This window comes from Stenella coeruleoalba, assembly GCF_951394435.1.
Source record: "Stenella coeruleoalba genome assembly, chromosome: 4".
Classification (NCBI taxonomy): Eukaryota; Metazoa; Chordata; class Mammalia; order Artiodactyla; family Delphinidae; genus Stenella; species Stenella coeruleoalba.
Genome location: NC_137149.1, coordinates 68,324,641 through 68,396,729, shown reverse-complemented (window position 1 = coordinate 68,396,729; position 72,089 = coordinate 68,324,641). Strand labels below are relative to the sequence as shown.

Here is a 72,089-nt window from a genome sequence, read left to right as displayed (position 1 = left end):
GAAAGTCTGACACTGAGTGACAGAAATATTGGAACGTGGTCAGTGCCTGTGGATCAGTACAATGATTATTGGGGAACCAAAAGGGAAGACTGGAACATATGTGTGGTCAGAGATAAAAAAAGTAGAAAAGCATCACTTTGGTGGATGATAGAGGCTACATGAAGAGGAGGGATTATTGGAAGCTTGGTAGTAAAGAGATAAAGGGGTACAGGAAAAGCAGTGAAAAATATGGAATCTTCAGAAACAAAAGAATATCACAGAATCAGAAGACATTCTACATTTCCCCTACCCCCAACACACATACAGGAAAAAGACAGCAATTAGTAAAGAAGCTTCACTGTGCTATCCAAATATGGTAAGCTTGAACTAAGAATCTTAGCAAACCAAACCATTCAGCCTCATCTATAATTAACTATAATTAATGTTTAAGAACAATAAAAGGTACTTTAAAAGTATACAGAAAAAATCACATAGCATCCACTTCAGATCTACTATAAGGAGAAGGAAGGTGACTGTCAAAAACCTTTGAGCAGATGAAAACACACACCATAAACAGTTATGGAGCAGAAGAAAATTATAATACAACTCTAATATAAATTAAATAACATTAAATAAGCAATGACAAAAATGAAAGAACACTATGAATCAAAGTCAACAATTCAGAGTATAAATGGTTCATAAATAAGGTAAAAAACAGGAAACTTATTAACCTTGAAAACAATGCACTAAGCGAAAGAAGCCAATCGCAAAAGACAACATATCTTTTGCTTCCATTTATATGAAATGTCCAGAATAGGCAAATTTTTAGAAACAGGAAGTAGACTAATGGTTATCTAGGGCTGGAGAGATGGTTGGGAAGTAACTGCTAATGGGCATTTTTTTGGGGGGTGAAATGGTACAAATGGTCTGAATTTATATTATGGTGATGGTTGCAGAATTCTGTGAATATCCTAAAAACCACTGAATTACACACTTTACATTTGTGAATTTTGTGGTATGTGGATTATTTCTTAATAAAGCTATAAAATACACACACACACACAAAACTTGAAATTAGATTTACTGAACTGAGGAAAGAAATCAAAGGAAAAGACAGAAACAAAGACTGAATTTAAAAATTCTCAAGGGAGAATAATTTGAAAGTATAGTAAGGGAACTTGAAGAAAGGAGTAAAAACAAAGACGAGAACTATAATGAAATAAAATAAGAGAGAAAAACATGAGAGATAGCCATCGTTTTGGAATATAGGGAACAAAGACACATCATAAGTATCATGGGAATGTCTGAAGAAAAAATCACAAGAATAAAACTAAACTAATGTTCAGCATTATAATCAAAGAAAAGTCTCTGGAATTCAAAGATGGCCTGAATCAGCATTTTGAAAGGGTTCACTTAAATCTTGTTAAATTGACTCAGAGTGATGAATCTTGAGATAAAGGTATGTAACAAATAGATTAAAAATAAACATAACAGAAATCTCTAATCTTCCAGATAAAATGACTAATCACTTACAAAGGAAAGAAAAGAAGGATGATGTATGTAGCAACATGCAAACCAAATGATAATGAAGCAGTATTGTCTATTTATGTCAGTGGGGTGTTAAAGTCTTGTACTATTATTGTATTATTATCAATTTCTCCATCTATGTCTGCTACTATTTGTTTTATATACTTATGTGCTCCAATACTGGGCGTATATTATATTACCGAGTGTAATATCCTTTTCTTGTATTGATTCCTTTATCATTATATAACACCATTATTTTTTTTTAACAACTTTTTTGGAGTATAATTGTTTTACAATGGTATGTTAGTTTCTGCTCTATAACAAAGTGAATCGGTTATACATATACATATGTTCCCATATCTCTTTACTCTTGCATCTCCCTCCCTTCCAGCCTCCCTATCCCACCCCTCTAGGTGGTCACAAAGCACCGAGCTGATCTCCCTGTACTATGCTGCTGCTTCCCACTAACTATCTATATTACTTTTGGTAGTGTATATATGTCCATGCCACTCTCTAACTTTGTCACAGCTTACCCTTCCCCCTCTGCATGTCCTCAACTCCATTCTCTAGTAGGTCTGTGTCTTTATTCCCGTCTTACCCCTAGGTTCTTCATGACATTTTTTTCCCCTTAGATTCCATATATATGTGTTAGTATATGGTCTTTGTCTTTCTGACTTACTTCAGTCTGTATGACAGTCTCTACGTCCATCCAACTCACTACAAATAACTCAATTTCGTTTCTCTTTATGGCTGAATAATATTCCATTGTATATATGTGCCACATCTTCTTTATCCATTCATCTGATGATGGACACTTAGGTTGTTTCCATCTCCTGACTATTGTAAATAGAGCTGCAATGAACATTTTGGTACATGACTCTTTTTGAATTATGGTTTTCTCAGGGTATATGCCCAGTAGTGGGATTGCTGCGTCACATGGTAGTTCTATTTGTAGTTTTTCAAGGAACCTCTATACTGTTCTCCATAGTGGCTGTACCAATTCACATTCCCACCAACAGTACAAGAGTGTGTTCCCTTTTCTCCACACCCTCTGCAGCATTTATTGTTTCTAGATTTTTTGATGATGGCCATTCTGGCCAGTGTGAGATGATATCTTATTGTAGTTTTGACTTGCATTTCTCTAACGATTAATGATGTTGAGCATTCTTTCATGTGTTTGTTGGCAATCTGTATATCTTCTTTGGAGAATGTCTATTTAGGTCTTCTGCCCATTTTTGGATTGGGTTGTTTGATTTTTTGTTGTTGAGCTGCATGAGCTGCTTACAACTTTTGGAGATTAATCCTTTGTCACTTGCTTCATTTGCAAATATTTTCTCCCATTCTGAGGGTTGTCTTTTGGTCTTGTTTATGGTTTCCTTTGCTGTGCAAAAGCTTTTAAGTTTCGTTAGGAACCATTTGTTTTTGTTTTTATTTCCATTTCTCTAGGAGGTGTGTCAAAAAGGATCTTGCTGTGATTTATGTCATAGAGTGTTCTGCCTATGTTTTCCTCTAAGAGTTTGATAGTTTCTGGCCTTACATTTAGGTCTTTAATCCATTTTGAGCTTATTTTTGTGTATGGTGTTAGGGAGTGTTCTAATCTCATACTTTTACATGTGCCTGTCCAGTTTTTCCTAGCACCACTTATTGAAGAGGCTGTCCTTACTCTACTGTACATTCCTGCCTCCTTTATCAAAGATAAGGTGACCATATGTGCTTGGGTTTATCTCTGGGCTTTCTATCCTGTTCCATTGATCTATATATCTCTTTCTGTGCCAGTACCATACTGTCTTGATTACTGTAGCTTTGTAGTATAGTCTAAAGTCAGGGAGACTAATTTCTCCAGCTCCGTTTTTCATTCTCAAGATTGTTTTGGCTATTCAGGGTCTTTTGTGTTTCCATACAAATTGTGAAATTTTTTGTTCTAGTTCGGGGAAAAATGCCAGTGGTAGTTTGATAGGGATTGCATTGAATCTGTAGATTGCTTTTGGTAGTAGAGTCATTTTCAAAATGTTGATTCTTCCAATCCAAGAACATGGTATATCTCTCCATCTATATCATTTTTAATTTCTTTCATCAGTGTCTTATAATTTTCTGCATATATGTCTTTTGTCTCCTTAGGTAGGTTTATTTCTAGATATTTTATTCTTTTTGTTGCAGTGGTAAATGGGAGTGTTTTCTTAATTTCACTTTCAGATTTTTCATCATTAGTATACAAAAATGCCAGAGATTTCTGTGCATTAATTTTGTGTCCTGCTACTTTACCAAATTCATTGATTAGCTCTAGTAGTTTACTGGTAGCATCTTTAGGATTCTCTATGTATAGTATCATGTCATCTGCAAACAGTGACAGCTTTACTTCTTTTCCGATTTGGATTCCTTTTATTTCCTTTTCTTCTCTGATTGCTGTGGCTAAAACTTCCAAAACTGTGTTGAATAAGAGTGGTGAGAGTGGGCAACCTTGTCTTGTTCCTGATCTTAGTGGAAATGCTTTCAGTTTTTCACCATTGAGGATGATGTTGGCTGTGGGTTTGTCCTTTATTATGTTGAGGAAAGTTCCCTCTATGCCTACTTTCTGCAGGGTTTTTGTCATAAATGAGTGTTGAATTTTGTTGAATGCTTTCTTTGCATCTATTGAGATGATCATATGATTTTTCTCCTTCAATTTGTTAATATGGTGTATCACGTTGATTGATTTGTGTATATTGAAGAATCCTTGCATTCCTGGAATAAACCCCACTTGATCATGGTGTATGTTCCTTTTAATGTGCTGTTGGATTCTGTTTGCTAGTATTTTGTTGAGGAGTTTTGCATGTATGTTCATCAGTGATATTGGCCTGTAGTTTTCTTTCTTTGTGACATCTTTGTCTGGTTTTGGTATCAGGGTGATGGTGGCCTCGTAGAATGAGTTTCGGAGTGTTCCTCCCTCTGCTATATTTTGGAAGAGTTTGAGAAGGATAGGTGTTAGCTCTTCTCTAAATGTTTGATAGAATTCGCCTGTGAAGCCATCTGGTCCTGGGCTTTTGTTTGTTGGAAGATTTTTAATCACAGTTTCAATTTCAGTCCTTGTGATTGGTCTGTTCATATTTTCTGTTTCTTCCTGATTCAGTCTTGGCAGGTTGTGCATTTCTAAGAATTTGTCCATTTCTTCCAGGTTGTCCATTTTATTGGCATAGAGTTGCTTGTAGTAATCTCTCATGATCTTTTTTATTTCTGCAGTGTCAGTTGTTACTTCTCCTTTTTCATTTCTAATTCTATTGATTTGAGTCTTCTCCCTTTTTTTCTTGATGAGTCTGGCTAGTGGCTTATCTATTTTGTTTATCTTCTCAAAGAACCAGCTTTTAGTTTTATTGATCTTTGCTATTGTTTCCTTCATTTCTTTTTCATTTATTTCTGTTCTGATTTTTATGATTTCTTTCTTTTTGCTAGCTTTGGGTTTTTTTTTTTTTGTTCTTCTTTCTCTAATTGCTTGAGGGGCAAGGTTAGGTTGTTTATTTGAGATGTTTCCTGCTTCTTAAGGTGGGCTTGTATTGCTATAAACTTCCCCCTTAGAACTGCTTTTGCTGCATCCAATAGGTTTTGGGTCGTTGTGTCTCCATTTTCATTTGTTTCTAGGTATTTTTTTATTTCCTCTTTGATTTCTTCAGTGATCACTTCATTATTAAGTAGTGTTATTAAGTTATTTAGTAGTTTATTAAGTAGTTTAGCCTCCATGTGTTTGTATTTTTTACAGATCTTTTCCTGTAATTGATATCTAGTCTCATAGCGTTGTTGTCGGAAAAGGTACTTGATACAATTTCAATTTTCTTAAATTTACCAAGGTTTGATTTGTGACCCGAGATATGATTTATCCTGGAGAGTGTTCCATGAGCACATGAGAAAAATGTGTATTCTTTTGTTTTTGACTGGAATATCCTGTAAATATGAATTAAGTCCATCTTGTTTAATGGATTATTTAAAGCTTGTGTTTCCTTATTTATTTTCATTTTGGATGATCTGTGCATTGGTGAGAGCGGGGTGTTAAAGTCCCCTACTATGAATGTGTTACTGTTGATTTCCCCTTTTATGGCTGTTAGCATTTGCTTTATGTATTGAGGTGCTCCTATGTTGCGTGCATAAATATTTACAATTGTTATATCTTCTTCTTGGATTGATCTCTTGATCACTATGTAGTGTCCATCTTTGTCTCTTATAATAGCTTTTATTTTAAAGTCTATATTCTCTGATATGAGAATTGCTACTCTAGCTTTCTTTTGATTTCCATTTGCATGGAGTGTCTTTTTCCATCCCCTCACTTTCAGTCTGTATGTGTCCCTAGGTCTGAAGTGGGTCTCTTGTAGACAGCATATGTATGAGTCTTGTTTTTGTATCCTTTCAACCAGTCTGTGTCTTTTGCTGGGAGCATTTAATCCATTAACATTTAACGTAATTATCAATATGTATGTTCCTATTACCATTTTCTTAATTGCTTTGGGTTTGTTATTGTAGGTCTTTTCCTTGTCTTGTGTTTCTTGCCTAGAGAAGTTCCTTTAGCATTTGTTGTAAAGTTGGTTTGGTGGTGCTGAAGTCTCTCAGCTTTTCCTTGTCTGTAAAGGTTTTAATTTCCCCATCAAATCTGAATGAGATCCTTGCTGGGTAGAGTAATCTTGGTTGTAGGTTTTTCTCCTTCATCACTTTAAATATATCCTGCCAGTCCCTTCTGGCTTGCAGAGTTTCTGTTGAATGATCAGCTGTTAACCTTATGGGGATTCCCTTGTGTGTTATTTGTTGTTTTTCCCTTGCTGCTTTTAATATGTTTTCTTTGTATTTAATTTTTGATAGTTTGATTAATATGTGTCTTGGTGTGTTTCTCCTTGGATTCATCCTGTATGGGACTCTGTACTTCCTGGACTTGATTAACTATTTCCTTTCCCATATTAGGGAAGTTTTCAAGTATAATCTCTTCAAATATTTTCTCAGTCCCTTTCTTTTTCTCTTCTTCTTCTGGGACCCCTATAATTCGAATGTTGGTGTGTTTAATGTCGTCCCAGAGGTCTCTGAGTCTGTCCTCAGTTCTTTTCATTCTTTTTTCTTTATTCTGCTCTGCAGTAGTTATTTCCACTATTTTATCTTCCAGGTAATTTATCCGTTCTTCTGCCTCAGTTATTCTGCTATTGATCCCTTCTAGAGTATTTTTAATTTCATTTATTGTGTTATTCATCATTGCTTGTTTCCTCTTTAGTTCTTCTAGGTCCTCGTTAAATGTTTCTTGCATTTTCTCTATTCTATTTCCACGATTTTAGATCATCTTTACTATCATTCTGAATTCTTTTTCAGGTAGACTGCCTATTTCCTCTTCATTTGTTAGGTCTTGTGGGTTTTTATCTTGCTCCTTCATCTGCTGTGTGTTTTCCTATCTTTTCATTTAGCTTATCTTACTGTGTTTGGGGTCTCCTTTTTGCAGGCTGCAGGTTCGTAGTTCCCATTGTTTTTGGTGTCTGTCCCCAGTGGCTAAGGTTGGTTCAGTGGGTTGGGTAGGCTTCCTGGTGGAGGGGACTAGTGCCTGTGTTCTGGTGGATGAGGCTGGATCTTGTCCTTCTGTTGGGCAGGTCCACATCTGGTGGTGTGTTTTGGGGTGTCTGTGGACTTATTATGATTTTGGGCAGCCTCTCTGCTAGTGGGGGGGTGTTGTGTTCCTGTCTTGCTAGTTGTTTGGCAGACAGTGTCCAGCACTGTAGCTTGCTGGTTGTGGAGTGAAGCTGGGTCTTGGTGTTGAGATGGGTATCTGTGGGAGATTTTCGCCTTTTGATATTACATGGAGCTGGGAGGTTTTTTGTGGACCAGTGTCCTGAAGTTGGCTCTCCCACGTCAGAGGCACAGCATTGACTTCTGGGTTCAGCACCCAGAGCCTTTCATCCACACAGCTCAGAATGAAAGGGAGAAAAAGTAGAAAGAAAGAAAGGAAGGAAGGAAGGAAGCAAGGAAGGAAGCAAGGAAGGAGGTAAAATAATATAAAGTAAGATAAAATCAAATAAAGTTATTAAAATAATAAATAATTATTAAGAAAAAAATGTTTTTTTACGTTAAAAACAAACAAAGAAACGGACGGATAGAACCTTAAGACATATGGTGAAAGCAAAGGTATACAGACAAAATCTCACACAGAAGCATACACATACACACTCACAAAAAGAGGAAAAGGGGAAAAATTAATATATCTTGCTCTTAAAGTCCACCACCTCAATTTGGGATGATTCGTTGTCTATTCAGGTATTCCACTGATGCAGGGTATATCAAGTTGATTGTGGAGATTTAATTCGCTGCTCCTGAGGCTGCTGGGTAAAATTTCCAGTTCTCTTCTTTATTCACACAGCTCCCGTGTTTTAGCTATGGATTTGGCCCCGCCTCTTTGTGTAGGTCGCCTGAGGGCATCTGTTCTTCGCTCAGGACGAGGTTAAAGGAGCAGCTGATTTGGGGGCTCTGGCTCACTCAGGCCGGGGGTAGGGAGGGGCACGGAGTGTGGGGTGAGCCTGTGGTGGCAGAGGCCAGCCTGAGGCATGCCGTGCATCCTTCTGGGGAAGTTGTCCCTGGATCACGGGATCCTGGCAGTGGTGGGCTGCGCAGGCTCCTGGGAGGGATGGCGTATAACACATTTCTTTGTGTTTCCTTATGGTCTTTGTTTTAAAGTCAATTTTGTCTAATGTGAGTATTGCTACCCATGCTTTCATTTTTGTTTGCGTGAAATATCTTTTTCCATCTCCTCACTTTTGGTTTGTGTGTGTGTTTCACCCTGACTAGTGTCTCCTGTCTGACACTAGTGACTTTCACCCTGACTAGTGTCTGTTGTAAGTGGCATATTGAAAGGTCTTGTTTTCTCTTTTTTTAATCTTTTTCTTTTTTTTAATCCAGTCTACTGCTCTATGTCTTTTGATCAGACATTTAGTCCGTTGACATTTAAAGTAAGTCAGTATAGGTATATATTTATTGCTATTTTATTCCTTGTTTTGCAGTTGTCATTCTAGTTCTTCTTTGTTCACTTCTTCTTTTTGTTTTTCCTCCTGTAATTTGATGATTTTCTTTTGTAGTATGCTTGAGTTTCTTTTTGGTTTTTGTGAATCTGTTTTAGGTTTTTGACTTGTCATTACCCTGGTTTTCAAGTATGTTAACCCATAACTATATCTACTTGCTTTAAACTGGTATTCATTCAAGTTCAACACATTCTAAAACATCTACATTTTTATACTCCCCTCCTCTGCATTTTGTGATCTTGATGTCCTGTTTTACGTCTTCATGGTTACCCTCTTACTGTTTATTGTGGTTATAATCATTTTTATAATTTTTTGATTTTTAAGAAATCTTTATACGGTCTTATTTATGTGATCTTCAATTCTTTTACATATTTGCCTTTCCTATTACGATTTTCCCTTTCTCATAGATTTTTATGTCTTTTCTACTTAGAGAAGACTCTTCAATCTTGTTTTGGGGGCGGGTTTAGTATTGCTGAATTCTTTTAGTTTTTGCTTCCCTGAGAAATGGTTTATCTTTCCTATTCTAAATGATAATCTTGATGGGTAGAGTATCCTAGGTTGCAAGTTTTTCCCTTTCAGGACTTTGAATACATCATACCACTCCCTTCTGGCCTTAAGTTTCTGTACATAAATCAGCTGATAGCCTTATCAAGGTTTCCTTGTAGCTGACTGTTTCTTTTGTTGCCTTTAATTTTTGCCATTTTGATTATGATATTCCTTGGAGGTATGTCTTGGGTTCATCTTGTTTGATTTGTGCTTTCTGTACCTGGATATCTGTTTTCTTCTTTAGGTTTGGGAAGTTTTCAACCATAATTTCTTCAAATACATTTTTGATCCCCTTCTCTTTCTCTTCTCCTTCTGGAACCCCTATTGTGCATAGGTTGGCATGTTTTGTATTATTGCATAGATCTCATATGTTACTTTATTATTTTTTTAATTTCTCTCTCTGTCTGCTGTTATGATTGAGTAATTTCCACTATTCTATCTTCCAGATCACTTATTTATTCTTCTGTGTCATTTAGTGGGCTACTCATTGCTTCTAGGTTGGTTTTTATCTTGGCAATTGAATTGTCTATTTTTGATTGGTTCATCTTTATAGTTTCAAAGTCCTTGTTACAGTGATCTGTGGTTTTATTGATGAGTTTTCTTAATTTACTTAACATGTTTACTACCACCTTTCCTAACTCAGGGTCTAGTAGACTGATGAGCTCTGTTTCATTATTTCTTCTTTCAGGGGATTTCTTCTGTTCTTTTAATTGGGAATACTTCCTCTGCTTTTTCATTTTACTTACCCTTTTCTGTTATTATATATTTAGGAGAAACAGTTATCTATTGTGGTCTTGAAGGGATATTTTATGTGGGAGCATCCCTGCGTAGACTGTGTGTGTCCAGTGGTTTTGGCATGAGGGCTGGTTTTTGTAGGATACAAGCCAGGTCTTTCCTCAGGGTGTTCTGGCCATTATCTCCTTGATAGGACGTGTGGTTGTTGTTGTTGGTATATCTGAATCTTGTGTCAGGTGTGAGTTTAGGCTTCCTCTCTGCTCCATGACTGCTGCTGCCCTGTCAGGGGTTCAGTCTGCTCCCCAGTTGTTGGAATAGAACCCCTGAGGGTCAGGTTCAGTCAAGCTCCCTTGCCCTTGAGTGCATACCCTGGCCCCAAGGAGGTGATTGCAGAAGCAAGTGAGGCCTGTGCAGTCACAGACGACCTATGCGCTGCCTCTGTAGGCATCTGTGGTTCCACCCAGAAGAAGCCCAAGGTCACATCTCTTTCTGTTTTGTTAGTCCCAGATCTAGTGCAAGGCTGCATTGTGGAGGAGGCTGGGCCTGGGGGTAGAAGCATTGTGGCTACAGGAATTGAAGTAGCTGCACTGCCACCAGAAATTTGGGCTGTTCCTCTGGCAGTCTTCTCCCAGGACCTGTCTGCCCCAGATCTAGTGCTAATGTGGAATGTGTAGTGGCGGATCTGGGGTACACTCACTGGGAGAGGAGTCGCTGTGTACTCCTGAGTGTACTGACAATGGCTGCTGTTGCCCTGCCTAGATCACATCCCATGCCTCCTGGGCTTTCTCTATGAGCTAGATCGAGTCCTCTCCCAGAGTCCTCTCCTAGGGTCTGTCTGCACAATATTCAGCACTTCACCGCCTTGCACTCCTGTGGTGCCCCCCACCCCTACCCCATGCACACTCTGACAGTGTCCACCATGACTACACCAGGATCACACTCCAGGTCCCCACAGTCTGTCCCTGCACAGCTAGACTGAGTATTTTCTCAGTGCTTGGTTGGCCCAGACTTTGCACCAGGCTATGTTGTGTAGTGAGCAGGGCCATGGTGTTAGCTCCATTTGGATTGAGAAGTGTGGTGAGGAGGCAGTCACCATTGCAAGGCTCTCTCTGCCCTGATTGTTGTCAAGTCAGCGTGTGCACACTTCTCACAAGTAGCGTCTAGGCTTCTCCAGCCCTTCTGTCTGTCCTAGCAGTTATCCCTGCAGGTAAGTGGGCTGGTCTGTTCCATGCAGGACCCTAGGACCAGGATGTCAGAATGTTGCTCAACCTGCCTGCTCGCCAGGTGAAGGTCCACTCATGTGGACCTTCTCTGCCTTTCAGATTTCTCCCAGGGGTTCAGATGCCGATCAAATGCCTCTTTTTCCCCATCTTACCCAGCTACATGGAGATCTTTCCTACAGCTTTGGGTTTATAGGAATTATTCTGCCAGTTTCCAATTTGTTTTCCGTGAGATTTGTTCCACATGTAGATGTATTTTGTGTATTTGTGGAAGGAGGTGAGCTCCATGTCCTCTTACATCTTGATCGCCCTCTGTGAAATGAAGAGACTCACTTTATTTCTAAGCCATGCATAGGTTGAAGGTGAAAGGATGGAGAAAGATATTTCATGCAAATAGTAACCAAATGAGATTAGGGGTGACTATATTATTTTCAGAAAAAAAAAAAACTTTAAATAAAAAATTGTTTTAAGAGAGATAAAGGGACCTTGTATATAAAAGGATCAGTTATATAACAGGGTCAGTCCTTCAAGGAGGTATAAAAATTTAAAATATATATGCAGCAAATATCAGAACTCCTAAATATGTGAAGAAAACATTGTGAGAATTGAAGGGAGAAGTGTACAGTTCTACAGTAATAGCAGTAGACTTCAGTACCCTAGTTTTAATAGTAGATAGAACAACTGGACAAAAGATCAGTAAGGAAATAGAAGACTTGAACAACATTATGGAATAATTGGACATAACAGACATTTATAGAACATTCCATGCAACAACAGAACAATACACAGTGTCCAGGATAGACCAAATATTGTGTCACTTAATAAATCTTAATAACTTATAAAAGATTGAAATCAAAGTATCTTTTCTGATATCAGTGGAATGCAACTAGAAATAAACTGAAATGTGTGGAAAACTGGAAATTGCACAAATATGTGGAAATTAAAAATACGTAGATTTAAACAACCAATGGATCAAAGAAGAAATAACAAGAGAAATTAAGAAAATATCCTGAGATAAATGAAAAGAAAAATAAAACATACAAAACCTTATGGGATGCAATGAAAACAGGGAGGGATACTTATAGCTATAAATGCTTCCATTAAAAAAATATCAGATCAACAACATAAATTTATATCTAAAATAACTACGAAAAGAAAAAACTAAAACTTAGCAAAGGGAAAGAAATAATAAAATATAAAACAGATCAATAAAAAAAGGATAGAAAAACAGCAAAGAAAATCAATGAAACCAAGATTTGATTATACAAAAAGATCAACAAAATTGACAAACTATAAGAAGATGGAAATAACAAAATTCTGAAATGAAAGAGGGGAAACTACTACTGATTTTGTAGAAATAAAAAGGACTATAAGAGAGTGCTATGAATAGTTGTATGCCAACGGATGGTATAACGTAGATGAAAAAGACAAATTCCAAGAAATGATCTACTAAGACTGAACCATATAGAAATTGAAAATTTGAATAGACCTGTAACAAATAAGAAGATTGAATCAGTCATCAGAAATTTCCTAACAAAGAAATGCCCAGTACTTGTTGCCTTCACTGGTGAATGCTACCATGTACTTTAAGACTTAACACCAGTCCTTTTCAAAGTCTTCCAAAAAATTGAAGAAGATGTAACACTTCGAAAGCCATTTTATGAGGCCAGCATTACTCTGATACCAAAGCCAGACAAAGATATTACAAGAAAGGAAAATTATAGGCCAATACCGCTGATGAATGTTGAAATACAAATTCTCGACAAAATACCAGCAAAGAGAATTTAACATAATCAAGTAATATTTATTCCTGGAATGCAAGAATGGTTCAACATATGAAAATCAGTCATGTAATATACCACATTAACAGAACAAAGAAAAAAACCCCATAAAATCAGCTCGACTTATGTGGGAAAAGCATTTGCCGAGATTCAGCACCTTTTTGGGATAAAAATGTTCAGCAAACTAGGAAAAGAAGAAAACTACCTCAACATAATAAAAGTCATGTGTGAAAAACCCAAATTAATATCATACTTTATGGTGAAAACTTGAGAGCTTTTCCTCAAAGATCAGGAGAAAGACAAGGATGCTTGCTATGACCACTTGTAGTAAACATATAACTGGAAGTCCTAACCAGAGCAGTGAAGTTAAAAAAAAAAAATATATATATATATATATATATATATATATATATATATGCATCCAAATTGGAAACAAAGAAGTAAAATTATCTCTGTTCACAGACATTTTATATTTAGAAAACCCTAAAGATTCCATACACACAAAAACACCCTGCTAGGTCTAATAAATTAATTCAGCAAAGTTGCAAGAATCATTTGCAGTTTTATACACTGTCGAAGGACAATCACAAAAGGAAAATAAAAGAATTTTATTTATAAGAGCATAAAAAAATAAAATATTTCAGAATAAAATTAACCAAGGAGGTGAAAGCCTTTGTATACTGTAACAAACAAAATTTTGGTGAAAGAAATTAAAGAAGAAATGAATAAATGGAAAGATATCACAGGTTCATGGCTTGGAAGACTTAATATTATGTCAGTACTACCCAAAGCAATTTAGAGATTTAATGAAATCCCTATCAAAATCCTAATGATGTTTTTGCAGATGTAGAAAACTTCATCTTAAAATTTACATGGAATCTCAGTGGACTCCAAATAGCATAATAATTTTGAAAAAGAAAAATAAATTAGGAAGTCTCATGCTTCCTGATTTCAAAATTTAACTAAACTACAATAATTAAAACAGTGTAATATGGCATAAATGCAGACATATGGACCAATGGAGTAGAATGAAGAACCTAGAAATAAACCTTTGCATATATGACCAAATGATTTTTGGCAAGGGTGCCCATACTATTCAACAGGGAAAGGACACTCTTTTAAACAAATTGTGTTGAGAAAACTGGATATCCACCTGCAAAAGAATGAAGGTGGATTTTTACCTTAAACTACATACAAAAAATAATTCAAAATGGATCAAAACCTAAATGTAAAAGCTAAACTATAAAACTATTAGGAGAAAACATAAGGGGGAAGCTTCCTGATGTTGGGTTTGGCAGTAATTTCTTGGATATGACACCAAAAGCATAGATAACAATAATAAAAAAATAGATAAATTTGACTTCATCAAAATTAAAAACTTTTGTGCATCAGAGGGTGCTATCAAAAGAGTGAATAACCCATGAATTGGGAGAAAATTTTGCAAACCATGTATCTGAAAAGGAATTAATATCCAGAATATAAAAGGGACTCCTAAAACTATACAACATCAAAACAAAATCCCTAAGAACCCATTTACAAAATTGACAAAGCTCTTCAATAGACATTCCTCAAAGTTATGTAAATGATTAATAAGCACATGAAAGATGTTCAACATGTCTAATTATTAGGGAAATGCAAACTGAAACCAGAATGACACACCATCTCACAACCATTAAGAAGGCTATTATGAAAACAAAGAAACAAACAGAAAATAACAAGCGTTGGTGGTGCCATGGAGGAATTGGAACCCTCCTACATTGCTGGTGGGAATGTAAAATGGAGCAACTGTTCTGGAAATCAGTATGGTGGTTCTTCAAAAAAAAACATAGAATTACTGCATAATACAGCTATTCCCCTTCTGGGTATATAACCAAAGTAACTAAAAATAGGGACTCTAACATATTTGTATACACGTGTTCACAACAGCATTATTCACAATAGCCTAAATAAGGAAGCAATCCAAGTGCACATTGACAAATTAATAACTAAGATGAAGCGTATACACATTGTGGAATATTATCTACCATCTACCATATCTATCTACCATTATCTACCATAATATTTGGTAGAATATTATCTACCAAAAACGAAGGAAATTCTGTTTTATGCAAGACACATATGATCTTTTTAGACATTGTGAAAACTAAGCCAGTCACAAAAGAACAAATTCTGTATGATTCCACTTACATGAGTTACCTAGAGAACTCAGATTCATAGAGACGGAAATTAGAATGGTAGATTCCAGGGCTGGGGGAGTTATTGTTTAATGGGTATGGAATTTAGTTTAGGAAGATGAAAAAAGTCTGGAGTTGGAGTGTAGTGAGTTTTTAAAAACAATGTGAATGTATTTAAGGCCACTGAAATGTACACGTAAAAATAGTTAAAATAGCAAATTTTATGTTTTGTATATTTTACTAAAATTTAAAAAATTAAAAGAATCTAATACATATATAGTTGAGCTGTAGTAAACAAGTAAGTAAATACACAAGACTCATGGAATACTATGTCTAAAAATGTTTTCTAAAGAATTAAGGACAAGATTTATCCTATTAAATTCTGGCAGTGCAGCTGAGTTTCAGCATTGAATGTATTAACTGAATACTTATAAAAGTAGGGACAACATTTCAGAATAGCATGTAAATATTACATATTTGATAAAAATACAATGGAAAATTTGGGTGAACTGAAAGAGACAAGGAAAATAGGATATTCTTTCTAATAGTAAGTAGTCAAAGAAATCATGTAAAAAGTGTGCTAATAATCCAAATATTAGAAGCACAGGAAAATTCTAGTATGTACAGACATACCTTGTTTTATTGTGCTTCATTTTATTGCACTTCACAGATATTTCATTTTTTACAAATTGAAGGTTTGTGGTAACTGTGCCTCAAGCAAGTCTGTCGGTGCTGTTTTCCAGCAGCATTTGCTCACTTCATGTCTCTATGTCACATTTTAGTAATTCTCACAGTATTTCAAACTTTTCATAGTATTATATTTGTTGATCTTTGATGTTACTATTGTAATTGTTTTGGGGTGCCACAAACTGCACCCATATAAAACAGGGAACTTAGTAAATGTGTGACTGCTTCACCAGCTGGCCAGTGTCCTGTCTCTCTCCTTTTCCTAAGGCCTCTCTATTCCCTAAAATACAACAATATTGACTTAGGCTAATTAATAACCCTACAAAGTCCTCTAAGTGTTCAAATGAAAGAGTCACATGTCTCTCACTTTAAATCAAAAGCTAAAAATGATTAAACTTAGTGAGGAAGGTATGTCTAAAGCCAAGAGAGGCTGAAAGTGAGGCCTCTTGTGCCAAAAAGTCGAGTTGTGAATGCAAAGGAAAAGTTCTTAAGGGAAATTTAGTGATCCGCCAATGGACGTACAGATAAGAAAGGGAAACAGCTCTGTTGCTGATACGGAGAAAGTTTAGTGGTCTGGATAGAAGATCAAACAAAGTACAATATTCCCTTAAGTCAAAGCCCTAACTCTCTTCAATTCTGTGAAGGCTGAGAGAGGTAAGGAAGCTGCAGAAGGAAACTTTGAAGCTAGCAGAGGCTGGTTCATGAGGTTTAAGGAAAGAGATCATATCCATAACATAAAAGTGCAAGGTGAAACAGCAAGTGCTGATGTAGAAGCTGCAGCAAGTTATCCAGAAGATCTAGCTCAGATAACTAATGGAGATGGCCCCACTAAACAGTAGATTTTCAACGTAGGCAAAACAGCCTTATATTAAAAGAAGGTGCCATCTAGGACTTTCATAGAGAGGAGAAGTCAATGCTTGGCTTCAAAGCTTCAAAGGACAGGCTGAATCTCTTGTTAGGGGCTAAGGCAACTGATGACTTTAAGTTGAATCCAGTGTTCATTTACCATTTGGAAAATCCTCAGGACCTTAAGAATTATGCTCAATCTACTCTGCCTGTGCACTGTAAATGGAAGAGCAAAGCCCTAGATGACAGCATATCTGCTTACAACATGGCTTGTTGAATACTTTAAGCCTGCTGTTGAGATCTACTTCTCAGGAAAAGATTTCTTTCAAAATATTACTGCTCATTAACAATGCACCTGATCACTCAAGAGCTCTGATGGAGATGTACAGTGAGATTAATGTTGTTTTCATGCCTGCTAACACAACATTTATTCTGCAGCCCATGGATCAAGGAGTCAAGTTTTATTACTTAAGAGACACATTTTTTAAAGCTATAGCTTCCATAGATAGTGATTCATCTGATGGATCTGGGCAAAGTCAATTCAAAACCTTCTGTAAAGGATTTAACAGTTTAGATGCCATTAAAAATATTCACAATTCATGGGAAGTGGTCAAAATGTCAACATTAACAGGGGTTTGGAAGAGGTTTATTCCTACCCTCATGGGTGACTTTGAAGGGTTTAAAACTTTAGCAGAGGAAGTATCTGGTGGGAATATCAGGAGAACTAGAATTAGAAGTGGAGCCTGAAGATGTGATGAATTGTTGCAGCCTCATGAGAAAACTTTAATGGATGAGGAGGTGAATTTCTTCTTCTGGATGAGCAAAGAAAGTGATTTCTTGAGATGGAATCTGCTCCTGGTGAAGTTGCTGTGAAGACTGGTGAAATGATAACAGAGTGTTCAGAATATTACATAAAAATAGTTGATAAAGCAGCATGGTTTGAGAGGATTGACTCTGATTTTGAAAGAAGTCCTGTGAGTAAGATGCTCTCAAACAGCATTGCATGCCACAGGGAAATCGTACGTGAAAGGGAGTAAACTGATGTGGCAGATTTCATTGTTGTCTTATTTTAAGACACTGCCACAGCCTCCCCAGGCTTCAGCAATTTCCACCCTGACCAGTCAGTAGCCATCAACACTGACGCAGTATCCTCCACCAGCAAAAAGATTATGACCTACTGAAGGCTCACAGGATGGTTAACATTTTTTAGCCTAAAGTATTTTTTAAAGGTTTGTACATTGTTTTTTAGATATAATGCTATTTATTACACACTTAACAGACTATAGTATAGTATATACATTTATTTGCACTGGGAAACCAAAAAATTCATTTGACCTGCTTTATTGCAATATTCGCTTCATTGTGGTGTTTTAGAACCAAATACACAATATCTCCAAGTGATACCCATAGTCTTAAATATTTTATAAATGAACAGAATTTCATAACAAAGCTGTTGGAACACATACACATTCCAGTGGAAACATAGAGAACAAACAAAAAAGGTGGGATACATACAAACGAAAGTAGAAATTAACTAAAAGAGAAAAGTAGTAGAACTATTGAATAAATCAAAAATTAGTTCTTTGACAAAATAAAAAAATCAAACGTTGACAATTAAGAAGAGATAGAAAATACAAATATGCAAAATAAGAGGGAAATGAGAGGGAGAAATAAATGAGAAAATGAGAGATAAGGAAAATTTTGAAAAACTCATAAATTTTCATAAAAGCTTATAAATACTATGTAAACTTAGATTATAATAAATACTTTCTAAGTAATTTAATTACTATTTATTAAGTGGACACTAGTAGAGATACAGAGATAATAAAACATTTCCACAGGAGAATTATAGAAAGTTATCACAAAGAAACACATTAAAAAGCACTAGGCTGGATGTTTTTCAGGGGAATTTATTAAACCTCAAAGAATAGATGATTCCTGGTTACCTGACTTCTTTCTGTAGCCTAGAAGACTAGAATCATCCAGATTCTGTTTCTTAAACAGGTATATTTGATGCCTAATCCTAATAAAGGTTGCACAAGACAGAAAAATACACATTAATTCCATTTGTGAATATCAATGCAAAGTCTCTTAATAGGAACAAAGCAAGCAGACTTTACATTTAAAAAATCAATGGAACAATATAGAAAGCCCAGAGATAAACCCACGCACATATGGTCACCTTATCTTTGATAAAGGAGGCAAGAATATACAATGGAGAAGAGACAGCCTCTTCAATAAGTGGTGCTGGGAAGACTGGACAGCTACACGTAAAAGAATAAAATTAGGACACTTCTTAGCACCATACACAAAAATATACTCAAAATGGATTAAAGACCTAAATGTAAGGCCAGAAACTATCAAACTCTTGCAGGAAAACATAGGCAGAACACTCTATGACATAAATCACAGCAAGATCCTTTGTGACCCACCTTCTAGAGAAATGGAAATAAAAATTTAAAAATGGGACCTAATGAAACTTAAAAGCTTTTGCACAGCAAAGGAAACATAAACAAGATGAAAAGACAACCTCAGCATAGGAGAAAATATTTGCAAATGAAGCAACTGACAAAGGATTAATCTCCAAAATTTATAAGCAGCTCATGCAGCTCAATATCAAAAAAACCAAAAAACCCAGTGCAAAAATGGGCAGAAGACCTAAACAGACATTTCTCCAAAGAAGATATTCAGATTGCCAACAAACACATGAAAGGATGCTCAACATCACTAATCATTAGAGAAATGCAAATCAAAACTAACTACCATACAACCCAGCAATCCCACTACTGGGCACGTAACCTGAGAAAACCATATTCAAAAAGAGTCGTGTACCACAATGACCAGGACAGTGGCGGACATGGGGAGGCCAGCATGGAGGTTGTGATTCAGGAGTCCCAGGACGGGGCTGGACCAGGAGGCAGAGGTGTTGGGGCGGAGAAAGGGCTGGAGTCTGGTCGTAGCCAAAGGAAGAAATAACAGGATGGCCGGGGGAGAAAGCTGAGGCCTGAGAGGTGGTGGCCCTGCCTCTTGCTGCCCATCACGCGCTCCTGTGGTCCCCACCTGCTCAGCACCAGGATTGGCCAGGTGAGCGGCGGCCCTAGGGTCAGGTGTCTGGATGGCTGGTCGGAACCAGGGCCTGCACAGAGGGGTACGGGTCGTTGAGGCCAAGTCCTGGGCATCCGCCCTCCACTGGATAGGCGGGAGACCTGTGTCCGGGTTGGGGAGAGCATGGCCTTGGCCCATGCCCTGCCTTTCCATGGGGGCTGTGGATGGGCAGGAGGGCCGTCTCCTTCAAGGCACTTTCCTCTTTCCCTGAGGGCCATCGTCTCCCAGGCAGGAGGCAGTAGAGCTGGAATTTGAACCCAGCACCTCCTCCAAGCTCCAGACATCCACGCCCTCTGGTCCCTAGACGGCTGAGATGTGGGACGCTGGCCAGCCCTGCTTTGCTGAGCAGGAGGACCAGGGACCAGAGCTGCAAGCCGGGGGTCCCGCCTTTACAGCCAGTCCTACAGACCCCTCGGAGGGGCTCAGAGCAAGGGCTCCCCACCCAGGGGACCCAGGAGCCCCATCTCACCCACTCCTTGAAAGCCTAGTTTTCCCTATCTGTCAAATGGGAATCAGAAGAGCAAGTATCCTGGTATCTTACTGAGAATTGTCTAGATCCGTGGCTTTCAAGCCTTTTTGAGTATGATCTATAGTGAGAAATACATCTTATATCCTGCCCCCCCCCCAAAAAAGCTGTTCATTGCAGCTCTATTTACAACAGCCAGGACATGGAAGCAACCTAAGCGTCCATCATCGGATGAATGGATAAAGAAGATGTGGCACATATATACAATGGAATATTACTCAGCCAAAAAAAGAAATGAAATTGAGTTATTTGTAGTGAGGTGGATGGAGCTAGAGTCTGTCATACAGAGTGAAGTCAGAAAGAGAAAAACAAATACCGTATGCTGACACATATATGTGGAATCTAAAGAAAAAAAAATGGTTCTGAAGAACCTAGGGGCAGGACAGGAATAAAGATGCAGGTGTAGAGAAAGACTTGAGGAAAAGGGGACAAAGTCCCAGGAAAGCTGGGACAAAGTAAGAGAGTGGCATGGACATGTATACACTACGAAATGTAAAACAGATAGCTAGTGGGAAGCGGACGCATAGCACAGGGAGATCAGCTCGGTGCTTTGTGACCACCTAGAGGGGTGGGATAGGGAGGGTGGGAGGGAGATGCAAGAGGGAGGAGATATGGGGATATGTGTATATGTATAGCTGATTCACTTTGTTATACAGCAGAAACTAACACACCATTGTAAAGCAATTATACTTCAATAAATGTTAAAAAAAAGAAAAAACACTACATTAAAAAATACAATGCAACCATAGCAACTAGTCAGTGTTTGTTATAGTTCGGTTTTCTGGTCATGGAATATCTGTTTTAACTTCCCTCCCACACCACCTTCTCAAGTGATGCAACCCTAGCATACATTATCCAAATGGAAATTCAGGGTTTCTGGGTGATTTACAGTCATTTTCTTTACAACTGAAGGTTGTGCTTTATGACGGAATAATATATGCATGATAAAGAGAACTTATCTGCACCCACCCTCCTCAACACACACCCAGAATACAATGGTGTAGTGAAAACAGGATAATTGCAGTGAAAACTTCCATTACAAAAAAAAAGAAAAAAAAGGAAATATTTAGAAATACACAGCAGTCTGGATCATAGAAATAATAAATTACTGCTGGGCCCAATGTGGAAAATCTCTCAACCCTGGCATAACAGGATCTTAATTCTGTTTTGTGAGTAACTCACCAGTACACTATTCTCCAAGGCTTTCTAATGCCACCCTGTGGGACTGTTCCTGTTCCTTTTCCATTATTATCCATAGACATGTATGAAGTGGCTGCTAGGGTGTATCCTTCTTTGGGGGCTGCCCAGTTTTTAGAGTCCATTTCTTACTGGTTCAAGTTTAGAGGTGGAGGGTTGATTTAAGATTAAAATAAGCAATGCATTTTAAAAATTGGCTTTGATCTAATGACAAGAGAATTCCTCAAAGACATTGAGCTTCAGATCTATCTGCTTCCTATCCATTTATGTACCAGCAACTTACCTAACCACATCCAAAATAATTTCCTAATTCTAATCGTAAATTCTTTCCTCTCTCTCTCTTAAATGCTGAACACCTTTGAACACCTCGAGATTATCTGAAATAATAGGCTTATCTATTTAGAAAAACTGTTAATCTAAGCTTTGCACAAGGCTGTGTGATTTTGTTTTCCTGATAATCTGTTGCTCAAATCTGACTGTTATAAGTCCAGAAGCAGCCAGAATTTTCCTAACTTTTGAGAGTCTCCAAATGTTAGGACCCTTTTGTTTGCTTTCATTTCATTTTGTAAACCATATAATTATTTCTTGAACTTATCTCTTTCATAAAATATATTCCGGAAGCATAAAATAAAAACCAGTGCATACTACCATTTTAATTTTCACATTTCCTAGAACTACAACTTAGTAGGCGTGTGGTCAGTCTACTATATCAAGGGCAACAGCCTTAAATGATGTACTGCCACTGTCCAAGGAGTTGACATGTTTCTGAGCTCTGGTATCAATTTCTCAGATACTGTATCTGATTGCTAGACCAATGCCATATAGTTTATGTTTATACTGTGAAATTGTTTTACTTCAAAGTACCATTTTTATAATTAAGAAAGCACTGTTGCTAGATAACAGACAAAAATGTGTAGTGGCACAATCATAACAGGATTTTATTTTAAGCTCATATAAAGTTCATTTGGTGTCCCCAATCTGTTAGTTCTTCTCTTCCGAGACATGACAAAACACCAAGCTGCTTCTGTCGTGAGGGAAGATGCCTATGCTATCTTTACCATGTGTCTTTCAGAGTCACTGTACATATTAATCTCAAGACAGTACAAGGAGGAGAATGGAAAACTATTCAGGGTCATTTTTTATCACCCAAGGTTAGAAGTGGCCCCATCCCTTCTGTTCACATTCTGTTTGTTCAGATTCTTCCAGCAACACGTTATTGTTACCTTGTACTTAGCATTAGCCCTGAGGTGGCTGGAAGGCTTCTCTGTGTTCCTTTTCCACTTTCTGCTTTCAGTTGCCTCTGCACAGCTGTGCACAGAGGTAGTTTCTCTTTCCATGCTCTGTCCTGCAGCAGCACACTGCATTTCTCCTGGTGCAACCTCAGTCTTAGTAAGGGTTTATGTGTCTAGGCTGTGGGAAGCCTAGCACCTTCTCAGGGTTTCTGGCAGCACTCTCTATGACTAGAAATTGATTTCTATCTGTGATAAGTTTTAGAAAGAAGAGAAGGAGAAAAGGAAAATTCCCTGTTCCTCCCTAAATAGTAGCAAACTTCTGTTTATATCAGTGCTGGGTCCAGGGGTTTTTCATGGACCTTTCCTAGGCACAAAGGACTTTTATCCTTCCTCTAGAAGTTGTATATATTTGCTTGCTTTATGGCATCAGTGAAGAGAATTTCCTATCCTTAGACAGATTTCGCTTCTACCACTCCCCAAAAGACCATAGGGTTGAGAGGGTGTTTTTCGCTGTCACCTCCGCTTCAGTGGCTAAAGACTTGCTTCCTATGGGAAGAAGTTCCAGGGCAGGCATTGTGGCTGAAAATCATCTCATGCATGCCTGTGCCACTGAGGGAATTCACTCTTGTCTTCAGCCCTGCCTAATCTAAGTATCTGGAGGAAGCCTGTGGGAAGAGCTCTCCACATGTCTGTGGCTCCCAGTTATGCTAAACTGATAGGATAGCCCAGCTTGGTCACAGTGATTCATCATTTCAGCCAATGTCTCATCCTTCTATTGAAGCACCTATATCTTCTCTGCTTTGAGAAAAATGAAACAGTTCATTTGTCCCTTTTCTCCTGGGAGAGGTTTGTCACTTGAAATTAAGTCCCTTGGTGGTCTACAGACAAGTATTCTGTACTTTCCAGGAAAGTTACGCTTTTGTAAATGGTATGCCTTTTTTGGTTGTTAGGATAGAAGTCACATTCCCTTGCTTTCCACATCTTAAGTGGAAGCAAAACTCTGTTGATTATTTGCTATGTCTTTTTAACTACACTGTAAGCACCATAAAGGTTTTATTTATTACTGTAAATTGAAGTATGTAACACTTCAGATATAACAAGAATTAGACTCAAAATTTTAATGAATGAATAAATAGTACATTAATGAGAATATATAATGTTCTAAAAGGAAAATAAATAATATTTGTTTATACACACACATATCCTCTCTTCCCCCCAAAGCTACATACTTCTTTTTTACTCTCATATCTCTGAATTTTATGCCTCCGTGGCACTTGTTACAATTATATCATATGTGTTTGTGTGGAGATGTAGGTATAAATATTGGATTAATGTTTTTTTCTCTCACCAGACTACAGAGTTCACAAGGATATATTTTTGTTTACTATTGTTTTCCTAACACTTAGAACACTATCAAAAGCAGGCCCTCAAATACTTGTTGAATGGATCAATAAATGCCAATGACGCAAAATAGGCAACATCAGGGAGATAGCAGAAAAATCATAAAATAACAGAGTATTTTCATTTCAAACGTGACAAGAAAAGTTTAGGCAACTGTATTTGAAAGAGGTATTTAAAAAATTCAGTTCAGACTCTTTGTTGTATACAGGAAGAAATTAAGGGCAGGAGAAATTAAATAACTCAAAGTCATCAATTTTGTTAGTGGCTGAGTCTGGAATAGAAACTAGGTCTCCTGACTCTAAATGCATTGCTCTCTTGACTAGTTGCTCTGAGCAAAACACTTTAAGTCATTGGTTTATGGATATAAATTGCCCATGTTGAGAAATAGGGAAAAAGGAAGATAGGCTTCTAAAATATGTCTCAGCCATGATACCCAATCAGATGGCTACGTTGCAGCAGCTGTCTCAGGGAAATTATATTCAGAAAAAGCAACACATCACCAGGTCTCTTAATCCCATTGGGCAGTAAATGATTTCACAGTGTATCGGGCAGCACAGCAACTGGCATTTCAATATTTCCTCCTGAAAGGAAGATGAATGCAAAATAGCTCTAGCTTCATGCTCTAGCTGGTGATTTCCCTGCTGTGCCCTTTATAACATAGGTAGGGAAAAAAAAAAAAAGGAAGGGCATGAATAGAGTCTGCCAGCTATTCCAGGTATTCATAAGCTCAGAAAAAACTAAAGTTTCTACTAATAACAATAATAGTAATAATATCTAATAATAATTCTTAACATGAACTGAATGTAATACAAATTGATTATTACTTAAATTCTTAAAACCTTCAACCAGCAATCATAAAAGACCAAAAGTCTTTTTTTTTTGTGATTAACTGATAAATACATAGGCTTAGAGAGTTTAAAGGTCTCAGCTGGAAAGTGGTATCTAATTGATTCAGTTCAAAGTTACTATAATATACATAAACAATATAGGCATAGACTGTAAAAATGTAATTAATGTAAGGATCTCTAAAGTATCATCTGGATGCCTTTGTTAGTTTCTTGATTGTCATGGTCAAGGCCTGAATTCCGTGTCATGAAAAGAAATCAACTTTTAATTCTTTTTAAGAGTACGTGAAATCATCTCCCAAGAAACTGTATGATGGTTTTCAAACTACCATCTCTATCAGCTCTGACCAATTAAAAGATAATTAGACCTAGCTCTTTAATTTCACATTTTTTTTTGTTAACCACACAAAAATAAAAAGGAACAGGTAATATTAAATTTTGTAATATATTTTATTTAACCCAATATGTTAAAGATGTTTTTCAATTCAACTTGTAATCAACAAAATACCACAGGGACTTTCCTGGTGGTCCAGTGGTAAAGAATCAGCCTTCCAATGCAGGGGATGCAGGTTTGATCCCTGGTCGGGGAACTAAGATCCCACCTGCCATGGAGCAACTAAGCCCACATGCCACAACTACTGGGCCCACGTGTCTCAACTAGAGAGCCTGCATGCCACAACTACAGAGCCCACGCACTCTGGAGCCCATGTGCCACAACTAGAGAGAGAAAAACCCACATGCCACAACTAGAGAAGCCCACATGCCACAACTAGAGAGAAGCCTGTGTGCTGCAAGGAAGAGCCCACGTGCTGAAAGGAAAGATCCCGTATGCAACAGTGAAGATCCCGCGTGCCACAACTAAGGCCCAATGCAGCCAAAAATAAATAAATAATAAAAATTAAAACAAACAAAAGCCCCCAAACAAAGCTTGGCTCATTAAAAAAAGAAAAGTACTACAAATAAGATGTTTTACATTTTCCATACTAAGTCTTTGAAATACACTGTATTATTTTACAGTTATCATATTTTAGTTACTTTCCAAGTAAGTTTTTTCTAATATATAATGTCCACTAATGTATGTTGCATTTATATTAAAAACATCATCACAGTAACTGGTGTCTTTAAAATGCAGACATTTGAAAGAAAATGTCAAACATATATAGTTGTTTATAGGTTTGCCAGTAAACCATGCTTGAATTGTCTTTTGATCTGAATATTAGATTTTTTACGACAGCGTTTCTAGAATAAATTGCGTCTTCTCTTTTTTCTCATATGTTTTACAATTAAGAAAAATAGTTTTGAATAATGCATCTCTTCTCTGTTCAAGTAGCAGCTAACACCTACACTGCTGTCTGCTATTAAGTATAATTGTTATTTCCATTACCTGGTGTCCGAGTCATTTTCTGTGTCTGTGAATACTGTCTTCATTACCATCTTTGACTTATTTAACATTGCTTCTCAACCTAATTTTTAGACTGTATATCACATTTGTTTCCATACTGTGAAAAATTTTCTGTAGTACTGTTTACTCGAATAATGATTTTTCCAAAGGTGATAATTCTTCCATGAAGCCCATTGTTAATTATCTCCTGAGATCTACTTTTCAGTTGTTCCTAATATGTTTTGCCTTCAAGTGAATCAATACTTTCAGTTAATCACGTTATTATGTCATAATATTGCTTGAATATATTTTTGTCACATCCCCTTACTGGTACTGATTTTCACTAGAAAAAATAGTTGAACTTCTATAATCAGAGTAGGACCATATCTTTCAACATTCTGGAATGCAGTTTTTGCAAAATAATAGAAAATCAATTAAGAAGAAACAATAAATAAGTACCTCCCATAATACAGTTTTACTTATGCGAAACAAGAATCATTTTTATAGCAAATGGTATTTTATGAAGGTCAAATTTATTTCATAGCAATGAACTAAACAAGTGAGGTAGGAACTGTAATGTTGCTTGGTACTGACTATGTTAGGATGCTGAAACTGACAATTCAAGTATCACTCATAAGCAAGTGAAAATCAGTTCAATATATTTAAAAAAAATCTATTTCATTACCGTTTTATGAATCCTACAAGTAGCCCATCTTGTACAGTAGATGTTGTATATTTCAGAACTAGGAATTCTGAACCTGTAAGGCTGTAACTCCATGAAATTATTCATTCAAATCCATGTCTTTCTTTTTTCGTCTGAGCACTCATGTGTACTTTTCTTTCTTCTCATTCTTTGTTTTCTTCTTCCCTCAATCTCTGATTCTAATATCACATGTCCTAAACTTATCTTTGTCCACACACTGCTTCTCACGATAGACAAGGTGAAAGAAAGGAATAGGAAAAAAGAATATATTGTGGAAAATATATTAAAAAAAGGAGGTGAATAAAGATCCAGGTTGCAAAGGAAGCCCTCCCATTTTCTAGATGTTTTCCCTGCTTGCTAGTGAGTGATAACTCCAGCAGCTAACATGCATTGTGTGATAGCTCTGTGCCAGGCACTATTCAAAGTCTTTTATAAATATTAGCTGATTTAATTCTGAAAAGTCTATGAGGTATATCAAATTATTATTTCTATTTAATAGATACTAAAGCCTAGAAGGACTAAGAAATTTTTCCAGAGTCACATGACTAGTGAGTGCCAGGGCCAGGATTTGCTCCCAAAGTTTGGTCCCAGAGCCTGAGCATGGTTAATAACTCATGATCTTCTGCTTCTTAACTGCTCTGGAGTTGGGAAATTGTTTATATAACAAAGTATTTAGTGACAAAGTTTTACAAAAAATTTCTTTTCATTAGCTAAGTGATTGAGAGCTAACTGTAGATATGTAATATTATTTTGCAACAACCAAATATTTCCTTTACTGCACTGGTGTATATTGTGAATCTCCAGGAATGCTATATAAAACATTTCATTTTAGAAATACATTTGACCTCAGATCTCTTTTATTGAAGAAATATTATTCTATTATGGCAAGCAAATACACAAAAATTGAAAGAATACCGAATTTATAGATAACACATCTTGATTTTGGACTTATAACACATTATTACAGTGGCCTTTGATTATCACTTAATTTTCTTAGTGAAATTCCTTCACCAAGCTCTGTAGGGTGAATTTGCTTATTTAGCATACATTTATAATACACAACTAATTTTCTATCAAAAAAGCAGTCATTGCTGACATTGACACTTCTCAAATAAGACATTGACGTTTTATAGATGAAGACTGACATACAATAGCTATGTCACTTGCTATAAGTTACTTAACCTCTCTGAGCCTGTTTCCTTACTCCCACATTAAGAATGTTGCTCTAGATAACTTATAAGGGACTTCATAGCAGAGAATTGAACAAGTTGGTTTGGAGCCCTTACTAGCTCTCATCCCACTTAAAGGCAAATCCTGGAGTATCCCAGAAAATGTCCCTGTAGCTACACAGACACCACAGAAAATCACCTATCCAAATTCACGTAATAGTTGTTTTTGTTTATTTTTTTTCAAATAGGCTTTTTAAAATCATCACTAGGTTCACAGCAAAATTAAGTGGAAGGTACTGTGATTTCCTGATATACCCCCTACCTCCATAAATGGATAGCCTCCCCCATTATCAATATCACCCACCAGAGTGGTATATGTTTCAATATATGGCCTTACATTGACACATCATTACCCTGCAAAGCTCATAGTTTACATTATGACTCACTCTTGGTTTTGTGCATTCTATCGGTTTGGATAAATGTATAATGACATGTATCCAACATTATGGTACCATACAGAGTATTTTTACTGGTCTAAAAATGCTCTGTGCTCTGCTTATTTATCTTTCCCTCACCCCTAATTCCTGGCAACAACTGATCTTTTTACTGTCTCCAAGGTTTGTCTTTTCCAGAATGTCATAGAGTTGGAATCATAAAGTAGGTAACCTCTTCAGTTGATCTTTCATTTAGTAATATGCATTTAAGTTTCCTTCATGTATTTTAAGGGCTTGAGAGCGCATTTCTTTTTAGCCCTGAATAAGATTCCATTATCTGGATTCAAAACAATTTATCCATTCACCTACTGAAATACAACTTGATTGCTTTCAAGTTGTGGCAATTATGAATAAGACTGCTATAAACATCTGTATGCGGGTTTTTGTATAGATATAAGTTTTCATCTCTTCTGGGTAAATACCAAGGAGCATGATTACTGAATCAGAACATGTTTAATTTTGTAAGAAATCACCAAACTTTGAAAGTTTCTGTACCATTTTGCATTCCCATAAGCAAAGAGTGAGAGTTCCTGTTGTTCCACATCAGTGTCAGAATTTGTAATTGTCAGTGTTCTGTATTTTGGCCATTCCAGTAAGAGTGTAGTGGTAGCTCATAGTTGTTTACTTAAGTTTTGTGTCTGTTTCCATCCTAAAAGCTGGCATTTAGTTTCTGCCTTTAAATCCAGAGCATTTGGTTTGATGTTCTGGCTTTACTCTCTGCCTTTACTTTCTGTTTTGCCCTCCAATGTAGTCATTCCCATTTTCCTTGACTCTTCAAGGGGCTGTTTTAATATCATTTCTGAACCACTTTGACACCCAGCTCAGTTTACTATAACCCTTATCTTTTACCTCATATCCCAAGTCATACATACCTAGGAGGGTAAAATAAATAACCACTGCCTACCTGAAAATGATACAGCCAATAGAATATCAATTAGGTGCCCTGCCAGTTTTTGAGGAAAATAACTAGGCTCCACAACCAGGAATAAAGGGTTTTATTTATCGGTTGTTTGGTACACTGAACACAAAATACAGACAGATTTTGGCTTAACAGTAGTTTTCAACTGTGAAATTATTAACTGAAAAGAATAATGGCTTAGGGCTCAGAGTGACTGGTGTTGAATATAGAATTTACCACTTACTAGCTCTTTGGTCTTGGACAACTTAATTTGCTCCTCTCTACCTCAGTTACCTTTTCTATAAGTTTGCAGTACTAATTTTTTTAATTGAAGTATCACTGATATACAATGTGTTAATTTCTGCTGTACAGCAAAATGATTCAGTTATATATATATATATATATATATATGTGTGTCTTTTTTATATTCTTTTCCATTGTGGTTTATCACAGGAGATTAAATATAGTTTTCTGTGCTGTACAGTAGGACCTTGTTCATCCATTCAATATATAATAGTGTGCATCTGCTAAACCCAAACTCCCAATCCCTCCGTCCCCCACCTCCTTGCCCTTGGCAACCACATGTCTCTTCTTTATGTCTGTGGGTTTGTTTCTGTTTCATAGATAAGTTCATCTGTGTCATATTTTTGATTCCATGTATAAGTGATATCATATGGTATTTGTCTTTCATTTTCTGACTTACTTCACTTAGTATGATAATCTCTGACCATCCATGTTGCTGCAAATGGCATGATTTCATTCTTTTTTATGGCTGAGTAGTATTCCACTGTATACATGTACCACATCTCCTTTATCCATTCATCTGTTGATGGATATTTAGGTTATTTCCATGTCTTGGCTATTATAAATAGTGCTGCTATGAACATAGGGGTGGATGTATCCTTTTGAATTATAGTTCTGTCCAGATATATACCCAGGAAAGGGATTGGTGCATCAGATGGCAAGTCTATTCTTAGTTTTTGAGGAACCTCCATACTGTTTTCCATAGTGGCTGCACCAACTTACATTCCCACCAACAGCGTAGGAGGGTTCCCTTTTCTCCACACCCTCTCCAGCATTTGTTGTTTGTAGACTTTTTAATGATGGCTATTCTGACCAGTGGGAGGTGGTATCTCATTGTAGTTTTCATTTGCATTTCTCTAATAATTAGGAATGTTGAGCATCTTTTCATCTGCCTGTTTGTCATCTGTATGTCTTCTTTGGAGAAATGTCTATTTAGGTCTTCTGTCCATTTTCCGATTGGGTTGTTTATTTTTTTGTTGTTGGTTGTATGAGCAGTTTGAGTATTTTGGAAATTAAGCCCTTATCAAGTCTCATCATTTGCAAATAAAATATCTCAGTCTGTAGGTTGACTTTTTGTTTGGTTTGTGGTTTCCTTTGCTGTACAAAAGCTTGTAAGTTTGATTACATCCCATTTGTTTATTTTTGCTTTTATTTTTATTTTCTTGGGAGACTGACCTAAGAAAACATTGGTACAATTTATGTCAGAGAATGTTTTGCCTATGTTCTCTTCTGAGTTTTATGGTGTCATGTCTTATATTTAAGTCTTTAAGCCATTTTGAGTTTATTTTTGTGTATGGTGTGAGTATATGTTCTAACTTCATCGATTTACATGCAGCTGTCAAACTTTCCCAGTACTACTCCCTGAAAAGACTGTCTTTTCTCCATTGTGCATTCTTGCCTCCTTTGTCAAAGATTAACTGACCATAGGTGTGTGGCTTTATTTCCAGGCTCTCTATTCTGTTCCATTGATCCATTTGTCTATTTTTTGTGCCAATACCACACTGTTTTGATTACTGTAGCTTTGTAGTATTGTCTGAAGTCTGGAAGGGTTATGCCTCCTGCTTTGTTCTTTTTCCTCAGGATTGCTTTGGCAATTCTGGGTCTTTTATGGTTCCATATACATTTTTGGATTATTTTTTCTGTGTGAAATGTCATAGGTAATTTGATAGGGATCACATTAAATCTGTAGATTGCTCTGGGTAGTATGGCCTTTTTAACAATATTAATTCTTCCAATCTGAGAGCATGGGATATCTTTCCATTTCTTTGAATCCTCTTTAATTTTCTTTATTGATATCTTATAGTTCTCATGTAAGTCTTTCACCTCCTTGGTTAGGTTTATTTCTAAGTATTTTATTTTTGGGGGTGCAATTTTAAAAGGGATTTTTTTTTTACATTCCCTTTTTTATATTTCATTGTTAGTGTAAAGAAATGCAACTGATTTCTGTATGTTAATCTTGTTTCCTGCTACCTTTCTGAGTTTGTCTGTTCTAGTAGTTTTTGTGTGGAATCTTAGGGTATTATATATATAATACCGTGTCATCTGCATGTAATGAAAATTTTACCACTTTCCATCCAATTTGGATACCTTTTATTTCTTTTTCTTGTCTGATTGCTGTGGTTAGGACTTCCAATACTGTGTTGAATAGAAGTGGTGAGAGTGGGCATCCTTGTCTTATTTCCAGATTTTAGCAGGAAGGCTTTCAGTATTGAGTATTATATTGACTTTGGGTTTGTCATAAGTAGCTTTCATTATGTTGAGATATGTTCCGTCTATACCCACTTTGGTAAGAGTTTTTATCATGAATGGATGTTGAATTTTATCAAATGTTTTTTTTCTGGATCTATTGAGATGATCATGTGGTTTCTGACTCTTCTTTTGTTAATGTGGTTTATTACATTGATTGATTTGCATATGTTGAACCATCCTTGTTAACTTGGGATGAATCCCACTTGGTCATGATATATGATCTTTTTTATGTGTTGTTGGATTTGGTTTCCTAGTATTTTCTTGGGAATTTTTGCATTTATATACATCAAAGCTTTTGGCCTGTAATTTTCCTTTTTGGTAGTGTCTTTGTCTGGTTTTGGTATCAGGGTGATGGTGGTTTCATAGAATGTCTTTAAGAGTGTTCTTCTTCTTCAGTCTTTTGGAAGAGTTTGAAAAGGATCAGTATAAGTTCTTCTTTGTGTGTTTGGTAGAATTCACCTGTGAAGCCATCTGGCCCTGGAATTTTGTTTGTAAGGAGTTTGTTGTTGTTGTTTTTTTTATTTCTGAGTCTAATTTGCTTCTAGTGATCAGTCTGCTGAAATTATCTATATGTTCTTAATTCAGTTTTGGTGGGCTGTATGTTTCTAGAAACTTGTCCCTTCTAGGTTGTCCAATTTGTTGTCATATATTTGTTCATAATATTCTCTACTTTTTTTAAATTTCTGAGATATTGGTTATTATTTCTTCTTTTGCATGTCTTATTTTATTTGGTTCCTCTCCTTGGTGAACCCAGCCAGAGGTTTGTTAATTTTGTTTACCCTTTCAAGAACTAGCTATTGGTTTTATTGTTTTTCTACTGCTTTTTAATCTTTTAAAATTTATCTCCTCTAAGATCTTTATTATTTCCTTCCTTATGCTGACTATAGGTTTTGTTGTTCTTCTTTTTCTGATTCTTTTAGTTGGTAGGTTGGGGTGTTTCTTTGAGATTTTTCTTGTTTTTTGAGGAAGGCCTGTATCACCATGAGCCATGCCTGTATCACCATGAACTTCCCTCTAAGAACTGCTTTTGCTGTGTCCCATATATTTTATATGGTTGTGTTTTCATTGTCATTTTTCTCAAGGTATTATTTAATTTCCTCTTTAATTTCACTGCTGACCCATTGCTAAACAACAGTAGCATGTTGTTTAGTCTCCACATAATCGTTTTTTTCTCATTTCTTTTTCTGTGGTTGATTTCTGCTTTCATGCTGTTGTGGTCATAAAAGATACCTGAAATAATTTCTGTACTCTTAAATTTGTTGTGGCTTGTTTTGTGCCCTAGTATGTGGTCAGTCCTAGAGAATGTTCCATGTGTGCTTGAAAAAAATGCGAAAAAAATGCATGTTTTGGGTTTTTTTTTTTTTTGGTTGTAGTATCAATTAAAAGTCTACTGTTCTATTGTATCATTTAGGATTTCTGTTGCCTTATTGATTTTCTGTCTAGAAAATCTGTCCATTTATGTGAGTGGGGTGTTACAGTCTCCTACTATTATTGTATTCCTGTCAATGGAGTAATCATTCTTAATTCACAAAGTTATAAGTGCATATAAGTGGGAAAAAATATTTTAAATACCCAGTTCAGTGCCTAGCATGTAGAATGTATCTAATGATACTCATTTCCTTTGTCTTTCTGAGCCTTCTTTCTTAGATCATCAGTCTTTCTACTTTTCTAGACTTCTCAGAACTTGGCATCTAATCTGCCTGATAACACTTTCTATTGAGATTTCAGTCCTCGTTCACTATGTAAATTCTTTTTGACTGAGCTTTGATATCCGAACATTTTTTGACTGAGCTTTGGTATTGTCAGCTTTTACGAGAATAATCAGACTTCTAACATGTTTACTATATTTAACCAAGAAAAAAGTATATCCATGACTGTTTATGTACAGTATATAATATTTTATTGCATAAAGATGTTTAAAACAAAGTTTCAAGCCTCAAAGGGAACAGAAGTACCATGTGCCTCAGAAACTCTTTATGAGAAAATTATTATCCTTGCTGTTTTACATATCGGTTAAGACCACAGTGGCTCAGGGAAATGATGTGAATTCCCAGAGAGCAAATTAGGCTGACTTGGGACTTAACCCTGTGGCATGTATCAATAAATAATGCCAGATGTGTAAGACTGACTTAAGAATACTCCTCAGGACAGGGCACATTACCATCATTAGATACCTCTTATATTATTTTCTTTTCCTATTCATTATTTCCATTTCATTTCTATCCTCATTATAAGTACTGTGATGGAAACAGAATCTCTCAGATTACCTGCTCAAGAAGTACTTGTGACCCCAGCTGTCAGCACATAGACTCTGTTAATATCATTAGGATCTGACTCAGCTGCAGAGAACCAGGGACCACCCACATTGAATAACCAGTCAGAGCAGGAGTATAAAGACCTGTCCTTTTCAGCTTCCAAAAGACAATTCTTAGGTATTAAATATGTTCCAAGTCTTCCTGCAGACTGGCTAGATTTTACTGGTCTTGCATCATAGACTTCTTCCTCCATCCAAATTTGCTTTCTCTCTCCTTTTTTCACAGGTCTTGATCCCTGCATATCACATTCCATCATGGTATCTGTTTCCTGAGAGCCCAACCTAACACAATAGGCATTAGCTTTAATATTTATGACATATGAAAGTACCTCTTTCCCCAGGCCTCACAAACAGAATGTGTTTTCATGCTTTTTACTTTTAATGAACTGTGGATATTATTGTGTGGAAGCAGGTATCAGGGAATTAGTCAGACCAGCTGCCAAGAGTAAGTTTTCCTAAAGAAAAAAAAAATGTGTGTATGTGAGAGAGAGCATCTCTCTTCAGCATACTTTTAAAATCCCCTCCCAGTTCAAACTACCAGTTTACAACACGTTATATTTCACACATTCCGTTATAAGCCATGGAGACATTAAACTGACAGATGGGAGCATTCTGCTTTCAAATACAAGCTTTTCTCCAATTTGGTTCAGCAGCGTCATCCCAGATATGTATGACTTACCATTGAGTGAGCTTGAATATTTTTCCATATATTTGAGGACAAATTTTATATGTATTTTTGTAAATTATCTGTTAATGTCTTTTTTCCATTTCAGTATCAGTTTTTTGAACCTTTGTCCCTCAATTTCTAAGATCTCTTCAAGATCTTATTTTCATTTCCTTTGAATATATACTCAAGAGTTGGATTGCTGAATCATATGGTAGTTTTAATTTTATTCTTCTCCATATATTGTGCACCTTTTCTTAATAACATCTACTAAAATGTCCATCATTTCACCACTTAATTATGGAGCTTCATTAATAATATATCAATTTCTAATACATGGATTTTTAAAAATTATCTGCTTGTCTATTTGTATATTTTCAGAGCACACTACAGAACATTAAATTATCTAGAAAAAAGATTGCTATGATCTTATAGTTTACATTTAGTATGGGATTGATGCTTTCCCATATTCCATTCATTCTGTAGTAGACCTGTCCAGTAGAACTTTCTGCAACATTGGTAATATTCTATATCTTCACTCTTCAATACAAGATTCATTAATCACATATGGCTATTGAACAGTTGAGATGTGGCCTAGTATGGCTAAAAAACTAAGTTTTTAATCATATTTATACTTAATTAATTTACTCTAATTCGTAGAAGTCCAGTGTTGTTAGTGGCTACCATATTGGACAAAGAAATTCTGTAAAATAAGTAACAGTGAGAGATAGAAACATTTTAATGTTTTGTACTTCATAGGTATCATTTTTTTTTCTTTTTTTTTTGCGGTACGCGGTCCTCTCACTGCCGTGGCCTCTCCCATTGCGGAGCACAGGCTCCGGACATGCAGGCTCAGCGGCCATGGCTCACAGGCCCAGCCGCTCCGCGGCATGTGGGATCTTCCCAGACCGGGGCACAAACCCGTATCCCCTGCATTGGCAGGCGGACTCTCAATCACTGCGCCCCCAGGGAAGCCCCGTAGGTATCATTTTTGAACTAGGATTTTGAACTAGAAACTTCTCTCTTCGAGTGTTCTGTATTGTATCCCATATCTTTCTTTCTGCTCGTGCTGGAAAGTATATGGCATCTTGTGCAGAAGAATGGAAGAGTATTCTAAAGAGAATAGAGAAATTTAGGAAAAGTGCTATTACATTTGGCTTAAAACACTCAGTTTTTACTCTCTCTAGTTTGATGTCAGATCTGATTCCTTTATCAAAAGAAATATCTTCCAAGATGACACAACCTTTGTTTTCCTTTCTATTTATTGTTTGTGTGCATATTTTTGAGCGTGTAGTATAATAAAAAGTAAAAAAAAAGATAATTATTTTAAATGTGTTCTAAAACATTGTTTTTAACTTACTGCTAAATTTAAAAATACAGTGATAGTAGTGATAAGCCTTTTGATCAGTGTTCTCCCCACCTAATGCTCAATATTGTTTTATTATTTTTTATGATCATGAAGTATTCTGGTGATTTTAAAGTCAGCAGGAATTAATATCTGAATCTTATTATACATTCTGTTACTAGTTCCATTTTTTTTTATCTGTTTCTTAGGAAACTAGACAAAATAGTTCCCTCTCCCAATTCATAAACTTTTTTTGTAGATACTCAGTGACATAGAAGGAGTACAAATACTCAATTAGCTTTGGCTATCTGTGTTTGGACCTTTGTGCATCTATTAAATGTTATCTTTTCATTCTATGGCAAGAATTTAAAAGTCCTGAACCTGAGATGTTGAGAGAAGGCATGATCTTTCCAGTCTTCTGATTTTTCATTCATCTCTGTGTCTTCACCACCCAGAACTACATGTCCATTTTTGCATTTTCTCCAAGGAAATGTGTGTGGCTGTTGGATTTTGTGCATCTTTTTAAATCTTGTATTTGCGTTGGACACCACCACTTTCACTTCCTTTTCCACACTGATTTTTCTCGGGATACTTCTTTTTTATCATAGCATCACACAAAACTCAGCTTTGCAAAATATAGACATATCAAAGACATGGAGCACAGTCAGACGTTAAAACTGCCAACTACCTGAAGCTTGTTAGTTCAAGGTGTCTGACAGATGTCACTGTGTTTCCCTTCTTTAGATTTCTTGAATGTTCCAAGATGTTCACGAACTCAGAGTTTTCATTTGCTCTTCTTGCTTCTTGGAATTCTTCCTATTCTTCTTCACATGCTGGCTTGTTCTCTTAGCCCATGTCTTCTGCTTAAATTTACAAAGCATTTTTAACATACCATGGGATTCACTTAACTGAAAATTTTATCTAAAATTTTTGAATATATGTTCATAAGTGAAAAGAACTTTGATTTCTATTCTCATACTTTTCTTATGGTTCTGAAATGAATGCTACACAAGCTTAAAAAATGCAGTGTGTATTACAATGGGTTTATATAATCCTTGTGTATTAGGTGAAATTCACCAGGGGAAAAAAAAGGAACACGTAGGACTAAGGAATTTTAGGGTGGTGTGGTGACATTTTAATTTTTTATTAGTTACTAAAAAGTCAGTAGCTGATTCATGATTTCTATTTTCCTGTAAATTTTTGTATTTTATACTTTTACGTAAATGCTTTCCTTTCAAATATATTTGCAAATTTACAATGATTAAATTTCTTATATTCTTTTATCATTTTATAAATCTCTGATATGTCAGAAGCTATTTTACATTATTTATCCTGAATTTTGCTCACTCTTATTTTCTTTCTTTTTACCTTTATTAATGCTGCCAAAGATTTATAAATCATACTAAGCATTTTAAAGAACCAGCCTTGTTTTTTTATATTTTTGCTATTGTCTACTTCCCTATATAGTTCATGGATTTACTCACACAAATATACCTCAACAGTTTCTAAGCTTGCTATCTTTATTCCACTCTTATTATTTCAGAAGAATCTGTTATATTTACACATTAATCACTACCACAGAACTAAAAAAATCTGTCACAGTAACAAGTGTCCTTCATCTTGCTGAACATAAGGGGACATTTTCTATAAATCCTCTTAACCAAATATCTTACTATAACTTACACTCTTTTCTTCTTTTCTGATCCCTTTACACTAAAATCCTAAATACATTTATCTATACTATCGTCCCTATTTTGTCTTCTCTCATTTTGCCTTGATCACATTCCAGTAAGAATTTTGACCCCATTAGAATGATGAAATATACTTTGTCAGTGTCAACAGTGACATATCACTATATTCAAGGTCAAGTTTCAGTTTTCATCTTACCTGGTTGTAGCTATTGATACAATTGCTCATTCTTGAAGCACATCCTTAGCTTGGCTTCACAGATGCCACTGTCAGTCCTCTAACAATACTAACCTTATCTCTTAGTTGGTTTACTTGTTTCTTAATCTATGTGAAACCATGCCCACAGGGTTAAAAATTCCTTTCTGAAGCCATGCCCCATAATGTTAACAGAAACTGGTGACCTACAGAAATCCTTGAGCTTGTCTTACAGAACAGCAAATAAGGGAACAGCTGGTTAAAAACCCCTCTGTTTGTAATACAACAAAACTGGCTGAAACTGGGATGGAACCAGTGTGTCTGAACCAAGTCTGCACAATAGACTTGCTTGTCTATAGATGACCTTTTGATGTCACAGCGCCAAGTTCCCCCACATGTTTAATACCAACTCCCAAAATTTGCACATGTGACCCAAGAAGAGGCATGAAACCTGCTTGTACCTGTGCATAAGAACTTAGCAGCACTTCCTGGAACTTTGTATCCAGCTGCTCTCCTCCTTTCTTTACCACTCCAAAACCCTAACCCTTAAATATCCACCTCACTTGCCACCGTGGAGACGGATTTGAGCCCTACCTCCTGTCTTACCAATCAACTTTGCAATAAGGCTTTTTCTTTTCTTAAAAGCCAGTGCCATAGTATTGGCTTCTATGTGTGTCAGGCAGTGAGCCCTTTGCTGACATGTACACATGTAGTAATACTAAAAATTACTCGAGTCTAATGGCTGTACATTTATTCGTGTGCTAATAATTGCCTATATTTATTTTCCTTTAATTCAGGCTCATATTCATTTCCTATTCAGTATCTCCAGTTTACTATCCAATAAACTTCTCATACTCAACACATTCTAAGTCATTCTCTGATCTTTTCCAACCCGTGGCCCCAGCCTGTTCTGTGTATAGACTTCGTCATCTCAGCAAATTTCTCTACTCCTCATCCAGGTGCTCAGGACAAAAAACATTATCCAAATCCAAAGACTCGAATATAGAAAAACATAGTTTAACAAATTAGGTCTATTATGTTTTAGAAAGTTTCATAAAAGTAGAAACCCTTGAAAATGCAGGTTGCTTGTAGTTTGGGGAAAATACATTAACTTTTTTATAACACAAACAAGGCAAAATTTTTGACCTAAAAATAAAAAGAGTATTATGTTTTAGAAGTACTCATGTATTACGTACTTTAAAGTGCTGGGACCAAGTATAGTTTCATAAAAGGAGTAATAATTTGGGCCAGGATGACATGAGGGGCTTTTCCTTTGACAGGGCCATAAGAATTTATGTTTTTCCCAAATGCAGCAAGATGTTGGCTATGTTTATATAGTAATAAATTCAGTTTTGTCTTCTATGTATAAACAGATATTAAATATTCTAATATCAGTAAAAGCTATCTAAAATACTGCCTGAGCTCAGGAAGACAGCCATAACTTGAAAATTTAGTAGAACTTGCTTATTATAGCATAAATTTTTACTTTAAATTTAAATAATAAGCAAAGTCAACAAATTAACGATACTGAAGAGACCAAACAGTGGGAATCTATAAAGTAGCTATAAAATATTAATTTCTGTATTACTCATAATCTATAGTTCTGGCTCTATTTCTATTAAATTTCACTAGTTTTATGTAATTATAAAGTAATTACATGAAACATGCAGTTGTGGGAAATCACTGGAGCCCAAGTGATTATGTTTCTAATCAAGAGGAAAAGCATTAAGAAGGCATCATTTCATATATTTGAAATTGTGGCAAAATATAAAACTGGCTAGAATCCTAATTTTTCAAAATGTTTAACAATAATCTAATATATTGACAAAAATTTTACAACCTTTTAATCTAAAACTGGTCATGAAATGAAACTCAAAACTTTACTCAGTACTAGGCTTTTTTCTGCCACAATTCTGTAGTAGACAACCTCTAAGATGGTCCCCAATAATCCCCACCCTATGTTTTTCAAGTTCTTATAAATCCTCTCCCCCTTGTGTGTGGGCTGATTTTAGTGATGCACTTTATTTATTTATTCATTTCTAATGAACACAGCAAGTGATGGGATGTTATTTCTGGGATTAGGTTTCAAAGTACTTTGACTTCTGTCTTGCTCTCCCTTCTCTCACTTTCTTACTCTGATAGAAATCAGTTGACATGTGAGACGCTCTATGGAGAGGTGCACATGGCAAGGAACTGATGTTGCTGGCCAGTACCCGTGAGGACCTAAGTTCTGCCAACAATTCTGCTTGTAGGTGAAACTTCAGATAAGCAGCCTTGTGAGAGACCCTGAGACAAAACTAACCTGTGCCCAGATTACTAACCCAGAAAAACTATGAGAGAATAATTATTTGTTATTTTAAGCCACTAATTTTTTGGAGTAATTTATTATGTAACAATAAATAACTAGGATAAATCCCAACAGAGGTAGTATTTCCATATCTGCTTTTAATCCATAAATTCAGGATAAATAACTTTGTGATGCTTCAGGTAATATTATCTACAACTTATTCACTAGTGTTTGTTCTGTGGCATATAGTTCATGATCAGTAAGTATCATTAAAATTCACTAAAGCAAAAAGCATATGTTATTTAGATTTAAAACTAGGAGGGACAAAGTTTTACCTTATATTAGGCAACAATTCTTCTGAAATGTAATGTTTATGTATGACATTTAAAGGGCTGGGTCAGTATATGTTTCAGAACTGGTTAAACTTAAAGAGTAGACTAGTAGAAAGTTTTAAAATAAACACTTAGTGACGCTATTAAGCAAAAATTGGATAGGGGTAAAATTGTATTACTTTTAGGATGAACATAATAAACACCTTTCTAATTAGAAATTTTGTTTTTTTTCCCTAGTATTGATACATTTTGAGATTGTGTGGTTTATTTATTATATACACACAAAGGGTGGAGAGATATTGAGAGAGAGAGTAAAAACAAAATAGGATGAGATTTGACTTTCAAAATAAGTTAATCATTACAGGATAACATTAACAAAGGTGTGCAGTACCATATATATATATTTTTTTAATTGAAGTATAGTTAATCTACAATGTTGTGCTAATTTCTACTGTATAACAAAGTGACTCAGTTTTACACATATATATATTCTTTTCCATTATGGTTTATCCCAGGAGATTGGATATAGTTCCCTGTGTTATACAGTAGGACCTTGTTTATCCATTCTAAATGTAAGTGTGCATCTACTAACTCCAAACTCCAAACTACCACTCCATCCCTTTCCCTCCCGCACTCCCACTTAGCAACCACAAGTCTGTTCTCTATGTCTGCGAGTCTGTTTCTGTTTCATAGATAAGTTCATTTGTGCCATATTTTAGATTCCACATATAAGTGATATCATATGGAATTTGTCTATCTCTTTCTGACTTCACTTAGTATGTAATTTCTAGTCTCATCCATGTTGCTTCAAATGGCATTATTTCATTCTTTTTTATAGCTGAATAGTATTCCATTCGATATATGCAACATATGTTCTTTATCCATTCATCTGTTGATGGACATTTAGGTTTCTTCCATGTCTTGGCTATTGTAAACAGCACTGCAGTGAATACTGGGGTGCATGTATCTTTTTGAATTACAGTTTTGTCTGGATATATGCCCAGGAGTTGTACTGCTGGCTCATATAGTAATTCTATTTTTAGTTTCCTGAGGATCTTCCATACTGTTTTCCATAGTGGCTCCACCAACAGTGTACAAGTGTTTCCTTTTCTCCACATCCTCTCCAGCATTTGTTATTTGTAGACTTTTTAATGATAGCCATTCTGACCAGTGGGAGCTGGTACCTCATTGTAGTTTTCATTTGAGGATTTGTCTAATAATTAGTGATGTTTATCATCTTTTCATGTGCCTACTGGCCATCTGTATGTCTTCTTTGGACAAATGTCTGTTTAGGTCTTCTGCCCATTTTTTGGTTGGGTTGTTTATTTTTTTGTTGTTGAGTTGTGTGAGCCGTTTGTATATTTTGGAGATTAAGTTTGTGTTAGTTACATTGATTGCAAATATTTTCTCCCCTTCTGTAGGTTTTCTTTTTGTTTTGTTTATGGTTTCCTTTGCTGTGCAAAAGCTTGTAAGGTTGATTAGGTGCCGTTGGTTTATTTTTGTTTTTATTTCTATTGCCTTGGGAGAGTGACCTAAGAAAACATTGGTACAATTTATGTCAGAGAATATTTTGCCTGTGATCTCTTCTAGGAGTTTTATGGTGTCATGTCTTATGTTTAAGTCTTTAAGCCATTTTGAGTTTATTTTTGTGTATGGTATGAGGGTATGTTCTAACTTCATCAATTTACATGCAGCTGTCCAACTTTCCCTGCACCACTCCCTGAAGAGACTGTCTTTTCCCCATTTTATATTCTTGCCTCCTTTGTCGAAGATTAATTGATGGTAGGTGTGTGGGTTTATTTCTGGGCTCTCTATTCTGTTCCATTGATCCATATGTCTGTTTTTGTACCGATATCACACTGCTGTTTTCATTACTGTAGCTTTGTTACTATAACTTTGTAGTATTGTCTGAAGTCCAGGAGAGTTTTGCCTCCTGCTTTGTTCTTTTTCTTCAGGATTGCTTTGGCAATTCTGGGTCTTTTATAGTTCCATATATATTTTTGGATTATTTTTTCTAGTTCTGTGAAAAATGTTATGCATAATTTGATAGGGATCACATTAAAACTATATAGTTCTTTGGGCAGTATGGCCATTTTAACAATATTAATTCTTCCAATCCAAGAGCATGGAATATCTTTCCATTTCTTTGCATCCTCTTTAATTTTCTTTATTAATGTTTTATAGCTCTCAGCATATAAGTTTTTCACGTCTTTGGTTAGCCTTATTCCTAAGCATTTTTTTTTTTTTGGTGCGATTTTAAAAGGTATTGTTTTTTTGACTTTCACTTTCTGATATTTCATTATTATTATAAAGAAATGCAACCAATTTCTGAATATTAATCTTGTATCCTGTTACTTTGTTGAATTTATTATCAGTTCTAGTAGTTTTTGTGTGAAGTCCTTAGGGTTTTCTTTATATAATATCATATTATCTGCATATAGTATCAATTATACCTCTTCCCTTCCAATTTGGATACCTTTTATTTCTTTTTCTTGTCTAATTGCTGTGGCTAGGACCTCCAATACTGTATTGAATAGAAGTGGTGAGCGTGGGCATCTTTGTCTTGTTCCAGATTTTAGTGGGAAGGCTGTCAGCTTTTCACCATTGAGTATTATATGGCTGTGGGTTTGTTATGAATGGCTTTTATTATGTTGAGATATGTTCCCTCTGTACCCACCTTGGTAAGAGTTTTTATCATGAAGGGATGTTGAATTTTGTCAAATGCTTTTTCTGCATCTATTGAGATGATCATAGATATTACACTGATTGATATGCATATGTTGAACCATCCTTGTTAACTTGGGATGAATCCCACTTGGTCATGATATATGATCTTTTTTATGTGTTGTTGGATTTGGTTTGCTAGTATTTTATTGGGAATATTTGCATCTATATGCGTCAAAGATATTGGTCTGTAATTTTCCTTTTTGGTAATGTTTTTGTCTGGTTTTGGTATCAGGGTGATGGTGGCTTCATAGAATGTCTTTGGGAGTGTTCTTCCTCTTCAGTCTTTTAGAAGACTTTTAGAAGGATCAGTACAATTTCTTTTTATGTTTGGTAGAATTCACCCTTAAGCCATCTGGTCCTGGACTTTTGTTTGTAGGGAATTGTTGTTGTTTTTATTACAGAGTCTAATTTACTTCTAGTGATCAGTCTATTCAAATTATCTATATGTTCTTGATTCAGTTTCAGTGGGCTGTATATTTTTAGAAACTTTTCCCTTCTAGGTTGTCCAATTTGTTATCATGTAATTGTTCATAGTATTCTCTTTTTTTTAATTTCTGCATTATTGTTTATTAACTCTCCTTTCGCATTGCTTATTTTGTTTATGTGGTTCCTCTCTCTTCTTGGTGAGCCTAGCTAGAGGCTTTTCAATTTTGTTTAGCCTTTCAAAGAACCAGCTCCTGGTTTTATGATTTCTTTCTATTATTTTTTAATCTCTTATTGATTTCCTCTCTGATCTTTACTATTTCCTTCCTTCTGCTGACTGGCTTTGTTTGTTCTTCTTTTTCTAATTATTTTAGGTGACAGGTTAGGTTGTTTGAGATTTTTCTTGTTTTTTGAGGAAGGCCTGTATCACTATGAACTTCCCTCTAAGAACTGCTTTTGCTGCATCCCATAGATTTTTGTATGGTTGTGGGTTTTTTGTCCTTTGTCTCAAGGTATTTTTTTTTTTTTTTTTTTTGCGGTACGTGGGCCTCTCACTGCTGCAGCCTCTCCCGTTGCGGAGCACAGGCTCCGGATGCACAGGCTCAGCAGCCATGGCTCACAGGCCCAGCCGCTCCGCAGCATGCGGGATCTTCCCGGACTGGGGCATGAACCCGTGTCCCCTGCATCGGCAGGTGGACTCTCAACCACTGTACCACCAGGGAAGCCCTCAAGGTATTTTTTTAATTTCCTTTTTGATTTCCTCATTGACCTATTGGCTTTTTAGTAGCATGTTGTTAGTTTCCACGTAATCATTTTCTTTCCTGTGGTTTATTTCTAGTTTCATGCTGTTGAGTTCAGAGAAGACACTTGAAATAATTTCTATACTCTTATATTTGTTGAGCTTAGTTTTGTACCCTAGAGAATGTTCTATGTGCATTTAAAAAGAATGTGTATTCTGGTGTTTTTTTGGATGTAATGTCCTGAAAATATCAATTAAGTCTAACTGTTCTATTGTATCATTTAAGATCTCTGTTGCCTTAAGATTTTCTGTCTAGAAGATCTGTCCATTGATGTGAGTAGGGTGTTAAAGTCTCCTACTCTTATTGTAGTCCCATCAATTTCTCCCTTTAGGTCCGTTAGTATTTTTTTTAATGTATCTGGGTGCTCCTTTATTAGATGCATATATGTACAGGTGTAAAATCCTCCTCTTGTATTGATCCTTTCATCATTTTAGTTTCCTTTATCTTTCTTTATGGCCTTTGTTTTAAAGTCTATTTTGTCTGATATGAGTATTGCGACTCCCACTTTCTTATCATTTCCATTTTCATGAAATATCTTTTTCCATCCCATCAGTTTTAATCTATATATGTCCTTTACCCTACGTGGGTCCCTTGTAGGCAGCATATTGTAGGCTGTTCTTTTTTTTTTTTTTAAATCCAGTCCGCCAGTCTATGTCTATTGGACAATTCAGTCTGTTGACATTTAAGGTAATTATTGATACATCTGTATTTATGGCCTTTTTAAAACTTGTGTTCCAGTTGATTCTGTTTCTTCTTTGTTCCTTTTTTTTATGTGTGTGGTTTGATGATTTCCTTTCATTTTATGCTTGTATTCTCTTCTTTTTTTGTTTTTTGTCTGTTTTTGATTTGTGGTTACCCTGTTTTACAAGTATGTTAACCCCTTCCAATATCTGCTTGCTTTAGACTGATAGTCATATAGGCTCAAACAGATTCTGAAAAAAAAAAAAAAATTATTTTCTTACCCTCCTTTCCTGATTTTATGATTTTGATGTCCTTTTTTACATCTTCATGTTTATCCTTTTGCTGTTCCTTGGGTTTTTCATCGCTTTCACAAGTAAGTTTTTTTTTCTTTTTTTTAATATGTATATTGTCTTATTTAAGTGATTTATTTTCCAATTGTGACTTCTTCTTTCCTATATCTTCTTGCTTCTTTTCTATTTAGGAAGACCTCGCAGTATTTCTTTTAGAATAGGCTCTGTATTGCTGTATTCTTTTAGTTTTTGCTAGTCTGAGAAATTCTTTATCTCTCCTCCTATTCTAAATGACAATCTTGCTGGGTAGTATATTGTAGGTTTGCAGATTTTTCCCTTACAAGACTTTAAATGTATTTTGCCATTCCCTTCTGGCCTGCAATATTTTTGTAGAGAAATCAGCTGGTAGCCTCATGAGGGTTCCTTTGTAATTCTTTGTTTTTCACTTGCTGCCTTTAGAATCTTCTCTTTATCTTCAACTTTTGCCATTTTTATTATATGTCTTGATGTAGGTCTGAGTTCATCTTGTTTGGGACCTTCTGCTCTTCTTGTATCTGGATATATGTTTCCCTCTTTAGGTTTGGGAAGTTTTCAGCCATAATTTCTTCAAATACATTTTCAATCCCCTTTCCTCTTTCTTCTCCTTCTGGAATCCCTATTATGCATAGACTGGCATGTTTTATATTATCCCATAGGTCTCTTATATTGCTTTCTTTTTTTTTTCATTTTTCTGTCTGCTGTTCTGATTGTGTAATTTCCAGTATTTCTACTTCCAGATCACCTATTCTTTCTTCTGCATGATTAATTCTGCTATTCATTGCCTTTTTCTCAGCTTTCTTCTAGGCAAATGAATTTTCTAATATTTTTTGGCTCCTGCTTATAGTTTCTAGTTCCTTTTTACAGTAATCTACATTTCTGTGATAGCCTTAATTCCTTCAGTACTTTCTTTACCTCCTCTTTTGAACTTGGTTTCTATTAGACCAAAGAGGTCTGTTACATTGTTCTTTCAGGGGTATTCTCTTGGTCTTTTAACTGGGAATGGTTCCTCTGCTTCTTCATTTTACTTATATTTCTTTTACTTTGTGAGTTTAGGAGAAACAGTTATCTACTGTAGTCTTGGAGGGCTATTTATATGCCGGAGTGTCCCAGAGTAGCTTATGTGGGTATAATATTTTTTTGGTGCAAGGGCTGCTTTTAGTTTGGATGCTTGCTATCTCTTCCTTTAGCACGTGCTGGCCATTATCCCCTTGAGTAGGGGGTGTGCAGGTGCGTTGCTCTTGCAGGCTCCCAGGAAGGTGGGGGCAGAGACTGGCACTGGCTCATGGGACCCTTGGCAGTGGCAGAGGTCTGCACTTGCTTCTGGAGTCTGAGATGGCAGCAGCGGCTCGCGCCTGCCCCTGGAGCTCTTGTAGGCAGTACCCTGCCACTTGAGAGTACATACGTGCAGAGAAAGAAGCTCCTATGGTGGTCCTGCCCCTCTCCTCCTGTGCACCCCAACAATGGCACCTTGCTTCTCTGGCAGGTCTGTGTTTCTTCCTGTACTCCCTTGGTTGGGGTGCACCACACCTCAGCTCCCTCAGGCTGTCTCCACATAGCCAACCCCAGTCCTTTCCCCAGGTCTGCTCCAAAGCCCGAGCCTCAGCACCCAGCCCCCGCCTGCACAAGCACAGGAGCGTCTCAGGCTGGGGAGCGCAGGGCTGTGGCACCAACCATCTGTGCAGGTGTCTCTCTGCTTTCCCCTCTGCAAATTGGTTGCACTGCTCTTCTCTGAGGCTTCAAAGCTCCCCCCTGCCATCCTGTCCTGGCTGATTTCTCCACCGGTGAGGGGACTGCCCAGCGTGTGGAAATCTTTCCTCTTTCACAGTTCCCTCCCAGGGGTGCAGGTCCTGCCCTGATTCCTTTCTCTTTTTTTCTTTTTTCTTTTGTCCTACCCAGTTATATGGAGATTTTCTTGTCCTTTTAGAAATCTAAGGTCTTCTGCCAGCATCCATTAGGTGTTCTGTGAGAATTGTTCCACATGTAGATGTATTTGTGGGAGAAGGTAAGCTCCATGTTCTACTCCTCCGCCATGTTAATCTGATTCCTGGCATATTTTTTTTCCTTTGTGACTTATTTTATTGAAAGTCAACTAATCATAGTGGCTGTAATGAGATATAAATACAAACTACTTGGAGAATTGGTTTCTTTTTTTAATGCATGCCTTAAACCCTCAGTCAGTGAAGATATATTTCATGACCTATAATTCTTCCCTCTAGGAGTCTATCCACATTTAAATTTCCACATTTTACTTTTAAGTACCTGCTATGTGTCATAAATTTATTTTGTGACTTTACGTGTCAAGAACAAATCTTCCTAACTTACAGCTTTGGTTTATATAAGGAGTTCAAAAGGCTGTCATCTATTTTAATGTTTTTAGTGATTTTCTTTTTTCTTATTTTTAACTGGTTAAATAATTAAACCAGTTCAGAATATTATGTGGAAAAAAATAGGAATAAATTGTACAAATGTCACCATAACAAATACAAGGTAATGAATTCTCATGTATATATCTTCATTATATTTTTAAAATATCTTTATATTTTGGAAGAGGCACTTTATTATGAATTTCATCAGTACTAGTCACATTTATACTTTCACATCTATACTAAACATATCACCTACTTACAAACATCTACTTTTTTAGTTCTACAAATGATAATGTGAGCCTAAAGGACAAGGGCTTTTGAGTGGTAGAGGTAGAAATTGAACCCACTTCACCTGCTCTCAATTCAGTGCATCTTATGCATGGCTCATATTGTACATTTTATTATCTGTCTCAGTAAGTCTCAGTAGTTGAGAACCTAATCATATTTTTAGTAGAAAAGCATATAAGGGATGGAGAAAAGAACACTTGCCAAGAATTTGTATTTCTAGCTTTATTGAAATATAATTGACATGTATTATACATGTATAAAACATTGTATAAGTTTAATGTGTGCATCATGTTGATTTGATACACATATATATTGCAAAATGATTGCCATCATAGCATTAGTTAACATCTCAGTTATTTCTCATAATTACCATTTCTTTTTGTGGTGAGAACATTTTGGATCTACTCTTTTAGCAACTTTCAAATATATAATACACTGTTATTTTGTATAATCACCATGCTGTACGTTAGATACCCAGGACTTATAATTTAAGTTTGTACCCTTTGAATAACATCTCCCGATTTTACCCATTCCCCAGTCCCTGGCAACCATCAGTCTACTCTCTGTTTCTACAGGTCCAGCTTTTTTTGATTGTATAAGTGATACCATACAGTATTTTCTTTCTCTGTCTGATTTATTTCACTTAACATAATGCCCTCAAGGTACATCTCTGTTGTGCAAATTTCAGGATGTTCTTTTTACAGCTAAATAATATTCCATTATATATATATACACACCATATCTTCTTTATTCATTCATCCATTGATGGGCACTTAGATTGTTTCCACATCTTAACTACTGTGAATATTGATGCAGTGAACATGGGTGTGCAGATATCTCTTTATAATCTGTCTCATTTCCTTTGGATATATACCCAGAAGTGGGATTGCTAGATCATATGAAAGTCCTAGTTTTAATTTTTTTTTTTTTTTTTTTTGTGTGTTATGTGGGCCTCTCACTGTTGTGGCCTCTCCCGTTGCGGAGCACAGGCTCCAGACGCACAGGCTCAGAGGCCATGGCTCACGGGCCCAGCCGCTCCGCGGCATGTGGGATCTTCCTGGACCAGGGCACGAACCCGTGTCCCCTGCATCGGCAGGCGAACTCTCAACCACTGTGCCACTAGGGAAGCCCCTAGTTTTAATTTTTTGAGGAATCTCCACACATTAAAAGATACATACTCATGTAGCTGGAAATTAAGTTTTTTTAAAAAAATGGGGCATTTAATGTATACTAGATAATTTCCAAGTACTTAAAATCATTAACTCATTTAATCTTCACAGTAACCCCATGATATGCATACATATATTTTTGTATGATTTGCAGATGAAGGGATACCGAGAATTTAAATAACTTGCCAAAGGTCACCACGTTATTATATTGCAGACACTTTGAGCCTAGCACTCTGGTTCCAAACCAGTGATCTTAATCATTACACTGTATTTATCATTCTTAAGCCTGCTAATTTCAGGGCAACATGTTTGATAGTCTGAATAAACTTCAGGCTCAAATAAGCCAATTTTTTTTCTTTCTTTTTTTTTTTTTTTTTTGCGGTACGTGGGCCTCTCACTCTTGTGGCCTCTCCCATTGCGGAGCTCAGGCTCCGGACGCGCTGGCTCAGTGGCCATGGCTCATGGGCCTAGCCACTCTGCGGCATGTGGGATCTTCCCAGGCTGGGGCATGAACCCATGTCCCCTGCATCGGCAGGCGGACTTTCAACCACTGCGCCACCATGGAAGCCACTAAGCCAATATTTTTGTTTAATTTTAAAAATTATTTTGGCTTATGTGCTCTTGTTATAACCAAGAAACTGAGAATTACTCTAAATATCCTGATTATGGGTTTAGAATCCTGTGCATTTTATGATTATGTTCATTCTTTCAAATTCACAGCATCTTAAAATAACAACAATTAAAAAAACCGCACAAAACTGTGAATGCATTTTACAAACACAACTTAGGAAGTTGGGCTACTATTTTCCTCTGTTTAAATCTTTCTGGGCTGCTGATTAGAACAATATGATTTAGGGTTTTCCCCCTAAGGATTAGGAAGCAATTAGTCCTAATGTGAAGGAATGACGGTCAATGCACATTGCACATGGGAAACATAGGATTTAATATTTGTCCTTGATAAATACAACTTCCTACTCAGTATTTCTGACATAGTTTTACAATGTTACTTGTAAAAAAAACTTCCTAGGGCTAGTGACTACAGGGTTTGTTACCAAACCAAACTTTGGCCTACTCACCAGACGTGGAAAAAAGCCAATCTACTGACACTGGGTTGTGAAGGAAAGTACAGTGTTGATTGAGGGCACCAAGCAAGGAGAATGGGCAGTTTGTGCTCCAAAGACCTGAACTCCCTGATGGATTTCAGGGAAGGGTTTTTTAAAGACAATGTGATCAGCTCATGCACAATTCTCTGATTGGTTGATGGTGAGGTAACTAACAAGGTGATGTTTCAGGGATCTCAGACACCAACCTTCTGGTTCCACCTGGCCTGGGGTCTTTGTGCTGGTGGTCAGCATGCAGTTAACTTCCTCCACCTGGTAGGGGTTTTAGTATCAGCAAAACAACTCAAGGATATGGCTCAAGATATTATCTATGGCCCTTGAGAAGGAACTAAAGGTCCTTGACTTTGTTTTATGGCTAAACTGTTATTATTTTGTCTTGCTTGACTGCTTTCCTTTATTTTTGCATTTGCTCACTTCTCTGATTAAATTTGCTCTTTGTAACTCATGGAAGGCAGAGGAGGCTAAAACTTTCTACAAACAAGAGCTGGGGGATCTAAGGTGGGGGGAGGTTGTCTGTCCCCAAGAGGGCCCCACAGGGTCCTGCTTGGTTTCAGTTTGAATAGTTTCCTTTTATGTATGTAAAACTGAGACCTTTGTATTTTAAAATATTAGTGCTAAATTTGAAGGAGTTGACATTTAGATAACTAAGGAGGGAATGTTTTCAGCAAGACTGGGGTCAAATTCTTCTTAGACTAGACTGTTTCACATAGAATGGAGCTGCCAGTGGAAGTCTAATGTGAACACATGGCATTTAATTTCCATGAAAGTTTCAATATTCTGAGTAAAATGTGGCTATGAGTAAAATAATAAAATATAAGTGGAATAGCATTACAATAGTACCCTGCTGGGTTTCAGCCACCAGCAGTGGAAGGGGCTGTTCTAAGAGCATATGTCTTTTTGGCAAAATTCAAAGGCAGCTGCTCTGGTTAGTTTCATAATGCTCGTGAGATTTCCATTTGATTATAGAAATGATGTCTGCCCTCTGTTGCTAGGCCTGTCATTTTGCATTTGCCCTACCTGTGATGTTATTTGTTAAACTGCTTTTAATGAGAAAAAATACTTCCTGAGAAAAGCTTTAGCAACCCGCATATATTCTTTTTCCATATCTCATCCTTATTTGTATTCCCAACATGATGGATGACAACAGTTGCAAACTCATAATATGATTGTTCTTATCATGCCATGATCTCTTGTAAATGCTGTCCTTTTTTGAGGTGGTGACCTGTTATATTTCTCTCTGCTGTCCAATTATTTTCTTGTAAAGGACTGATAAGTTAAATATGTGCCTGCTGTTTTTCTCTCCAAGAGCAGTTGCTCCTTTTTACAAATATTTAGAAACTCTGGACTTCCGTATCATAACAAAATGGAAGTCTTACTAATATTTTAATCTCTAAAAGTGAGATGCTAAGAGTCTCTGTACACAAATCTTAAATATGTATATATACAGTGAAGTATGTGCAAATTATTGAGACAGTAAATCTGGCTGGAATTGCTATTTTGTCATTTTTTGCTGATTATTTGGGCAGTATACATAGGATTTCTGAGTTTCAATTTACTCATCTACAAAACGTTGAGACAAGTTAACATATATGTTGAAAAAATATAATATGCAGATATATATTAAAATTTCTACATACAGAAAATAGGTGTATTAATCTGACATTAGTATTTCCCTGAGGACACCAAAGAAGTACAACTGACTACTAGGTGAGGAATATCTTATTTAAGTGGTTTGTCTTTTGAAGAACACTTTCTATCAACGTAACTCATTCTAGTTATCTAAAAAAAGTGACTTGTGGAAAAATTCTCTCTTGAAATATTTGTTTTGTTCTGGATTCACAATTTTTCTGTGACAAAAGGAAAACATACAGGACAGATTACAATTTATAAATAAAAGTCAGTAAAACCAGTCAGGATTATAGAACATTACTCAAAAGAGAAAATAGTTGGTTATGGAAATTGAAAGAGCAACACAGGTGCAGAAGTTAAGTGGAAATTATGCAGCCAAAATTTAAAAGAAACATTCAAGAAGTATTTGAAAATGAAGGATTGTTATGGCAAATCAGAGTACCAATAAGAGTGTGATCAGTGAACTAATTATATTATGTAAATTAAAGCATAATGAGTAAAAGAAGCTTCTAAAGCTTCTTATTTTCAAATAATGTAAGAGGTTGAGAGAACGGAGCCCAGGCCGCCCGTCAGGCCCGCAACTTGGCTTCCGAGGCGAGGGGAAGCCGGGTGGGCTGGAGTGGCCCCGAACCCAAGCCCTCTCAGCCCCGGACTCCTGCCCGGCAGGAGGAATCTGGGAAGAGGCGGATGCAGGCGCCTCCTCCGGATGCGTTGCTAATGATGGAGGAGGACGCCTAGGTGCTGCTGAGGCCTGCTTCGTGGTACAGCCCCTTCGCCGGGAGAGTTTCTTTAAAGTGCAGAGCTCACCCCTCACCGTCACCCCCGCGAGGTGAAACTGGTCGACGGTGATGGACTAGAGTTCAGGAAGCGCCATTCTGGACCAGCATTTGGCATCAACAGCATTTTATATCAGCGTGGCTTATATCCATCCGAAACCTTTACTCGAGTGCAGAAATATGGACTCACCTTGCTTGTAACTACTGATCCTGAACTCATAAAATGCCTAAATAATGTGGTGGAACAACTGAAAGAATGGTTATATAAGTGTTCAGTGCAGAAATTGGTGGTAGTCATCTCAAATATTGAAAGTGGTGAGGTCCTTGAAAGATGGCAATTTGATATTGAATGTGACAAGACCACAAAAGATGACAGTGCCCCCAGAGAAAAGTCTCAGAAAGCTATCCAAGATGAAATTCGCTCAGTGATCAGACAGATCACAGCTACAGTGACATTTCTGCCACTGTTGGAAGTTTCTTGTTCATTTGATCTCCTGATTTATACAGACAAAGATTTGGTTGTACCTGAAAAGTGGGAAGAGTCAGGACCACAGTTCATTACCAGTTCTGAAGAAGTTCATCTTCGTTCATTTACTACTACAATTCACAAAGTGAGTAGCATGGTAGCCTACAAAATTCCTGTCAATGACTGAGGATGAGCTAAAGACAGTAATGTACTTGTATTCTCAAATGTGGTTTTCCTGAAACCAAATCAACTTTAGTTGATATATTTCATTGGTTAATTTTTAGATGGGGAAAACTTAACATTATACTTTACTGAATCTGTGCATAATTGTTCCATTCCTTGGTACCTGTTTCACTTTCCATATGGCTGATGTAAGTTATTGCACACTGTTCCAAAGGGAACTAGCAGATTTCATTAACATTGTAATGTCAATTCCTTTGAAGGTAGTACTGTAGATGGAAAAACTTTTGCCATAAAAATAAATGTCTTTCTAAATCAGACCTTTTGGTCAAGCAGCTTGACTCAGAATGTACAGAAATATTTAAATATAAAATAGAGCTAAAGAAATATGAATATTCAGAATGTTTGTTTAGATCCTGAAAGTAACTAATGATAGTCCATAAGTAATAAAATATTGCTCTTATTAGGTCCTTCTGCCATTTATTTCATTTGTATAGTTTCCATATTGAAAAATTTTCCAATTATTTGATTTTAATTTATATAACTTGAACCCATGAAGCTATGGATATTCCTACTGTTCAAATTGCTATGATACCAAACTTTTAAGAATGTCCTTTTATGTTTTATAAAATCAAGCTTTAAATGACAATGATGAAATAAAGTTAAATGTGTATGTTTTAAAAAAGAAAAGGTAATCCTTGGTGGCTTATGTGAAATAATGTCATTAGTGCATAAAATATTCAGAGTATCACATCCCTGCAATTAGCAGTTATGTTGAATATTTTTTATTTACCCTTTCCAATCCATTTTCCACCTTTCTTCAATCTACTCTGTGCCCTGGTAATGCCAACTTCCATGGAATAAATAATTAGAACTCCCTTACCCACATCTAGTTGTGTTTAGCAACAGGGTTTGTTTGGCATGGTACAGAGGATAGGAATACAGCAAAGTCAGAACATGTTATCTGCCCAGCTTCTTCCCTGCCATGTTGTGGGTTCCTCCCCTAGACCTCAGCCCTCAGCTTCTGTTGAGCTAAGTATTCTGAGCATGTATATGCAAATTGGGAGAAACTATTTGTATTAATGTAATTATTGTATTATTCCAACTATGCTAGACTAGTTCAGTATATGTAAACCTAGAAACAATGCCATAACAACTTAAAAAAGTAAATAATATAACAACAAAGTATCAGAAAGAGAAATTAAGGAAACAAGTCCATTTAACTTTGCATCAAAAAGAATAAAATACTTAGGAATAAACCTACCTAAGGAGGCAAAAGACCTGTACTCCAAAAACTATAAAATGCTGATAAAAGAAATTGAAGACAACATATTTTCCATTATAGAATGGAAAGATCACAAGTTTTATATTTAACACACCAAAGGGTAAATTGTTCCTGCAGTATTTACTTCCTGTGTAATTTTCATGTCCATTAACCTCAGTTTTCTAACCTGTAAGATAGTTTTGATAATACTAACTTTTCATAATAGTTGTAAAGACATCATTTGAATAGGATTTAAGAATATAAGACAGATGGTTGGAAAGCACTGTTTTGGTGTACAGTAGGAAGCCCCTATGCCTGAGACACCTAGGATCCATTTTACTAAAAATAACTTTTAACGAAATTACTTAAAATTTATTAGTTTTTCACATTTCTCTTTTTATTCCCTCCCCTTGCAAAAATTATGTTTCTATAATCTTGTGTTTGATATGTTTTACTTTCTTGTTATCCTTTAAATAAAGCTCTGAACAGTCATCATTTTTCCTCTAAGTATAACTTTGACTATTTAGAATTGCTTTGATGTATGCAATTCTAATTTTGATTCATTTACTCCCAGATTTTCGTCCAAGAAAAATTGTTTTTTGAAAGGCAGAATTTTTTTTGAGATTAGTTTTTTTTCTCATTTTAAATTATATTTATAGATTAAACACAATTATATGATTCTATTCTGTTATAGCAGTCATATTATTGGGTTTTGACTTACAATTTATAAACAAAAACCAATATGTAATAGAATTTCCAATCCCATTCACCAGTCAAAATAGAGCTAAATCATTTCTGAATCTAGGATATCTAGAAATGGAGTTATAACTCTAGCTTTCCAATAATTAAACTTCATTATCCAATTATTAATATGTTTTGATGTTCATAAAGTAAATAATATTGCTATGCATCTGGATTTTCGATGCTAAGCGATGAAACAGAAGTTTCAAAAGGATATTCACCTGAGTAAGAATAGTTCTGTAGGAACGTATTTTGTGATCACTGTTTTATTCTTCTGGGTAGGCAACTCTTCCCATGCTCTGTGCTCAGTTCTCTTTTGTAGATCCCCTTCTATTATTTCCATCTCCTTTCCTCTGCCTTTCTTTGCCTTCCAACTTCATTCTTCACAGTGCTTGGTCTCATCAGGTTTCATTGCCTGAACTGTCATTGTGTGTGTGTGTATGTGTAAGTATGTGTGCATATATATGTATGTGTGCATATATATGTGTATGTGTGTGCACACACATTCTGTGTATCTGTATATCTGTGTCCTTCTGGCTCTTTCCTTGATATATGGACCTATAAATCTGTGAAATCAGCATCTCCACTTAAAGGTTCTCAGGAACCCCAAAAACTCAGCATGTGTCAAACTGAAATCACTCTACCTGAATTTATTATATTGTGAATAGTATCACTCTCACTCCACTGTCCAGCCAAAATTCCAGTCTTCTTCCTTGTCTTGTCCCTCCTTCTTATCTTTCCCACATCAAGTAAAGCACTCCAACCCTCTAATCCTTTGAATCCTACCATCCAAATATTTTTTTGAACCTATCCACTCTTCTATCGCATCTTTCCCAAAATTTCCACTACCATGATTTAGAACACAACCACTTCTTTCCTGGATTAATGTTTAGTCTTCTAATAAGTCTCTCTGCTCTGAGTTATTTCCATGTCCACATGTTCTCCACACAGTAGCCTATTTCTGTTTTATTTCTAATTATCATTCATTTGTTTTGAGTTGAAAGGAAGCTATTGTTGGATATTAATATCTCCAGTTATTAAAAACTACTCTGAAAAGAAAACCTACTCTGCCAGTTCAGAGGCTGTTGTTGTGAGGTGGTGGTGGTGGGAGCAGTGGTGGCAAAATAATCTGAGCATTTGAGGTACCCATTCCTCCATTCCTGATTCACCCAAGATAGCTCTGCATTTATCTTCTTTGTATATTATAAGTCTGCATTATTTTTATTGAAGAAAAGATGTGACAATGGTTGGAAACCATTATTATATCATTTTTCCAAGTAAAATTGTTCTCTATTGCAAATTCAATACAAATATGCTTACTACAGAATATCCCAATAAACAAATCCATATATCATGTTCCATCCCCTCAGAGTCCCAGAATTTCTCTGGAAATTATTTTTGTTTTCAGTAGAATGTAGTTTACTTGCTTTTCTTATGTTAGGTCTGTTCTTTCTCTCTTTTGATGAGCAGATTTAGCAGACCCAGACACAAACTTCCCAATCAAATTAAATGATTAAAAACGAATTTAACTTATTAAATGTGTTCTTAATAGAGAATGCAAAGAGAAAATTTTCAAAAATATTTCCACAAGCATACACTCAAAATAAAAGCAATTGATTTTATAGCTAAAACCCAAGAAGTAGTCCAAGTGAGCTAATTTTTTAAAAAGTGCTATCTCACTTTTTATAAACTCAGAAATTTTTCTTTTTTTGTTTGTGGTTTTGTATGCTGGTATTTTGGGTATGAATAGCTCTGGGCTAATGGCACTGGTTATAGATAATACTAAGTTGCTTGGGGGTTTAGGCTCTCGTATACACCATTACTTCTGTTTTGCTGGTTCTGTTTGCTGAAAAGCATGATTCTTGTGTGCCCTCCCTGGCTCACATTCCAGAGGCAAACAGGAGTACTTTCAACTCCTGTCTCCACAACCAGTGACTTGTCTGTTAACAACTGCATTCTTTTATGCTGAGTGGAGCATAAAAGTGTAGCTCACTGCACTACCACTTCAGGCATCCATGGTGAATCAATTAAGGATGTACTCGAGATAAAATCTCAGCTCAACTTTTAAATTTTTATTAAGTATTTGCCCCATCACTTGGACTACACAATTTTGGAGTCGCCTTCTGCTAATATTTTCTGGATTAAAGAAGAATTTTCTCATTTGTAAGATCTTCATGCCCTCCCTGACCTTCAATCTCTCTATCTTTTACTAGGACAGACAAGTTGGAGAAAAGAAAGATTCCCAAAGATATCCATCCTCTGTGGCCTCTGTTAGTTCTGAGATACGTTCCTTTCAATCAACACCAGTGTGGATGTATCCTGTCACTATAGCAACCATCTGCTTTCAGTAAGTTATTTCTACTATCTCTGATTTTCATTACAGACTCTATTTTAGTAATTCTTTAGAAAATAAGATTGCCATATTTAGCATATTCCTAACCTGAGTGCTCTTATTTCCTAAATCAGCAATTTTCTGCTTTTAAACAATTCTGAATACAATTTTACTTAAGTAACTCAAGATTTAAACAAACAGTAGAATTTTGTGAAAAGGACAAAATTTTGTTCAGTGGCTCAAAAGTAGTTGATAATTGGATTTAAAGATCAAGACAGAGTCAGTGTTTTATTGGAAATGAAGATCTTCAAAATATTCTTTATTTGGTATTAGTAAGTAATTCCACCAACTCCTGCCCCAGTTTTAGAGTTAACATTGGCTGCTACTCTAGATGATCTGACTAGATTTCTTGGTTACTTATTAACTAGTAGAAGGATGAAATTTCCAGGTGGTTCTCACAGTGAAAATTTATGATTCTTCGTGGCAAGCACAAAACAGTAGTTAGCCACATAAAAATTAGTGAATAATAAATTATGTCCAATATAAAAATTAGATGGTATGAATAAGCTATATATTTTAAAATATAAATAAATTATGCCTGTAAACTGTTATTTTATTTGAATAATCAATGAAAAGAAAGCAAAAGATAGTGATCAATGGATTTTATTACACTTAATCTTTTTAAGATTAGTTTCTCTTTGGAACAACCATTTTCTCTAATCTCAGAGTAGATACATATGAAATTATCAGCCATCCTTCTTTCTTTTTCTATTTGTTACCACAAAGTATCATGATTTTTAATCACATGGCTTTGTAATTTAGTGTTGGGAAATCAAATTTTCCAATTCTGATTGAGCAGGCATTTTTTAAAAATTCAGCAAATGTGTATTTTTATTAGCAGGGCAGGGAATAGAGTGCAGTTGAGTTATGCAAACACAGGGTTAGATCTTTTCTTTATTTAAAAGTTTTATATTTTGCTCATCGAATTTTTGCATTAAGTTGGATTTTTAAAATTGCATGAAAACATTCATCTTGAAAACTGAGTTTTTGCTACACCCTAAATTCTATACCTGAAGTGAGTACCTAAATTCTCTTGCCCTAACCACAGTCCTGTTATTATCAAGATCCCTTGAGAGATTTGACATATTCATTCATAATATTTAAAGATTTGTTACTAAAAATGCTAAATAATAATTTATTATTCCATGAAGATATGTTATTTTTAAAGAACATTTTCATTCCATAGTCAACGATAACAAATTGTTAATAATAACAAATCATTTTGGCTTTTCTTTGGATGATTTCCTAGGAAAGTGTGAAATCATAGCAGATAAGAAAATAATTGTCTTACATGAGCATTCTAATTATAAAAATCGAAATTATTTCTACCTGATGCATTTTTCTAAAGAGAAAACCCATTTACTTACATAAAAGTTGTATTTTTATCTAGGATGGGCTTTTCAAAATGAATGAAAGTCTAGATATCAAGTCAGTCTTATGTTGTTATGCCACAGATATTCACAGAAGAAATACAGTTTTAAAAATGATTTACTCTAATTAAACCTATAACATTTTTTAGTGGTCTCTTCCTCATTTTAAAAAGTAGACTTCCACATTTAGTTGCATGTTTGACTAGCCTTGCCGTAAGTGAGGCAATAAAAATAAGGTAAGGGGAGTTTAACATATGGTGAATTATGTGTTGGATTTGTCTATTCTGCTGGAGTGACACAGGGAGAGAAAAAAAATTTCCTGTAAATAAATATTTTTTCAAGACTTGAAGCTTTATATTTGTAGTTAGAAATAAGTAATTACTGAAAGACCATAATGTCCCTGTTGGATTTTATGAATCTAAAGATTATGTGATTTAATTTTGATATTTCATACATTGCTTGATATTTCATAATTCCTATGAACATTGGTACATCTCTAGCATCTTTAATTATTTGATAAATATATTAGAGTATTTTACATTTATAGCAAGAAATATGGCATGGGCAAAAGTCCATGAGAAGGAAACAATTATATCAAGTAAAACATAATTGAATTCTGTTTCTCTGAGGCAGTGTATCGGGTATTTGACTTACTAGTAGAAAATCACTTAACTTAAAAGAGCTATGTAAGTGAAAGCAAGTTTCTTTAGCATCTGGCTCTTACTGTTCTTATAAAAAGTTATGTGCTGCTGTTTTTTTCTTCAGTGTTAATGTGAATAGAAGGAATTAACTAAGTGCAAATGTATTTCACAGCATGATATGCTACAGGAAATAATGCCAAATACATGACAAGTAGAATTAGCAATTAAAATTAGGCATATAGTTATTATCACAGTATGAGTAAATATATCTACATTCTTACTGACATCAATGAAGATAGCACTGAGAATAAGTGAAAAGTTCATTTCACTATTCAAGACAAATTATAATCTTCACTGAGGACCTCAATAACAATTGAACAAATTTTTCTTTGTGTGTGTGTACCTGTGTCCTGATTTTCATATAGGACAGTAATGCGAGTAGTTACCTGATTATGTTAATTTCTGAAGTCACCAAGGACAAATCCTTTATACAGAATAAGTCTTGATTAATAAAACTTTGTTACTGTATGTTCACTTACTAGTTAAGTGGCAACTGCTGCCACACCAACTCTTGGCATTTAAAAGCTGAACTGGTGCCTCAGCAGAACTGTAGGGTTAGCAACTTTGGAGTTTCTCACAATAGTCAAGTGCTTGGAATAATAAATACTTAAATTCCACAATCGTCTTCTATCATCTTTTTGACACTGCCTTAAAGAAAAACCACATTAGATATCACATGATAATATGTCTGAATATCTATATAGATATATAGAGAAATCTCTCTCTATATATATATGGAGAGAGACAAAGAATATTAATAAATAAAAGTTCAGTAATCTATATAAGCATCATTCTTTAGTGCATATATTTAGCTAGCTCTTCACACTCACTTCATGTAAATCACAGAAAGTTTTCTTCAGTCAACCAATAAATATTTGTTGATTATATGTGATGTGGAACTTACAAAGATTAAAAATTTTGTTTCTCATTAGTATCGATATTTTCATCCAATAAATATTTTTGAGTGCTTATTCTGAATCCTTATGAAGAAATACTTATAGAATCCCTGAAAATTATCTATGAGAATATGTGAAAGGTGAACTATAGGAGGATTTCTTTATTTTTATATATCCAATATTGCACCTATATACACACATAGAAACACACATAGATACATCCTTCCATATACACACATAAATATTGATACTTTCTACTTTTTTGTATCACTTGAACTAAAAAAATAATAATCCCCATTTACTAAGTCATAAATCATACATAAATCTGACTTTACAGTCTGCTCTCACTTTGTTATACAGCAGAAACTAACACAACATTATAAAACAATTGTACTCCAATAAAGACGTTTAAAAAAAAAAAGAAGAAGAGTGAGAATTTCAAGTCACAGATTTACCTCTTCAATGAGGATGTGTCCTAATCTTGGGGACAGCTGAGAGATTGGAGCTAACAGAGACAGATGCATAACAAGGGCAAAAAGCAATAGAAAAACTTTCCTTTCTATTATATATGCCATAGTACTGTAGCTGAGATAGCTTTCCTGTCAACAGCAACTTGTCTAAAATGCAATAAAGATAAAATCTATTGTGTAACATTAACAATATATGAAATATCTAGTAAGAAAATAATAAGTTGCCTAAGATAAAAAGTCATTAAGGAACAGAAAAATTTAAAAAATGGCAGAACAATGCCATTGTAAGTCACATAGTAAACACATTAAAAGTATAAGTCTGTAATTTACTGTGATCTCAGTAACAAAGATATTCTTATTTATTTTTCCAGAATTAACATGGTGGAATACCTATGTGAGAAACCCTCAAATTATGTGGTTACTGAAAATTATGAAGTGTTTTTTCAAATATTAAAATGTATTCCATATCAGCGATAACCAAAATACAATTCTACCATAAGGATATACAAGCAGATTAATAAATCAACAAAAAGTCTAAAAGCAACACAAAGTCCATGTAGAAATATGATAAATGAGGCATCTTCTTATAATGTATCTACATCATAAATTAATATTAAAATATATATCCCTGCCCCATTTTATATAGTACTAAATGCTTGATGGATTTTAAAATGTGTCATGGATTTGAAATATAAATATAAAAAATAAACTTTAAAAAAGTACTAAAAGATTAAATATGTGCTTGGAATATGTATGGTATTAGTGAAAAGAAGGACACAACAAATAGAAAACAAAAAACTGGTATGTGTCTTACAGAAAAATGTAAATGCCATTAAAATAACTAAACAAGATAAGTAAAATTTTAATTACAAACAATAATTTGGAAAATTGTATAAATTATGATCTAAATAAATCATATCCATAATACTTAAGTAACTCTTATAAATCAATACAAAATAGAAACAGGCACTTCACAAAAGAAAAAAAATAAAATGTTCAATAGGAATAAATCCCAGTATGAATCAAATAGATGTGCAGTTAAAATGATGATAGAACATGCACCCCATTAGTAAAATTTTAACCGTAATGAAAATAAGCAGGTTGGTGAGCTGGGGAAATTGAATTCCTTATAATTACTAGTGGGAGTATGAATTGTGGAACTCTTATAACTGTCAATACATTTAAAATACATATACACTTTTATCTAATCATTACCGTTCTAGAAATGTGTCCTATTAGAAATACAGTTCAGATATAGAGGTAAAATAAGTTTAACTCAATTTTATTTTAACATTAATGTATAATCATAAATGTAAAGGATCAATAGTCTAATGTATAATTATGTAAAGGAATAATACGAAATTTTTAAAAGCTGGGCTGCTATTATAGGAGCAGACGTGAATAGTAGATATTCTCTGAAATGAAGAAAATAATAATGTAAACCAATACAGGGATAGAGGTTTTTATTCTGTAAGGTATCTCTGCTTAATCCATGTCATGTTTGTATGTGTATGTGTACGTGGAGGCCAATGGCGTCTATGGCACAGAGCCATAGACTGCATACAAACGTGTCCATTTACATATCTACCATGAAGAACCATGGACAATAGTCGTTGTTTTAGTGATATTGAAGGAAAATCAAAAGAAGTCATCTATACAACTCAAGACTTGAAAGGCTAGGTATTTCACAGAAATCTAGTTTCTACTTTACTGAAAATGTTTATTATTAAGGCTATACTTACTAGTATTTTTTCAGAGTTTATTTTAATTTCCCACATCCATTGACACAGCTGAGCGCATCCTATATCTTTTTTTTTTTTTTTTTTTTTTTTTTTTTGCGGTAAGTGGGCCTCTCACTGTTGTGGCCTCTCCCGTTGCGGAGCACAGGCTCTGGACGCGCAGGCTCAGTGGCCATGGCTCACGGGCCTAGCCGCTCCGCGGCATGTGGGATCTTCCCGGACCGGGGCATGAACCCGTGTCCCCTGCATCGGCAGGCAGACTCTCAACCACCGCACCACCAAGGGAAGCCCGCATCCTATATCTTAATATGTTTCCCACCCTTCCAACATTCAGCAGGCTTTGACACTTTTCTACTAAATATTCCCTCATCTCTTTTATCACATCTTAGTCTTCTTTGTCCCTGTTTTTTCATCCAAAATTTTGACAATTGATGTTCCACAAGATTTCAAAATAAACTCTCCTATTTGCACCTAAAACACCCAAACTTTGCCACTGTTCTACTTCTGTTAACTTTCTAACCACCTTTGCACCAATAATTATTGACTTTATTTCTTTGCTCTAGAATTTCCAGTCAGAGTCAGCTACATATTTCCAACTACTAGTTTTCAATACCCAGCTCAAAATTCTTTACTCTGAGCAGTCTGGCCCCTAAATTCCATGACTTATATTCTTAGTCTTTCTTTCTCCTGTGATCCTATGATCCTTTGAACATATTTTAATATAGTCTCTCATAATCTGAAAATGACTTATTTATACATTTATCTCCACATGATATAGAATGACCTTTTTGTAGCAAATGCCTGTTTTGTTGTCCTATACACAATACCTAGATCACATTTAGTCATTAAATAATCATTTAAAGGAAAAAGAGTTTCCTAGTAAAATATCAGTGACAGTCATTCAGACAGCACAACTTCCTATGTCTATTCCACTAGAAGAAAACCTAAAATGATAGTTTACCTAGAAATATGGTTCTTTTATATATTAAAGATATCAATAAAAGCGTGCCTTCCTAATAAATCATTTTGCAAGAAGTTCATGCCACTACGAAGGAAGCGTAAAATGTCTTGGAGCAAGTCACTGAAGAACACAATAATAGAAGAACCATGGAATAAGAACAAAGAATATTTTCTTGCTTTTAAAAAAAACCCTATTTTTAGTGGATCTAGCTTAATTGAGTTGCTTTCTGAACACTTAACTCTAATGAAAACTAAATTTTGGTGATTGAAGAGGAAGTATTCCAGTGATTACTTTCAAGGTTTTCGATAATTCATCAGCAGAGGTCACAGAGATCTGAGAAGGCAACAAGGAGAGAAATAGTATTGCACATTGGATACTTAAAATGAATGTACCATGAAGAATCCAACCCTTGAAAAACACTTGCTGTATGTAATCTGCTCAATGACCAACCTTGAGGAAGTCAAAGCAGGTGCTGTTCATCTGCCAAATCACACTCTCCTTTTCCTGATGAAAGAAGAGAAAAGGGAGCATGGAGTCGGTCTCCATGGACCAAGGGCTGTGAAATGCTAAGAAATAGAATGAAAACAAAGGAATACCAGTGCCTAATATTCTGTTTTGCTAGTAACATGTGCCAGATGTAATGGTGCATTAGTTGCCAAAGAAAGTTATTCCCAAATGGAGATATGTGTCATTTATAATAGGGAATTATATAATAAAGTAAGTACTCAAGGAATAAGAGTAATCAGCTGGAGAATTACTTACAGGACTTATTGAAAGGCAGACAAAATATGAAGCAACTTAAAACAGAAGGGAAAAGATCAGCACAAAATACTTCTTTGTCACTAATATTTTGGGACATTCTGATCAATTTTATTGATGTATTCTGGAAACGATTACACAGATAAAATGAGCCATAAAAATATTAAGTGATCCCTTTATACTGTGGGTTTAATATTCAGTCATTTTTAGAATTTTATGAACCATTACAATCAAACAATTTATGAACATTCAAAGACATAAAAATCAGGGTCAGCATTCTGAAGAGTGGCTATTTTCCCAGCTATGATAATATATCTGCTGAATAGTCAAGTAAGAGTTTTGCTCACATATCTCTATGAACAGTTCTTCAGCATATGGAATGTTGAGAGATTTAAAAGCAAAGTCATATAGACTTGACTAGATTAATTGTCAGAGCATCTTGAAGTTCTCTTTTACTTACAAATTATTACTTTGGGATTATTTAGGATGCAGGATAAGGTTTCCATCAATCACAATCTAGCAGAATTTCATCAGGCAGTTGGACTATCAAATAAAATACTGTGCAAAGATATTTCAGGATAATTATGAAGAAAAGTATCATTAGAATCTCTATAGTTTTTATTAATAAACAAAATACTACTTTGATACAAAATGAAAATGTTCTAGCCTCATTGTGATATTCATACAGATTTAGTCAGTGTACATAATAATTTTTGGCTTCATAAGTGAAAAGTTTCATCTGGAACACATTAAAGAAGAGACCAGACACTCAGTAGTAGCAGTACGATAAATGTAAAGGTCCAAAGATTTTCACTAGGAAAAAAGTATGTAAAAATATTATAGTTGCATGCATTTATAAAGTAAAAGAAATTGAGATGCAGAACATTTAGCTCTTATCTCAAAAAACTTCTGTATGTGACTAAGATTATTGAAACAATAGTCTTTTGCTAAGTGGGTACATATATTTCACATTTATCTGACAGAATTATAGCTTTTCATACTGTGCAAAGCACTCTTCTAAACAACAGAACTCAAAATGAATAAAATATGATTCTTGTTTTCATAGAAGAAAAATAGTTAAGTCCATACATTTTCATGTAACTATATCTAACTTGGAAATATGTGCATGCATACATATGTTATAAAGATTAAAACCATTCCTTCCCTATTTTATGAATAAAAGAACCTATATATATCATTATGATTGAGCATTTCTCAAGAAGCTCAATAAGTTGGAGAGAAAGTACACTTCATCACTGCTTTTCAGCTTCCTGCAGTTTTTTGTCATGTAGTAAAACCAGCAAAAGCTTCAACAGTGGAGGAGTGTCAGTAGGTATGTACGTGACCAGGAGGAGACTGGCATGATTAGAATAAATGCTGCTTAATGGGAATTAGTGGGAATTGCTGTTCTTGAGAAAGGCCAGGAAAAAATGGAGGGAACATTGAAGTTTGTTAGCTCAAGATTGCTTTAAGTTTTATGCTGATTCAATGGCTTATCAGTAAAATAGTGACGTAGCTAGATAGACACGTGTTAACTTGGTTTTGGTCAACTTTAGTTCCAAATGCAGTGCCACATTAACATATGTTTATTATTGATTTATTTGTATTTTGATTTTTAGCTATAGTCAAATTTTTTTTATTATCCAGACCAATAGAGGGGAGGTTTGACATAGACACACCAAAATTTAAAAATATATCTATATATGTATATATATACACAGACACACATATTCATATTTCCCTTTAGTGTGTGTAATTTTGTTCAAGCCCTAGCTGAAAAATTCTTAATTATGTTTAGCTTAGACAATATTCAAATTATTTGGCATTCACTGAAAACACATAAATCACCAACGATAGCCATTAAGCCTCCTGAGAAGCAGTGGGGAAACAGTAATTATTATTTTAGGGTACTGTACGTATTGATTTTTAAGGCAGAAAACATTGTGTAACTTTGATCAAGTTAAAGATGGTAGTATAGGAAGATTCTGGACTCACCACTTCCCAGGGACACAACAGATCTACAACTAAATATGAAATAATTCCCTCAAAAGGGACCTGAAAGTTTGAAGAACAGCCTCCACACCAGAGGGTAAAAAGACATCGTTGAGGTGGGTAGGAGAGGCAGAGATATGGTCTCTTCAAGGAAAAATCCACACCTCAGCCACAGTGATCTAGAGTCAAGAGAGATCACACAGGTATAGATCTTTTCCCTAAGGAATGAGGGATTCAATCTCTATATCAGGCACCCCCACCCCCTAGATTCTTAACAGGAAAGACAAGCTCCCCAAACACCTAGATTTGAAAAACAAGAAGGAATATACCCAGTAAAACTATAGAACTGCAGGGAACAGAAAATCCTCTCTTAAAGGGCTCACTCGCAGATTCACTCTACACCAAAACCAGGGCGAAAACACTGTTTTGAAAAGCTCATGGACCATAGGTGGAGAAGACCCACTTATTAATATTGAAGCATCTTCCAGAGAGGCAGAAACCAGTTGGGACACTCCCTGGGAACTGAGACACTGGCAGGAGCCATTTTCATGATTTCAGGCTATTTGCTAATGCCAGTGCTGGTGGGCACCATTTTGGAATTTTCCATTTAACTTATTAGCACCAATGAATGCACCCCACTGAGATCCCTGCCTACCTCTACACCTTGGTCAAACCTCCCAGTAAGCCAAACAATAGCCCTGCCCACCAACACTCGGCAACAACTGCAGCCCTGCCACAGCAGGAAGATGCACACAGCCCACATAGGGGACATCCTTTGAGTACCTGGCTCTGGTTAGCCAGGCAGAATTGTGCTTCTGATCCCCACAGGCCACTCCTTCAAGACTGAGATAACTGATTTACCTAATACTTCGATACAAACAGAGAATTAGGCAAAATGAGGAGGGTCTGTTCATATATTCTATTTCTTCCTGGTTCAGTCTCGGAAGATTGTTCTTTTCTAAGAATTTGTCCATTTCTTCCAGGTTGTCCATTTTATTGGCATAGAGTTGCTTGTAGTAATCTCTCATGATCTTTTGTATTTCTGCAGTGTCAGTTGTTACTTCTCCTTTTTCATTTCTAATTCTATTGATTTGAGTCTTCTCTCTTTTTTTCTTGATGAGTCTGGCTAATGGTTTATCAATTTTGTTTATCTTCTCAAAGAACCAGCTTTTAGTTTTATTGATCTTTGCTATTGTTTCCTTCATTTCTTTTTCATTTATTTCTGATCTGATCTTTATGATTTTTTTCCTTCTGCTAACTTTGGGGGTTTTTTGTTCTTTCTCTGATTGCTTTAGGTGCAAGTTTAGGTTGTTTATTCAAGATGTTTCCTGTTTCTTAAGGTAGGATTGTATTGCTGTAAACTTCCCTCTTAGAACTGCTTGCTGCATCCCATAGGTTTTGTCCTCGTGTCTCCATTGTCATTTGTTTCTCGGTATTTTTTGATTTCCTCTTTGATTTCTTCAGTGATCACTTCGTTATTAAGTAGTGTATTGTTTAGCCTCCATGTGTTTGTATTTTTTACAGATCTTTTCCTGTAATTGATATCTAGTCTCATAGCGTTGTGGTCGGAAAAGATACTTGGTACAATTTCAATTTTCTTAAATTTCCCAAGGCTTGATTTGTGACCCAAGATATGATCTATCCTGGAGAATATTCCATGAGCACTTGAGAAAAATGTGTATTCTGTTGATTTTGGATGGAATGTCCTATAAATATGAATTAAGTCCATCTTGTTTAATGTATCATTTAAAGCTTGTGTTTCCTTATTTCTTTTCATTTTGGATGATCTGTCCATTGGTGAGAGTGGGGTGTTAAAGTCCCCTACTATGATTGTGTTACTGTCGATTTCCCCTTTTATGGCTGTTAGTATTTGCCTTATGTATTGAGGTGTTCCTAAGTTGGGTGCATAAATATTTATAATTGTTATACCTTCTTCTTGGATCGATCCCTTGATCATTATGTAGTGTCCTTCTTTGTCTCTTCTAATAGACTTTATTTTAAAGTCTATTTTGTCTGATATGAGAATTGCTACTCCAGCTTTCTTTTGGTTTCCATTTGCATGGAGTATCTTTTTCCATCCCCTTACTTTAAGTCTGTATGTGTCTCTAGGTCTGAAGTGGGTCTCTTGTAGATAGCATATATATGGGTCTTGTTTTTGTATCCATTCAGCCAATCTGTGTCTTTTGGTGGGAGCATTTAATCCATTTACATTTATGGTAATTATCGATATGTATGTTCCTATTCCCATTTTCTTTTCTTTTCACATTCCTTGGCTCATGGGCCCTTCCTCCATCTTGAAAGTCAACAGTGTTGTATTTCTCTCATCTTTCTTTAATCTCACATCTCTCTCTGACCATAGCCTGGAAAATTTTTAACTCCTGTGATTAAATTGGGTCCACATGAATAATTCAGGGTATTCTCCCCATCTCAAGGTCAGTAAATTTAATTACTTCTTCAAAGTCCCTTTCGCCATGTAAGGTAACATATTTATAGGTTGCAAGTGTTAGGGTGTGAACATCTTTGAGCGAAGGGCATTATTCTGCTTCCCATGGGGGCAATAGAAAATAATTGGAGTGATGGTTCAGTCTTTGGAGAACTAGGCATGTTCATCTTGATCTGAAAATGTACCTGACTGTCTACCAGAGAAGGAGCTAGAGTAGGCATAGAAGACTACTTTGCATGGAGAATGGATAATGAAGATACAAGCTTTCAGATACAGTACCATCAGTTCTTTTGTGTTCATTTTCAAAATCATCTGCTATCTCAGTAGTGTGGTTATGAATGTAAATCAACTTTATCTATAAAAGTTAACATTCTGGCAAACTGATGTCTGTCTGAGGGAAAAAAATATTTCCCTCCAACTCTGGTAAAAGAGAAGGCATTTCTATATACTGAAGCTCACATTAATACATTTTTTAAATCCCTTAATATAAAATTAATTTGCTTTCTCTATTTGGTTGTTTTTCATGAAAAAAAGAAAAAAGCCTCCAGGAATTTTGCCATCATGAAGTCAGTGGGGAATTGTGCAGGGAGAGAGTAGAGGTAAAACTAGGATGTAGATAGAAGAATAGGACCTGAAGAAAGGGACTCACTCTTAGCATTATAGTTCTTCTCCCAGAAATAATAAATTTTGAGTATATGTATATAGGTAGATTATTGACTTTGGGCTATGTTAAATAGAAGTTAAATAAAATGATGCCAAATGTTGATTCAGTTTCTTTTAGTATTACGATATATGCTTCCTTACTTTCCAAAAGCAGAGCAGGAAAATTTTAAAAACAATCCAGTATTCAGAAATATTTTACTTTCTTAATAAACCTTTTTTTCCCCCAGAGCTGCCATGAAATTATGAATTCTGCCATCAATTGCCAAACATTAATATACAGCTCACTAGGGACTGGTGTATATGCAGTGATTATTGCTGGGTATTTCAGTTGGGGCTCACTCACTACTCTGTTTAGGCACAGCGACTGGAAAGATCTTTTTAAAGTATGTGCTTCATTTAAGTCCCAAGCATTTTTTTTTTGTACTTAGAGATGCATAGCTATTTATGATATGAATCAAGTAACCACAATAGCAGCCTTTAAAAACTATTTGAGGCATCTTTAGAATTTTTTTACATGATTACAGTAGAGGATATTTTAATTTTTTAATATGAAATGACTAAAAATAGGGTAACGAATGTTGAAAAAAACATAAAAAAACTGCACTGACTATTTCATATGTATTAGAAAAGACACTGTTTTTTCCCTCTATACTCCTTTTGGAAGTGCAGGATGTATGTCATGTATACCAGTATTCCCTCTTCTCTATGGCATAGGGAAAGCATGTCAGAAACATGATTTCCATGTTTGGATGTGCAAATTGTGCACTACCCCATCAAGAGGACTCCATTTATGTGGGCTTTGTAAATTCATATGTTTGGTTGTCACAATATCCCAGAAAATGACTGTAATGTATTTTGGATGACACTACTTACACTACAAATATTTTCTCAGAAAGAAGGGGGAGACTGTCTATATTCAAAACACAATATCAACTAGAATTCTTGTCCTAAACCACCATCTTTGTATTTTAAAATGCTTTTGTTTTGGTTCTACTAGAAATTATTAAATGTACTAGGCACAAGAACTGTGAAAAAACTTTAAGGAAGACATTGTCTATTCATCAAGGTACTTGAAATCTTTCCGAGAATGTAAAGATGCATGTTAATAATTTATAGTAGGAAACTAAATAAATATTGTGGAGAAAATGTGTATCAAGACTCAAATTATGAAAAAATCACCATTGTGTTGTACTAATTTAGAACCCATAGAGCATTTAGAAATTATTTAGACCACAGTCACACAGTAGCACCAGGACTCAAGTTGCTAAAATCAAGTCATACACTACTTCTAACACTGTGTCCCTGGTTATTTCACTGGAAAGTCAAAGTTGAGTCAGAAAAAACTCAAAAAATGAAGACACTAAAGTTTCACAGATGCTCATCTTTCACATTTTAAAAGATATCTACTTCTTTTAGCTGATGATATGACTTCATAATCTAGGAGTAGTGTCAGTAAATAAGATAGGTTTGTATCTAAAATATGACAAGTAAACATAAATGACTTAGATAACTCTTCTGAAACCAAATTTGGTCTTTGGGGGCAGGAGATTTCACTAGCCATTTACCATAGATCTGCTTGTCTGGCCTTTCCTCACAGTTCTTCTTCTGCACTTCTCTCTTTTCCATTGGTAGGGATTGTCACCCTGGCCTCTTTGCCACACCTTCTTTTTTCCACTCCCCTGAGGAGGAGTAACCTACCTCTCTATATTCAGATGGTATTAATCTAGCAAAAATCCTAAATGTGGCAAATTTGCTTTTTTTTTTAACATCTTTATTGGAATATAATTGCTTTACATAGTTGTGTTAGTTGTTGCTGTATAACAAAGTGAATCAGCTATACGTATACATATATCCCCATATCCCCTTCTTGCATCTCCCTCCCACCTTCCCTATCCCACCCCTCTGGTGGTCACA

At 35.6% G+C, this 72,089-nt stretch overlaps 1 protein-coding gene across 1 annotated transcript; it reads left to right on the top strand.

The window, feature by feature from the left end:
- Nucleotides 1–19,917: 19,917 nt before the first annotated feature.
- On the top strand, nucleotides 19,918–53,791 carry LOC307185490 (mitotic spindle assembly checkpoint protein MAD2A-like; the record flags this gene model as incomplete). Its single annotated transcript, XM_079919809.1, has 2 exons — nucleotides 19,918–20,128; nucleotides 53,163–53,791. The coding sequence occupies 2 exons, from the start codon at nucleotides 19,918–19,920 to the stop codon at nucleotides 53,789–53,791; spliced, it is 840 nt and encodes a 279-aa protein (XP_079775935.1).
- Nucleotides 53,792–72,089: the final 18,298 nt, after the last annotated feature.